We start from the raw sequence: 72,089 nt of genomic DNA, 5'->3' as shown, positions 1-72,089 counted from the left end.
TCGCTGAACAAAAGGCCCACCTTCCGGCGTCACCAACTCATAAAGCTATTATAACACAGAGTTATGATGAAGCCAGTCGGGTGAAAGGGTAATAGGGTAGGGAACAGCAGGGAGGGAGAACTGAAAAGAAAAGGTTAGAACAAATATGCATTTACTCATTCATAGAAATGTAACTCATCTATAGACTCTTGACTAAATGCGTCTCCGAGATATCAGTTGGAGACCCCTTTTGAGGGCAAAGCCCCTTCTTTGAAACATGGAACAAGAGTAAACTACGACCTCAGAATCAAGAGATGGCAAGAGCTTTGGACTATGATTATACTCAGAATATCAACCCTGTAACATCTATGCACTCACAACATAAACCTTTGATCATAACCTAGAAAAACTCAAAGAATTAAATATGCTTTTCACATCTTAGGCTTTTCAAAGAACAACGAAAACTATGATTTGCTAATCTCCAAAAATGCTTTCACATTCACAACTATAAAAACCGAAAAGTTTTTACTCATTGAACTTGAAGTGCTTTACTTATATTATCAGGAAGTTATTTTTCTAGTGTTGTCTTAAAGCACTACACTCATTATGCTATGGGGCGCTTTTACTCAAGTGGCCTGAATTACTTTGATTGTTGTGCCAAAAACCTTTTACTCCTGTGAATTGAAGCGCTTTTATTGTCGTGCCAAGAGCGCTTTACACCTGTGGACTGAAGCGCTTGAATTGCCTTGCCAAGAGCGCTTTACATCTGTGAACTGAAGCACTTAAATTGTTGTGCCCAGAGCGCTTTACATCTGTGAACTGAATCACTTGAATTGCCGTGCCAAGAGAGCTTTACATCTATGAACTGAAGCACTTGAATTGTTGTGCCAAGAGCGCTTTACATCTGTGAACTGAAGCGCTTGAATTGTTGTGCCAAGAGCGCTTTACATCTGTGAACTGAAGCGCTTGAATTGCCATGCCAAGAGAACTTTACATCTGTGAACTGAAGCGCTTGAATTGTCATGCCAAGAGCTCTTTACATCTGTGAACTGAAGCACTTGAATTGCCGTGCCAAGAGCGCTTTACATCTGTGAACTGAATCGCTTGAATTGCCGTGCAAAGAGCGCTTTACATCTGTGAACTGAAACGCTTGAATTGCCGTGCCAAGAGCACTTTATACCTGTGAACTGAAGCGCTTGAACTGCTGTGCCTAGAGCGCTTTACATCTGTGAACTGAAATGCTTGAATTGCGTCAAGGCCACTGTACTCTGGAAACTGAAAACGCTTTGCTCATTGTGCTAAGGAGCGCTTTACCTTTTGAAGTAACGACTTCCTCCAAAATTGGATTCACCAAGGCCTTACCGCTACGAGTACGACCTACTCATTTTTTAATGCACCATAGAAACAAGGATACTTCGGTTGGATGTCACTCTGCCATTCAGGAACTCTGCTCCTCTTCAGAGAAACCCCCATGAGGTCTGACTGCATCGAAGTCTTCAAAATAGTGAGCAACGTGATTAGGCGTGGCTGGGCTTTATAGGCATGCCACACCCCAAGATGGCTGCTGCCTCTAAAAACATGGGAATTGTAGTCCCTTCATGGAATAGCACTGATAAGTGCATCTTGTCCACCAATGTCCTGAACCTGCAGCTCTATGAGCTTTGCCACAGGGCAGGCAACACTGATGGTCACCTTTGGAACAAGAGGGGATGACAAGTGGTGCGCATAAAGCGCCGCAGAGCCACGCAGCGGAGTTTTGGGCGAGACCTGGACCGCGCATGGCCTTATTCCTGACACATTGTACTCATGTACCTAGTCATTTTTGACCAGATGCTCAGTATTTTTTGGTCATAATAACAAGACATCAATGTAAATTCAGAAACATATTTTGTATCATAAGTGCATTGTATGCCATGTCACCTGTAATAGGGCCACCATTACCTACCCATAATTGTGATGGAGCATCACACCTTACAGAATCCTTCATTGGAGCCTACATGGTACAAATGTCCCTCATAACATAGCCATGTGCCTGCTAAAAACAGTGCTTTGGTCAGCATAAGGAATCTAGTGTAATCCTTTAACATGAATGAATACACTAAACAATTCATCATGCACCTTATGCAAAACTTACACCTTCCAGTAATCCTCTTGTGCCTTGGATGTGTGTCAATGTTTATGGTGATCCCATCAATCATTGCTGTAACCAAAAAGTAACAATAAGAACTCAATGAACTAACTTACCCCCTTGATGCTAGTGTTAGGCTCTCAACTCTCTATCAAGGTCTAGATAGGCTTACTCAAATATGCAGGCTATCATGGGGTAATGGTGCAGCTCACACGCTTCCCATGTTGGGAGGACTGGCCGAGCTAGACTTCACTTGACTTGCGGGTCCAACATTGTAGGTCCTCCCACCTTGTGTGTTGTTGATCCTCCCACCTCTTGCAACAATGAAGACTGTCCTGCTTGTAGACCCCAGAGTCTACACCTTCCTGGGGATAGCCTTTTCAGATATCCTTCTTCTAATGAGTGTTGATCTGTATGTATCATAAATGAAAGAAAATATTTTGACAATTTTTACATTTCTCTCAATTCAACATATGGCTGTGCTTTTCACTTTTACTTATGGTACAGTGTCTACTGGCCACTGGAAGAAAGGGGCATGCAGTTTGTAAATTGAAATCTTTATCTGAGAGAAAATAGAAATGAAAAGTAACCATATTCTTCAGATTACTTTTTATTTCAATCCACAGACATTTCAAGTATTGTTAAACATCATTATGTCCCATGCCAAATTATTGAGTTGACTACACTTCAATCACAACACTTTACTCAGAAATCAAAAAGGGACAAATTAGCCTGTATATTTTGAAAAACAATTAATGAGAACTGAATTTTCCATTCAAACATATACCTGTTCCTCTGGGTTCCCATACAGCTGCCTGTACAGGGACAGGACCTCCTTGACAAGGAATTGCATCTGTTCAGGGGAGAAGTTAGGGGGTCTGTCACCTGCTTTGCCTGGCACTCGGCTCACAGAGATTGATACGGCAGCAAAAGTAGAGGAGGTGTTCTTAGCTGCAGTGTTAGGAGGCAACTGAGCTTTTTTTCTAACCCCCACATACATGTACATGATGTATGTGATCTGTGATGAAGATAGATACAGCCATTGACTTTCGTGTGTTGGTGTCACACACAATAGCCTACGGCTGTGTCTGTCGTGAAGTGTTTTCAGGATGTTAACCTGCGTATTTTTAAATGTGAAAGGTGTCGCCACAACTCAAAAATGGTGGCTAGTTTGTTTACCAATGTAAAATACGTACAAAATTATATTTAAACAAATTTAGCACATTATCATGTAATGGGGTACTCTTTTTTTTAAATTGATAGTGACACAGTGTATTTTATACTTTCATTGATGGATTTTTAGGAAAAAATATATTTAAAAAATCAGACTTGTAAAAAATTGTAATTATAAGTTGCAACATCAATAAAAGTTGATGTGTACATATATGTCACAAAAACATTTAATTTTACAATGACATGAGATGTGTGTTAATTATGAAAGTATTATTTGCCCATTTAAAATGATATTTCTCTTTTTTTCCTAAACTCAGACATATGAACCCGGAAAGACGTAGACAATGACAACATCATGGCCCGTATTTATACTTTTTGACGCTAAACTGCGCTAACGCAGTTTAGCGTCAAAAAATTTTGCGCCAGCTAACGTCATTCTGAAGCGCCATGCGGGCGCCGTATTTATTGAATGCCGTTAGCCGGCGCAAGCAGACCGGCGCTGCCTGGTGTGCGTGGAAAAAAACCACGTACACCAGGCAGCGCCGGCGTTGGGAAAAGTGGCGCTAGGGCGTCTTAAAAATGGTGCAAGTCAGGTTGACGCAAAAAAAACGCTTCCACCCGATTTGCGCCATTTTTAACGACGCCCAGACGCCATTTACATGACTCCTGTCTTAGTAAAGACAGGAGTCATGCCCCCTTGCCCAATGGCCATGCCCAGGGGACTTATGTCCCCTGGGCATGGTCATTGGGCATAGTGGCATGTAGGGGGGCACAAATAAGGCCCCCCTATGCCACCCAAAAAAAAAAAAAAAAAAAAATGTATACTTACCTGAACTTACCTGAATGTCCCTGGGATGGGTTCCTCCATCCTTGGGTGTCCTCCTGGGGTGGGCAAGGGTGGCGGGGGGGGTCCCTGGGGGCATGGGAGGGCAGCTGTGGGCTCATTTTGATCCCACAGGCCCCTTAACGCCTAACCTGACCCAGGCGTTAAAAAGTGGCGCAAATGCGGGGTTTTTTGACCCGACCACTCCCGGGCGTGATTTTTGCCCAGGAGTATAAATACGACGCATTTGCGTCGCCGTCATTTTTTTAGACGGGAACGCCTTCCTTGCATCTCATTAACGCAAGGAAGGCGTTCACGCAAAAAAAATTACGCTATTTGCCCATACTTTGGCGCTAGACGCGTCTAACGCCAAAGTATAAATATGGCGTTAGTTTTGTGCCGAATTTGCGTCGAAAAAAACGACGCTAATTCGGCGCAAACTGAGTATAAATATGCCCCCAAGTGTTCAGACCTTTTCCAGACCTGGTCACCATGGAAGAAAGGGACACCATAAAAAGTTCAGAATTTCAGAATGAATAGGTAAACAGTCCTGGATTGATATCACCAGCTGGACCCAACCCTCCTGCCTCACAAAAAAAATCACACAGCAATAATACCAATAGGGAAATTCATGTCATATTGTGACCACAGGAGCCTTCCAATACACATTTGCAGTAACTAGAGGCATGTCACAACCAACGTCCAGTGGTGTTCTACAATAAGTTTTTTCTTCAATGATGAGACATATCAACACCTTCACCCAGTTTCCAGCACATGACGATTTCACAAATGTGAAGGGAGATTGTTATGCTTTGGGTGGCATTCCACATATGGGTGGAGCAATTAATGGCACACAGATTGGCTTGGTGCCACCACACGCCATAGAACAAGTCCACTGCAATTGGAAGAACTTCGATGTAATCAATGTGTTAGTTGTCTGCTTACCCGATTTGTATATCTCAAGCATGTGTGCCCATTTCCCAGGGGCAGCTCATAATTCCTTTGTACTATGCAATAGCTGCATACCCCTGCAAATGTCACAATTTGGACCTGAGAGGGCCTAGCTTATCGGTAAGTAAAAACATGACAATAGAATTAAAATCACATGCAGAAGGCAAATCACTGTTGCCTTCTGCATGTTGCACAACATAGCCCTGCTACGGAACATCCCATACATCACAGAAGATGGAAACCATGAAGAGCCACCGGGTGAGGATGTTGAAATGGCAAATGAAGATGACAGTTGTGAAGAGGAAGAAAGTTACACACATCAAGATGTCACTGACCACTTCTCTGTATAAGTGTAAGTATATACTTACATAATGTCAGATTCACTGTCAGAACAACTTGTAATGTGATGAGCCTCATATCAATCTGTGCTGGGATTTGTTAGGGCTGGGGTAGGTCTGGAAAATTCCTGGGCAAGGATATTTGTTGATCACAGGTTTGACACATTGGCTACTTTGTTCATGTGCATTGATTATCTTTGATTGTCCTACATGATTGTGCCCTCACTTATTATTTGTAAGGTGTCTATTGTGTCAGGAAAATAAATGAATTGCTTCTTGCTCTTCTGTTTTAGTAATCTTCACCATGCCCTCTTCATTTCATAGTTATGACATCTGCTGTTATATCCTGCTGTTGCCAATTACAAACGGGAACATATGTTGATCCTGTGAAAGACACACACCTTTGATGTACAAATCTTGTACAAAGACAACTTGCACATTGATTGTATAGGATGTTTTCATATTGCATTAGACTTGTTGCATGTTGCCACCAAGGTACTATGTGTTGCTTCACTTGCCCTAACCACATGCGTGAACCATAACATACTCATCTCCGTTCTCATTTGCTTAAATCTCATTTTGTGTTGTGTATGAGGATGTTGATGAGGCTTCTTGTAGCACACCACTTCAGGTTGTTTGTGACGTTTCACCAAATACTGCCACAGTGTAATGGATTGATCCTGTGTCCACAAAAGGCAGTTCTGCTATGATTTTGACTATTGGAAGTATTGATGTAGGATGATTCTCGTGAGTCAGGATTTCTGGTTCAAGCTCATGAAATGAATCAAGATTTGTTTTCTTTTACATCTTTTTTATTCATCAAATTCTTTTCTTCCATGGTGTTAAGGTCTGGAACTGTACTTGTAATGATGGCACAAACAATTAATGTTAATGCTAAAATTACACTTTATTTTACATTAGTGTGACCAGCTAACTATCTTTTTTCCTGATTTTTGCCAACAATTATGGAAATAAATACAATTGATACAATTATACCACAAGAAAAACAACACAGGTCTTTTAATTTGTGTTTTAAGTTTTATTTTTACAAACACACTTCAACTCAAACAGGTTGAAGACAACATACAAATGAATAACAAAAACAAAACAGTCAGTCAAGGTAAAGGAAACTATTGTTGTAGAGGAAAGATTGTTTGAAGATTAATGTACAGAATACAACTGTCCTGAAAAAGGGAAATGTGTTCAGAAATAGTCCACAGAGTTAATGTTGGTCACACACTGGAGAAAATTACATTCTGCTTCTCTTGGATGTGGTGATGGATGGCTTGCCATCCTCTCTTGTGGCCTGGATGAATGTCCCCTCCTGCAGGGACTGAGGTGGTTGCAGGTGTTTCTGCATGTGGCCTGGCCTCCATTTCTGTGGCTGAGGCAGGTGTAGTGGGGTCAAGTGTTGCAGGGCCACAGAAATGGGAACATGTTGCTGGGAAAGCCCTCCAAATATGGGGCTTCGCTGCTCCAAAATTGGCAGCGTCGTGCACCGTAATTTTCAAAATGCAGGGATGCGCCATATTTCCAATAATTTGCTGCCACGCGTCAACGCAACCACCCTTGCCCCATAGTGCAAGGATGGCTGCGTTGAGGGGGAGATTGTTTTTGTTCAGGAAGGGACACCTTCCTCCACAAAAACAATCTTCAATGCAATTTGCTCCTTCTATGTGTGCTGCAAAATGCAGCACACATAGAAAGAGCAAAACACAAGGAGAAATTAAAGTATTTCTCCTCGTTGAGCCACTCTAATGCCACCCATGGGCTGGTATTAGGTTTTGGCACTACTTCAGGTTTATGTAAACTCTTAAATCTGGGGCAGCATCAAAATGCAATGGGTGTTGCTGTGGCACACCCACAGCAACACCCATTGCACGCCGCTTTCACGTAAAGTGCTGCACGTTAAGGTGGCTTATTTACAAGATGGCGTTAAGCCACAAAAAGTAGCTTAACGCCACCTTGTATACACGATGCAGTGCATAGCACCTCCAGAGCGTCACTAAAAGTGGTGCTCCGGTGACACTAGGGGCCCGTAAATATGCCCATGGTGGTGTATGTCAAACAGTACCCCAGTCAGGGAGCTCATATCGGAGTTGTGATTCTGCATTTCTAAAATGTTCTCCCTCTGCAATAGCTTAATGTCCTGGAGCTCTCTAAGGACCTGGCTCATCATGTCTTGGGACTGATGTAGGCCTCCCAAAACTTGGTCAATGGTGGTCTGGGTGACAGTGTACCTGGGGGCCTCACTTTGCTGGCCCACAGATTCCCTCCCATGACCCTTGCCCACACTACAATGTACCCTTCAGGCAGTGTGCCCCATCCCACTGGGTCCTGGCTGAAGTGGAGATGGTGGTGTTGGAATGGTCTGAACAGCAAGCAGGATGGTGGGGAACAAGATTGGTGTGATATTACTTTGAAGAAAGGAGGTGGAGGTATCCATTGGCAGAGGTGTTGTAACAGCTGGGGTGGGAGGTGTAGTTGTGGGCCAAGTGAGACTAACTGGTGCTGTCTGCCCAGACGGACCAGTTGGATCAGGCAGGTCATCATCATCCAGACTTGCAGAAGTGGAGTCCTCACTTTAGGATTGATCCTGGTCTGTAGTTGAGGCATGGTCTGTGGCTGATGATTGGCCATGTACACTGGGTGTAGGTCCTCAGATGAACTGCAAGAAAACAATATTGTAAGAGTCTGGATTATGAATGAAATGGCTATTGAGCTACGTATGAAGCAACCAAAAGTGACATCATTTTACAACTAATGGTATGATTAGATCTTTCAGTGTTTGTGGCAACTTGCAAACACATTAGTAATTACATTCATGCTAACTTCAAAAAATACTACATCTAAAGAGATGTCCTGGAAAGTATTACTTACATAGGAAGTGAGCATGTGATACATCACACAGTCAACCCAACTCAGTAAAGGGGAGAAATGTGAAGGAAACCATTCCAAGACCTAACATGCAAATAATCAGACTATCATATGTCTTGGTGGGATTTCTGGCATTAGTCATCATGTTAACTTTGTATTATCATTACAAACTAGGTTCTGCATGCAACATAACTTGTATGTAACCTTTAAATCAACATACTTTTATTTGTGAGAACAATTGCAACAATTTGATGCACTGACAAGCAAGATACAGCATACAATATTGTAAATCATGACATTTCCATTCATTACATCTAATGGGGTTTGTGTAATGCATGAGACTTGGACACCTGTGCATATACGTTAGAAAAGAGAGAATGAGAAACATCACAGTGCAACCAAGTTTTCCAGATATAGACTCAAGGCATCATGGTAGTTGTAGTTGTTCTAACTTCACATTACCAACACTGAAATATATGCTGTGTAGATGTAAACAAAGTTACAAAAGAATACCATGTGTGCAGTATGTTGAAGCTGAAGAAACAGTGACCATCACCATACCTTCATTATCTAATAGATGGAGTTTGGAAGCACCTGTTATCTTAAGGAGAACAAAAAACATTCAAACAAGCAAATGCAAAAATGATCAATGAAGAACAACACACATATTGAATACACATATTGCCCCGTAGTGAAACACACACATATTGAATGCACATATTGCCCAGTAGTGAAACAAAAGATAGTACCATACTACTACTGTTTGGATGATGAATTTAGATTTGTGAATTTAAAATGTGGATTCATATGTTTTACAAAGGTGGAAACCACTAACTTAAGAGGAATCACCACATTTCTGTTTCTTGAGCCATTGAGAAGTGTAATTTACTAGTCTCCACTCCATCAGGGATTCCAGTCAAGCCTTCAGGATGTAGGATCTGCAAGATCTTCTTCTCCCAGGGAAAAGGTTGTAAGTGGGGACTGGAAGAACCACTAGCCCTCTATGATGCTTGGAGGCCAGAGAACGCACTCTACCCCACAGGTAATTCAATTTCTTCCTAATTTCCTCCTGTGTGTGCAGGTTGTTTGCTACAGCATTCACTCTGCCAACTTTTCTGACATATTTCTGAGATATGGTTGTATTTTGTACTTGTGCTCCAAACAATACTGCCTCTACTCTGATGATTCCATCCACCATGATTGACAATTCTCCCTCTGTAAAATGTTGATTGCTCCTACCTGCCATAGTGAGAAGCTAGAAATAATTGAAACAGTCACCCATAAGTTGATTTAGAAACTTTTAGAAATGAAACAAATTAAAAATTAACTGAGGGAGAGCAAAAAATCGAACAACCTGACTTCTGAGTTACAAATTCAGCAGGAAAATTATGTTCTGCAGTGGAATGACAAAGGATCATGGTCTGAAATGGAGTGTGTTCTATAGTGTGATTTGCAGGTGTCCATTAGAGGCCAATATACATAAGGTGTGTGCTGCTACCATCCATCCAATAGCCCCGTGATGGACTCCTGCCATCAGGTATCTGCTGCCAGAACAACGCCAGCACGGCTGTGAGACCTGAATATGCTTGGCGCAATCCCGCCAACATGATGGAGTACTGTTAGCCAGCATTGGAATCTGCTACATCGGCAGTGGTAGACCACTTACACCACAAATTACACTCTGTCAACATGAACAGAGGTTTAGCCACCATAGATCTAAATATCGAGGTTGAAAGTCTGTCAGCTTGTCGGACTACCTGGTACCTCCGTCATGGCAGTATGATGGAACTCTCGGCAAGATCTAAATCAGGCTCAAAGTCTACGCCTGTGTGGAGTTCCCCGAGGCCGACTCCACGGAATTCTACGGAGTTGAATAAAAACTCTGTGGAATTCCGTGGAGGCAGAGTTCTGAGACCGGTGGAGTCCAGAATGCTCTAGATCTTGGAACCGCTAAGCAGGGTTGGGCCTGGTTAGCCAAGCTCGACCATGCTTAGCACTTCCAAGATCGGATCGGCAGAAGGCAGTGAAAGCTGCCATTTCAGGCCTCTTGTGCACTGGCCTGTCCTGTGTGCAGCGCACATAGGACAGGCTGGTTCACAAGAGGCCTGAAACTGCAGCTTTCTTTCACTGCCTATGGCCCTGGTCTGAATTCAGTCCAGGGCCATATGCAGCAAAAGCTGCCAGGCCTGTTGTGCACCGGCCTGCCCCGTGTGCATACAGGACTGGCCTGTGCCAAGAGGCCTGAAACTGCAGCTTTCTTTCACTGTCTACACCCCTGTCCTGAATTCAGGCCAGGGGTGTTAGCAGCAAAAGCTGCAGTTTCAAGCCTTGTTTGTGCACCAGGGTGCACAAGCAACAACAACAAAAACTAAGAAAGAGATGAGGACTTACCTGGGTCTTCCAGTGAGTCCTCCTATCCTTGTCTCCTGCTGGTCTCTGCTCCCAGGCTCCAGCGCACCCTGCAGCCCCCTTATAGGCTGCACAGCGTAAGCACACTGGGTAAACTCTGCTCCCCTAGTGGGGCAAGCGGAGTTTTTTAATAACTCCACACTCCAAGTGGAGCATGGCGTTATAAACACTCCGTTAGCTCTGCCAGCAAAGCAGCCTGTATACCCCTACCAAAGTCCTTAGTCCAAAAGGAGCTTAGGTGGCTTATCCTTCCAGATGTCCATGGTGTTACTATCATTGACATCCAGGTCCAAGTTCTGGCTCTCCTTCAGTTTCTAGGGATGCCACTGCCATACCCAGCACTAGCCTGTGGGTGGGGGACCCCTTTGTCTAACCCTAAATCTGGTTCTGGTCAGGTCTTCCTTTTCCCCTGGGTTTATTTCCAGCCCGGCTAGTGAAACAAAGGCAGGGGCAAGCCTGGTGTGATGTACATTTGTGTGTGCTGGAGGCATATTCCTTTGAACTCTAATAAAAGGTAGGGTGCAACCCTAAACCAGTCATCCTGTCAGGAAGACCTGTTTGTCTCCTGTCCGACCCCTCCGTACATTGCCTTGTGAGAGAGCCATCACTAGCCTTAGCAGCTCGCCACTCACAGAAGGGTTACAGAATCTTTAGACAGGGAAATGGCAACTTAAAAAAACAAAAAAACAACAAAAAAACCTGATGGATTAAACCCAGATCTGTGACTGGGAGTGAATGTTTGATTTGCTTTGCATTCCGTCCATCATCTGTTGTTTTTGCTTTTGTCACCCCAATTGGGAAGGGTATGCCCAGACATGGGTCCCGTGCTTGCTATGCCACCAGATTTAAGCTAGACTGGCTGATGAAGGGTGATACCCTGAAACCGGTCCCAGGATGCTTTTTTCTGGTCTAGGGAGGACCTGGCCTGGCAATTCGGGCTGTACTGTTCCCATGGGGAACAGGGTCAAGACTGATTTGCATATGGATGGGTCCAAACTGGAATGGCATGGCAAGCAAAAAAACTGATGGAATGTTTACCCCTATCAAATGGAGACATTTTGATCAGGCAGATTACCTGTGTGTAACTACCATGTCGTTGATGACTGTAGTTTCTTAGATGGAGTCTGCACCCATGCACACAACAGTGTGCACATGCGTGTGCACCCATGTCCAGGTGTAACTATCACTATTCCCCTTATGCTAGCTATGTAGCAGTTGTCTTATCTTAAAAGGCAGATACTAGGGGTAAAATATGGGCAGTCAAATTAAAAATGCAATGACAATGAGTTAGACTTAGATAGCTAGACTTACCCATAGGAAGGATCCAGAAACAGGATGATCATAAAACAAAAAACCTGGCGTACTAAGGGCCATATGTAGCAAAGGTTTTTACCCATTCTGTGTCTATGGGAAAAAGTGTTCGTACATATGGCCCTAAATGTGTAGAACCCACTTGCAACATAGACAATCACAGACATCATGTTATGTACCATTTTCTAAATATTGGATATTGTTACAAAATCAAGAAATGTACAAAAGTAGAATAATTTCAGTGAATATGTTATTTTTTTGTAAGTTACTTTGCATAATATTTTGAGAAAATGTCATAACACACTTTGGGGGTGATTCTGACCTCGGCGGTAAAAGGCCCTTACCGCCGGTCAGAAGTCCGCCATTCTACCGCCGCGGCCGCTGTAAACTGCCACGTTTATTCTGACCACCAACTGACAAACCGCCAAAAACTGAGGTACTGGGTTTTTCAGAACCGGTACTGATCCGGTAACCCAGCGGTGCCAGGGTACACCCAAAGACCTCGGTACTTTCCTGATTCAGACCACAGAAACTCAGAGTCTTCTAGGTGAAGTCAAAGATCGAATTTATTGGCTGCAGCCAAGTAACAAGCGTCCTAGAAGTACAACAGCACGGTTTGTATGTTCTCAGGAGACTGTCTTTCAATGCAAAGTCAGGTTTCCTTATATACAGTTTTTTAAGCTTCAGGCAAACATTCTTGACATTTTGGTTGGTCATTGACATGTTTTCACTACAAAGGAAAAAACAGTGTCATGGTGAAACCTCATATTTCATGTCATCCAACCCATAATAAATTACCCGGCAAGGCCTAGTATTTTACATCAGATAAGTGTGGACCCCCAATAAAAACGGGCACCTCCCCCTCGTAAAGTAAGAAGAAGAAAAGAGCAGGTGCAGGTGTGAGCAAGATTAGGCAGGGTGTGTGAGCGATAATAAGGGTTTTATGGCATGGTGTGCCTTGATGCTATCTGATTCGGCCACTGGGAGAGGGACTGACCAAACAGGTTTGGCGTGAGGCAATGGTTCCAGCTTGCCCAGGTCAGAGAAAAGTCAATCAAGGTGTACGTGTCCTTGGAATCAAATCTGACTGTATTATAAGCCTATGTGAGGGCAACTTTTAAAAATGGCTGCCGTGTATAAAATGGGAGCCACGAGTGCAGGACGAAAATGGCGATTTCGAGGTGAAAACGCTGCTGGAATTGAGCGAAAATGCTCATGCTTAGTGTACTAGTCATTATCGGTCTTTTGATACTAAAACGTACTGCTGTGGCAAAGTAAATTACATGGGTCCAGAATTTTTAGAACCACAAACCCTCCTTTTGCCCTTACATAGGCAATAAACCTATTCTCATGCTAATCTGAGTCCAGGTCTATGTTTCTAAAGTCGTTGAGATGTTGCTGTAACATCATCCTAGTATTTAGCTCGTCTCTTGGTGCAGGTTTCCTTATGCATGATGTAACACAGAGGCCACATATGGCAGGACAAAGTAAGGAATTCCTCTATCTGCAGTAGGTGGCATAAGATCACACACCCAACAATTAGTGATGTTCACTACTAACTAGTGTTGATGCAGAAGCTGTACAAAAGAATTGCTTACGAATTCTGATCTTCTAACCTGCTCATGTTCAGGAAAAGGGTGAAAAGAGTGAAAAGAAACAATAGTAGGAAAAGACATAGGTTGGGAAGTGGGTGCAGAAGTCAATTGAGTAGAGAAAAACAATCCCACCCATAAATGACAACGTCATGTTTAAAAGACTCTAGAAAACACGTTATTAAGAACATATAGACAACGGGAGAAAGTAGTGACCACTATTACAAATGAAATAATAATTTTTCACAACCCTAACCAAAAAGCAAATCCTAAAATTATCTAGTAACATTTTTAGGGCTCCTCTGCATTTCAGTAATTTTGGTATGTTCAGGTGGAACAGTGGTGACTCTCATCAATGCTCTAAGGTGAAAAGGGGGTACTCTTTCCACAGAAAATGGACTTTATTCTGCTTTTACTAAACAGAATAGTACTTTAAAACAATGCCAGCAAAACAATCAGTCTCCTAACACCTAGTCTATACAATCACACGGAAACCTCTTGTGAAACCAACTATGCCCAGAGTCCGTTCAAAAAGCCTCTCTGGCAGTCTTCTATTGTCCATCAAATTTTCTTTTGTTGTTTTCTTTCGCATGGGCCTCTCAATTCAGGCCTCTTCGTGAGAAAAGTACTGCTTAGTTGGAGTGCCCTCCTGGCAAACACCCACAGCTCACTCGAAAGTCTCAATGTCTTAAAGCAATGCACCAGTGTCTCTCCTCTGTGGCAGACACTACAAACAATGTGCTCTTCATTGATCAAGGGCACAAATCATCTTGTGCAGACCCAAGCACCATTAATTGGGAAATAGCTCAAGCTCAGCAGCACTTTCAGACTCCAACACTCATTATTTAGTGTCAGAGGACGCTCAAGCTGCTCTTTCATGGGCACCACAATATAGTGCCTTTTTCCAAACTTGAAATCTCCAGTGCACTGTCCTTCTTCCGTTGGAGCAAAGAAAAGGGGGTGTGTGGCCAAAACTCAGGCCAAGGGGCTCAAGGGATTGCACACTGTCAGAGGTTACCAGCACATGACAGGTAGAGAAATGAAACCTCAAAACAGCTCTGCCATCAACAACAGGAATCCTTCTCTTTAGCTCTTTTACACTGAAACTTTGGTTTTGTGATGTCCAACGCCGTCTGATGGAGCAAGTACGATACCATGCTCTGGCGATCGCTGTCCAGCTTTGCTACTTTCTGGGTGCTGAGACTGTAGGGCCAAAACATCCGTCTTTCATCTGTAGCTGTCACTGATGGGAATTAGGCTTAAATCAATGTCCTGCAGGTTATTATGACTTGATACCCGCAGAATCTAGTGACATAGGAAATGTGCCACAGTTGTTAGTTCCCTTCAATTTAGTACAAAAACAGTTCATGGTTTTTAACAAGGGGACTGCAAGCAGGTGGTCTGCAATCTTCAAAGGAGTAGCCATACACCATGGGCATAAAATACAAAGACAAAGGCAGAAGGGCAAAACAGGGTCTCTAGCATCTTTAATTGGGTTCTCTCCATTATTCTCTGCCATCTATAGCTACATGAGAATTCTATCTGAATGGATTTCCTCACACAGTGGCATTGTCTAATGGGGTAAACACATATTTTCCTCAATGATTAAGTCTAGGTGTTCCTCCTTATCTTAGAACATCTCAATAGAGAAATCACATGATACCGATTATCAGGGACATGTAGAAACCTTCCTTTAAAAACTGTGCATCAGGTGCACTATGCAATACACAGGCTAATAGTCAAATGTGCAAACAAAAAGACAAGAACTAGAGGGTCCTGATATTTGCATGATTAGGACACATCTGATCCCACCAAAAATTAAAGTAGCAGGAACAGAAGGGAACCGAAAACCAAATTAAAATAGACATTGAAAATTCGTCATGTTCAAAAAGGTAAACATAAGATATCTCCTATTGAGATGGAAAACTTGTCTTACTATAATATTGAGTCAGTTAACCAGTCTATCACTACCCTGACAGTCAGGCTGGAAAACATTGAAGCAGGCCTAAGGCAAATTCTTGAAAACCAGTCTGGTCATACCAAAGGGAATTATACATAACATGGGGGTCCCTGGTACATCACTGCAGTCTGGAAATGTGAACCTGAACAATACATCAATAATAATAAAAGGTCTGACTGGTGAAAGGAATTTGAAAAAGAGAAATGGGACTAGGACATAGCTAAAATCTCAATAACTAAGCATGATGCGACATTGGTCAGGGGAAGTAACAAAAGAAAAAATCTATAGGAAGAACACAAAAATTATTTGGGTGATAGTCAGGCATGTGACACAACACCGAGAGTACGGGTGATACACAAAGGCCAAAGTTACACAAATTTTAACTCTACCGTTGGTGACTACACCATATACGGTACTCCTAGCTAATGTTTCAGTTCCTTCTTCAGGAAAAAATGAAAACCTGGTTTTCTTTTAATGAACAAAAGCCATATGCTACTTAGGAAATAGAACATCATTAACTAATGTAATATAGAAATTAGGCCACCTTGAGTCACAGATCTATAATTTCATCCTTAGGTCCAATCAAGGCTACATAAATGTAGGGCTGCCTGTTCCTTTAAGGGAAGGGGCAGTAACGTGACTAACTGCAGGTGACACACTTTGATCCTGTATAATTCTTTTTATTTTCTTTCAATACCATTATAGCCAAATAGACATGCACTGGTGAAGTGTTGTCTCTTATGTTCACAGCATGAAATATCATTATCTGTGGAATTTAGTAACCAGAACAAGTTCAACCAACTGTTGCGTAGCGATGGGCATCGTCATGACCATCCCCTCACAACACAGGGGAGCTTGTAATAGTATCAAAAGCAGCAACAAACATGCAAAAAAAACAAATAAAAAATTATAAAAACGCACAAAACTTCAAGCTATCAGATATATTTGCTGTGTATCAAGCACAAAAAGCATAGACAAAACAATAGCATGTGTGAATAAGCGGTGACACACAACACTATGTCATGTACTTTATGCACTGTAAACCTGCAGCCCAAAACCCAATATTTGGGCCTGTTTAATTTGTCAGGTTTAAAATCCTTACCCTCCTTTTGACAGTAGATCACCAGGCAATGGAAATCTGCTGTCAAATATAACTTTACTGTTTCTCTTCTAAAATACAGGACCAGCAAGAACAATTCATGATAGGACCAAATACACGAAAATAAATTTCCATTACTTAACTGTTACCCTCTTGTCAGTTACTTCGCAACATCAAGCCACCTTAGTTTTACCTTTCTAAAAGTAAAAATTGTTACACTGACACTCCATATTAATTTGGCACCTACAATTTCCACTGTGAAAAATAAGTCTTAATTGGTAAATCGTTCTCATTAAGGCATGTAGCCTTCAAAATTTTAGAAAAGGGCTGCATCTTATTTTCTGTCTAAGACTTAATGCAACACTTCGTTTTCTGTCAAATAAAAGCAACTAGCAGGCATCATTTTTTTTTTTTAGAGCGGAGACACAAATGTATCAGTTCTGCAGAGCATTTAACATGATGTTGGGACTTTCGAAGAAACCCCTTTTTTTTATATTTTCCCTTTGGAATTAAGGGCCAGATGTACGAAAAATGCAATTTGCGACTTGCAAATTGCGAGTCCCTGCGACTCGCAATTTGCAAGTCGCAAATTGCTATGCAGTACGGTGTCTCAGACACCGACTGCAACTCGCAATGGGGTCGCAATGACCCACCTCATGAATATTCATGAGGTGGGTCGCAAATTGCGGCCCCATTGCGAGTATGGGCACTCGCTAACATGGAGGCCTGCTGACGTCAGCAGGCCTCCATGTTAGCGACCTGCTTGTCAATAAAGCAGTTTTTTTTTTTTTAAGTGTAGCCCGTTTTCCCTAAGGGAAAACGAGCTGCACTACAAAAAAGAACGAAACCTTTAGTTTCGGATTTTTCAGGGCAGAGAGTGGTCCCTTGGACCACTCCCTGCCGTGAAAAAATATTTTTGGGTGCAATCACAAACTGGAAGGGGTGCCATGGGGACCCCTTCCAATTTGCGATTGGGTTACCATCCACTTGAAGTGGATGGTAACTGCGATGCCATTTGCGACCGCATATGCGGTTGCAAATGGTATTGCATCCCAATGCGACTCGCAAATAGGAAGGGAACACCCCTTCCTATTTGCGAGTCTGAAATGCATTTTGCGAGTCGGTAACGACTCGCAAAATGCATTTCTGCATTGGGATACGCGTTTTGCGACTCGCAAACGGCAAATTTTGCCGTTTGCGAGTCGCAAAACGTTTTGTACATCTGGCCCTAAGTTCTTTAATTGTATTGATGTTCTTCTGGAGAAACCAGAAATCCCACTTTTAGAGGCCCGTAGGGTCATTCTGCATTTCACAGAGACACAGCCCTAATTTAAAAGGTCACAAGTGTCAACATGACAGCCTCCTCCATTGTTTATGGGAAAACTAAAGATAGCATCTCAGCAGCGTGACTTGAGCCAGCCTCTGTAGCTCTCCTAGCTTCTGCCACTCTGAATCTGTCAAAGACAGTAGGCCTTCCTGTTTTCCTTCTAACCTGCAATAATTCACTCTATTTAAAAAAAATAAAAAAAAATCCTTTTTAGGCGCTAAAAAAAAGAATCTCTATTTCCAGATTATTAAACTACATTTACTGTGAATAATTCACAAACCTTAATAACACACATACCAGTTGTTAGAATAAATGCTTGTTGCAATCCCATGCAATGGTACATATTTCATCAACCTCGAATGAATGAACGTCTCAGTAGGCCCAGCTGAAGTTAGAACCTTCAACCTCGATATTAAAACAAGCCTTTGTACTGGCACATTGACTCATTGAATCATAAGAAGGCACAACCTGCAAATATATATCAAACCTAAATGTATGCATTTACTGAAGCCTGAGACACTTTAAAAAGTACTCTGAATGAAAGAAAATGCAGTTTAAACAGTGCTTTTGCCCAAAATCGACTTTGATATTTTAGGCATTAAAAATCAATATCCTACAATGTTCTTGCATAATATGCATTACCAGAATGTCTATTACACAGTCCATGAGTCAGCCATTGAAAATATTAACTTATACTTTATAGAAATGAGCTTGTTTGCTCCTGCGCCAAGGGAAAATTGCACATACAAATGTCATTTTAGCGGTGCAACATACCTTAAATTAAATTTTAATGCTAGGAGGTCATAGTATAGGTATTAAGCTTTATAAATATTAAAAAACGATTTTGAAAGGCACTTATTTTTTTATTTTTTTTTCCATAATTAATACATTTTTTTTTTTTTTTTTAAACCCAATTATTCTTTTTTTGTGATAATTCCACATATAAAAGCAAGCTGCATCCCTTGCCTATTATTTGGGATACATTAACTCACAAGCCTAAGCGCATAAGCCTAACTTGAAATGCGTCACATTTTTGCGCCACTTTCATTTAAAAGGAAGGTTATGCAAAATTCCACCCATGTTTAACTGGGAAAGTGCTGGCTGAATTGAACATTCCTATCAAATATACTGCAGCTGAAAAGTTTGCCTGTGAACATCTAATACAATGCATCTAAGAAAAATGCTGTAAATGTTTTTTTTTTTTTGTTGCAAAAATAGATAATTTCGTTATTTTTTTGGGGCCCTATTTATATCTATTGAATGTGTTTTCTAATTTATTAAGCATTTAACAGCAGTTTTGTATATGTGCACAATTGCTCATTCTATAAATTAAAGAGCAACATATAGCTATGTTAGCACATCACATGGTTCATTTCTGGATTTTTTCTAAGTTTCTACTTAATATTAATTAACCAACATTTTACTTAACAAACTGAAAACATCAAGAAGACCCACAAACACACATTGAGCTCATTTCAGATATAAACAGAAAACACTCAGGACACACAATACAGCGGGCTTTAGCCATTTTTCATAAATAGCGCCGTCGCAATTTACTTACAGAACCGTTTGCAGATCCTAGTTGTTAGTCATATTTACAAGAGAAAAGAAAACTTTTCTCAATAGTGTTCCAAAAAACTGCAAAAACAGCCTCACAGACATTTATTTCCAAGAATAGCGGACCCATACTTTATTAAACGTGATGGGGCCCACTCCGTGCTTCACATATAGTTCATAGGTTGGAGTTCCAATCGGAGGAACCGGACATGAGTCCTCCAACCGGGAGTCCCTTTTACAACCAAGACAAGACAAATTTCCAAGTCTGCTAAGACCAGGCATCTTCGCTCACTAGTCTAGCTTCAAACTTCAAAGGATTATCGTTTACGATAGTCTCGTGAATACACGAGTCCTTCGGCTTTGGTACTTGCAAGTTCCAAATCAAAGTGATCCCGAAGGGATACCAAACCAAATGTCCAACTAAGGACCAAACCAAGTGTCCAACTAAGGACTGGGAGACGCTCCACTTATACTTAACTGAAAATATCGATGACGTCACCAGAAGACTCGTCTTATCGTTTCGCTCTACCAAACATCAAGGGTCCAAATCAGGGCGATAGCCAGGGCAGCAGTCCTTCGTAGCCGTCGGGAAGCGGGGAACCTCGCAGCAAAGACTTTCGGACCACGTCGACATGCAGGGGTCGATGAAGTGGCGGCCTTCCTCCAGAATTTTCACACAAAGCTCCCCACGGACCTCAGGCTTGGACCGGTACCGCTGGTATCACCCCACGTTGGGCGCCAACTGAGGTACTGGGTTTTTCAGAACCGGTACTGATCCGGTAACCCAGCGGTGCCAGGGTACACCCAAAGACCTCGGGTACTTTCCTGATTCAGACCACAGAAACTCAGAGTCTTCTAGGTGAAGTCAAAGATCGAATTTATTGGCTGCAGCCAAGTAACAAGCATCCTAGAAGTACAACAGCACGGTTTGTATGTTCTCAGGAGACTGTCTTTCAATGCAAAGTCAGGTTTCCTTATATACAGTTTTTTAAGCTTCAGGCAAACATTCTTGACATTTTGGTTGGTCATTCACATGTTTTCACTACAAAGGAAAAAACAGTGTCATGGTGAAACCTCATATTTCATGTCATCCAACCCATAATAAATTACCCGGCAAGGCCTAGTATTTTATATCAGATAAGTGTGGACCCCCAATAAAAACGGGCACCTCCCCCTCGTACAGTAAGAAGAAGAAAATAGCAGGTGCAGGTGTGAGCAGGATTAGGCAGGGTGAGTGAGCGATAATAAGGGTTTTATGGCATGGTGTGCCTTGATGCTATCTGATTCGGCCACTGGGAGAGGGACTGACCAAACAGGTTTGGCCTGAGGCAATGGTTCCAGCTTGCCCAGGTCAGAGAAAAGTCAATCAAGGTGTACGTGTCCTTGGAATCAAATCTGACTGTATTATAAGCCTATGTGAGGGCAACTTTTAAAAATGGCTGCCGTGTACAAAATGGGAGCCACGAGTGCAGGACGAAAATGGCGATTTCGAGGTGAAAACGCTGCTGGAATTGAGCGAAAATGCTCATGCTTAGTGTGCTAGTCATTATCGGTCTTTTGATACTAAAATCGTACTGCTGTGGCAAAGTAAATTACATGGGTCCAGAATTTTTAGAACCACAAAACCCGACATCCACGGAAGGCCGCCTCATCAGCGGGCGGCGATAAACTGGAGATAACCAAACCTCCACCGCCACGCCAACACAAACACACCCATGCCATTCTGACCCACGAATCCACGCGGCGGTCTGTCAACCGCAGTATTCCATTGGCGGTACACACCGCCGCGGTCAAAATACACATACCCTTACAAAACACAGCCACATTGGACGATTCAAAATACACACACCTGAGACACATACACACACCACTCCCACACATCCAATACAATATAAAACACACACCCACATCACCCACAAACACCTACTACCAAAATTATCTGAGAGAAGGCGCAATACACTGAGGGAGAGCACAGGGAACGCAAAGCACAACACACACAGGAACACAACATCATCACCCACACCACAACTACGCACACATCACCACGCACATCACCACAAACACCACCCCACACCTCATCCACACCACCCCATGGCACCCCAAAGACACCCCAGGTTCTCGGACCAAGAACTCCGGGTCATGGTGGAGGAAATAATCAGGGTAGAGCCCCAGCTCTTCGGCACACAGGTGCAGCACACCACTATAGCAAGGAAGGCTGAGCTATGGCAAAGGATCGTAGACAGGGTCAACGCTGTGGGACAGCATCCCAGAAATCGGGACGACATCCGAAAGCGATGGAACGACCTTCGGGGAAGGTGCGCTCCATGGTGTCGCGACACAACATCGCTGTGCAGAAGACTGGCGGCGGACCCCCACCCACTCCACCCCAATTTACAGAATGGGAGCAAGAGGTAGTAAACATCCTGCATCCTCACGGCCTCGCTGGAGTACACAGAGGAATGGACTCTGGTAAGTCGAATCTCAACTACTTCACCCCCCAATCACCAGCATGCCAACCCACAACCCCACCCTCACCCCCAATCTCAAACCCCCCAGCACACATCCTCCCTGCCATTGTCCCCCCAGCACAACCCACCCTAAACAACACCAACCCCTGAATGCCAACACAAACCATAGACAGCCATCACCAATGCATGACCACTGCACAGACCCATCCACCCCCCCCCAACCACCCTCACAACACCTCCCACAAGGGAATGCCAGCACTGGGGGACAAGGGCACCCACAAAATGCACGCCATGGCACACACAAAAACAATAACCACACTATTTCACCCCTGCAGGGCCCGAACGCCAACACACCGCCACGGAGGGTCCAGATTTGTCCATCCCACCCCCAGAACAGCCCCCCAGTGAGGACAGCAGCTCTGTCGACCTAGAAACTGATGACCAGCCCGGACCATCGGGGACCTCTGGACAGTCGGTCCCCCACACACAGACACAGACCACACCAGACCCAACCCCCTCTGGGAACACCAGCACAGCTCCCACCCAGCGGGCCCATGCCTCTGTCTCCAGGACGCGTCAATCAGCGGTGTGTCCTCCACTACAGGGCACCCAGGCTGACCCAACACCCCAACAACAACAGGGACCTGGGGGCAGTGGTAGTGGGCACACCGTCCAGGGGACAGAGGCCCGGGGAAACAGGGCAACTGGGAGGGCTGCTGTGCGACAGGGGGGGAGGACAGGCCCAGGGAACCCACTCTCCTAGAGGCCCTCACCACCATCATGGGAGCATACCATCACTCCCAGGAGACGATGGCGACGGTACTGGCCAGGTTCACAGCAGGAGGAACGCTACATGGGGTTCAGCAATGAACTCAGGGACATCGCTACCGCCATGGGGACCATAGTCCAGGCCCTCAACCAGGTAGAAACCACATTGCGGGATCATGTGGCACCCCAAAGGGCCCCTGTCACTAGCCAGGACCAGGAACAGCCTACCACCTCCGCCGGCGCTAGTGGACAGGAGGCCCCACCACAACGTCAGGCCACCAGAACCCCACCTCCTGCTGAAGAACAACCACCCCGCAAGCGGAACCTGAGATCTCACAGGAAGACAGAGTAGGATGCCAAGACCCCCGCCAGCACAACATACCCCCTGATGTCATCCCACTGTCCCACATTGTCACCCTGTCCAATCTTAAACTGCCCCTGCTCCATCCTTCCACAGGCATATGGACAATGCACCTGTGAAACTGAGAACTGGACTCTGCCATGGACATTACTCCACCCCCACCCATCACCGTTTCAATATCATGTACCAAGATCTAGCACCAAAAATAAATCACTTATTGCACTGAAATCATTCAGGAGTCAGCCTGTATTATTTACAAATGTATTACACATTAATGTTCAATAATGGTCCTTCAATTCATGATGACAACATACCGACGTCAATGAGCATTAGACCATGGGCTAACCAAGCAGAAGTCACGCAGTGGGTCATACAGCACTGAAAAGAGAAGGGAAAATCCCAAATCAATTAAAAAGAACTGGGGGGAAATACACAAAGTAGAGATGCAGGAGGCTTTAAGTAAATGTTAAATGGCGTGGGTGATTCTTACCTATGTGCTACTGAAAATACTGTTGGATGACTGTGTCCCTGTTGTCTGTGTCGTCCCCGTCGTCTTCCTCCTCTTCACTCTCCACAGGCTCCACAGCTGCTACAACACCACCATCTGGACCATCCTCCTGCAGGAAAGGCACCTGGCGTCGCAAAGCCAGGTTGTGAAGCATGCAGCAGGCCACGATGATCTGGCACACCTTCTTTGGTGAGTACATCAGGGATCCACCTGTCATATGCAGGCACCTAAACCTGGCCTTCAGGAGCCCAAAGGTCCTTTCTATTATCCTCCTCGTTCGCCCATGGGCCTCATTGTACCGTTCCTCTGCCCTGGTCCGGGGATTCCTCACTGGGGTCAATAGCCAAGGCAGGTTGGGGTAACCAGAGTCACCTATTAGCCACACACGTTGTCTCTGTAGCTGTTCCATCACATAGGGGATGCTGCTATTACGCATAACATACGCATCATGCACTGACCCTGGGAACTTGGCATTTACATGGGAGATGTACTGGTCAGCCAAACAGACCACCTGAACATTCATAGAATGGTAACTTTTCCTGTTTCTGTACACCTGCTCATCGTCTTTTGGGGGTACTAAAGCCACATGGGTTCCATCAATGGCACCAATGATGTTGGGGATATGTCCAAGGGCATAGAAATCACCCTTCACAGTGGGCAAATCAGCCTCCTCAGGGAAAACAATGTAGCTCCGCATGTATTTCAGAAGGGCAGACAACACTCTGGCCAAAATCCTTGAAAACATAGGCTGAGACATTCCAGATGACATGGCCACTGTTGTCTGGAATGAGCCACTTGCCAAAAAATGGAGGACTGACAGAACCTGCACCAGAGGGGGAATTCCTGTGGGTTGGCGGATGGGGGACATCAGGGCTGGCTCCAGCTGGGCACACAGTTCATGGATAGTGGCACGGTCAAGTCTGTATCGTAGTATAATATGGCGTTCTTCCATTGTCGACAGGTCCACCAGCGGTCGGTACACGCGAGGATTCATCCTTCTCCTCGCAAGTCCCAGCGGACGGTGCCTAGGAAGGACAACATGGAGTATAGAGTCAAGCAACACACAGGTACGTTCACACAGCTTGCACAGTAATTGAATCGAAATGCAGTGAAAGTCATGTATGAGTGGCAATGCAAGGCCTAGGCCTGTGTGACGCAGTAGAAATTATGCCATGTGGGCCCTTGAAATGGCGGCTGCCTGACCTGTGAAGTGGGACAATGGGATGTGAGGTCAATGCGCTGGCGTGGCGCACCGTGGCGGTAGGCGGTCGAAGACCGCTGTACGAAGGCGCATTGGTTAACATTGAAGCCTATGGGTTTCATGAGCCAATGACGATGTGCGCTGGCGGTCGCGGTACGCACCGCCGCGGTACGCACCACCGCGGGCGTGATCGCCATTTTCTATCTGCTTAATCACTCGAGACCTGATCATCCACAGGAGAGGACCTATACTGCAAGTGCTGCTGTGACCTCGGTCTGGAAGTGACAATGGCTGCTGCGACTGGGGAAAGGGCCCCTGCCTTCACGTCTGAGGAGTTGGAGAAACTTGTGGATGGGGTCCTCCCCCAGTATGCGTTACTCTACGGTCCTCCAGACCAACAGGTAAGTACACTGGGTGCACATTGAATGGGCTATGCCTGTGTGGAGTGGGGTGGATGTAAGTTGGTGGGGTGGGGGGCGAATGAGGAGTGCAACGCACGACAGATGAGAGCATGTGCCATATGGCAAGGTTGGGGAGGGGGGGCCAATCACATCTAACATGCAGAAAATTGATGAATTTTCCTTCCCACCCTGTACATGTCAAATAGGTCAGCGCCCATCAGAAAGTGGACATTTGGCGTGCCATCGCCAAGGAAGTCCGGGCCCTGGGGGTCCACATCAGGCGGGGCACCCACTGCCGCAAGAGGTGGGAGGACATCCGCCGCGGAACCAGGAAGACCGCCGAGTCACTGCTGGGGATGGCCTCCCAACCTAGGAGGGGTGCCAGTCGTACCCTGACCCCCCTGATGTCCCGGATCCTGGCGGTGGCCTACCCTGATTTGGATGGGCGCTTGAGGACATCACAGCAGACACAAGGGGGTGAGTATCAGCACATTCTGCTATCTTTACGCTCAGTGGAGGCGTCTGGGTGGGGGAGGAGGGCTGTGGGTGACATTAGGCCAGGGCGCTTTCTGTAGTGTAGTCCTCTACTTTAGGCATGGCCCTGTGCTCCTGGCCCCCACCTCTGTAGGGTGACAAGTACAGCTATCGATGGTCCAGCATCACACATGTGCGCGTTTGTTGTCTCTAGACCTGTTGTCCTAGTCAGAAGTACTGAGTAGTGTACCCCGAATGCGCAGCTTAGTGCATGAGGCTCCTGTGTCTGTCCTCTCCGCCAACGGTGTTGACATTGCATGCACTCAACCTGGTCTTTGTTTTTCTCCCCCCACCCTTCTTCTTCATCTTCTTGTGCATGTGTGCATTAGCATCATCAGGCGGAGGAGAATTGGCATCGGAGCACGAGGGAGCTGCAAGTCACAAGGCCCCGGTGGGCCCAGGAACAGACACTGAGGGCACCAGTGATCCAGAGGGCGAGGGGAGCACCACAACGGGGACCGGTGGTGACACCAGCGACACCAACACGTCCTCGGATGGGAGCTCCCTAGTGGTGGCGGCAACATCCGGGCCCCCCGCCTCTACAGGTACAGCCGCCACCCAGCGCACCAGCCCCGCCCTCCCAGCAGCCCCTCAGCCTACGCTCCGTGCCCGCTCGCCCAGGAAGGCGGGCGTCTCCTTCGCCCCAGGCACCTCAGCCCCTGCCCCTGTCACCCCTGCTGCCCTCAGTGAGGAGGTCATTGACCATCTTCAGACCATCATTGTTGGGCAGACTACCCTTTTGAATGCCATCCAGGGAGTAGAAAGGGAGGTGCATCGGAGCAATGCCTACCTGGAGGGCATTAATTCGGGTCAGGCTGCCCATCAACGATCGTTCAATGCTCTGGCCTCAGCACTGACGGCAGCCATTGTCCCTGTTTCCAGCCTCCCTCCACCCCAATTTACAGAATGGGAGCAAGAGGTAGTAAACATCCTGCATCCTCACGGCCTCGCTGGAGTACACGGAGGAATGGACTCTGGAAAGTCGAATCTCAACTACTTCACCCCCCAATCACCAGCATGCCAACCCACAAGCCCACCCTCACCCCCAATCTCAAACCCCCCAGCACACATCCTCCCTGCCATTGTCCCCCCAGCACAACCCACCCTAAACAACACCATCCCCTGAATGCCTACACAAACCATAGACAGCCATCACCAATGCATGACCACTGCACAGACCCATCCACCCCCCCCCCCCAACCACCCTCACAACACCTCCCACAAGGGAATGCCAGCACTGGGGGACAAGGGCAACCACAAAATGCACGCCATGGCACACACAAAAACAATAACCACACTATTTCACCCCTGCAGGGCCCGAACGCCAACACACCGCCACGGAGGGTCCAGATTTGTCCATCCCACCCCCAGAACAGCCCCCCAGTGAGGACAGCAGCTCTGTCGACCTAGAAACTGATGACCAGCCCGGACCATCGGGGACCTCTGGACAGTCGGTCCCCCACACACAGACACAGGCCACACCAGACGCAACCCCCTCTGGGAACACCAGCACCGCTCCCACCCAGCGGGCCCATGCCTCTGTCTCCAGGACGCGTCAATCAGCGGTGTGTCCTCCACTACAGGGCATCAAGGCTGACCCAACACCCCAACAACAACAGGGACCTGGGGGCAGTGGTAGTGGGCACACCGTCCAGGGGACAGAGGCCAGGGGAAACAGGGCAACTGGGAGGGCTGCTGTGCGACAGGGGGGGGAGGACAGGCCCAGGGAACCCACTCTCCAAGAGGCCCTCACCACCATCATGGGAGCATACCATCACTCCCAGGAGACGATGGCGACGGTACTGGCCAGGTTCACAGCAGGAGGAACGCTACATGGGGTTCAGCAATGAACTCAGGGACATCGCTACCGCCATGGGGACCATAGTCCAGGCCCTCAACCGGATAGAATCCACATTGCGGGATCATGTGGCACCCCAAAGGGCCCCTGTCACTAGCCAGGACCAGGAACAGCCTACCACCTCCGCCGGCGCTAGTGGACAGGAGGCCCCACCACAACGTCAGGCCACCAGAACCCCACCTCCTGCTGAAGAACAACCACCCCGCAAGCGGAACCTGAGATCTCACAGGAAGACAGAGTAGGATGCCAAGACCCCCGCCAGCACAACATACCCCCTGATGTCATCCCACTGTCCCACATTGTCACCCTGTCCAATCTTAAACTGCCCCTGCTCCATCCTTCCACAGGCATATGGACAATGCACCTGTGAAACTGAGAACTGGACTCTGCCATGGACATTACTCCACCCCCACCCATCACCGTTTCAATATCATGTACCAAGATCTAGCACCAAAAATAAATCACTTATTGCACTGAAATCATTCAGGAGTCAGCCTGTATTATTTACAAATGTATTACACATTAATGTTCAATAATGGTCCTTCAATTCATAATGACAACATACCGACGTCAATGAGCATTAGTCCATGGGCTAACCAAGCAGAAGTCACGCAGTGGGTCATACAGCACTGAAAAGAGAAGGGAAAATCCCAAATCAATTAAAAAGAACTGGGGGGAAATACACAAAGTAGAGATGCAGGAGGCTTTAAGTAAATGTTAAATGGCATGGGTGATTCTTACCTATGTGCTACTGAAAATACTGTTGGATGACTGTGTCCCTGTTGTCTGTGTCGTCCCCGTCGTCTTCCTCCTCTTCACTCTCCACAGGCTCCACAGCTGCTACAACACCACCATCTGGACCATCCTCCTGCAGGAAAGGCACCTGGCGTCGCAAAGCCAGGTTGTGAAGCATGCAGCAGGCCACGATGATCTGGCACACCTTCTTTGGTGAGTACATCAGGGATCCACCTGTCATATGCAGGCACCTAAACCTGGCCTTCAGGAGCCCAAAGGTCCTTTCTATTATCCTCCTCGTTCGCCCATGGGCCTCATGGTACCGTTCCTCTGCCCTGGTCCGGGGATTCCTCACTGGGGTCAATAGCCAAGGCAGGTTGGGGTAACCAGAGTCACCTATTAGCCACACACGTTGTCTCTGTAGCTGTTCCATCACATAGGGGATGCTGCTATTACGCATAACATACGCGTCATGCACTGACCCTGGGAACTTGGCATTTACATGGGAGATGTACTGGTCAGCCAAACAGACCACCTGAACATTCATAGAATGGTAACTTTTCCTGTTTCTGTACACCTGCTCATCGTCTTTTGGGGGTACTAAAGGCACATGGGTCCCATCAATGGCACCAATGATGTTGGGGATATGTCCAAGGGCATAGAAATCACCCTTCACAGTGGGCAAATCAGCCTCCTCAGGGAAAACAATGAAGCTCCGCATGTATTTCAGAAGGGCAGACAACACTCTGGCCAAAATCCTTGAAAGCATAGGCTGAGACATTCCAGATGACATGGCCACTGTTGTCTGGAATGAGCCACTTGCCAAAAAATGGAGGACTGACAGAACCTGCACCAGAGGGGGAATTCCTGTGGGTTGGCGGATGGGGGACATCAGGGCTGGCTCCAGCTGGGCACACAGTTCATGGACAGTGGCACGGTCAAGTCTGTATCGTAGTATAATATGGCGTTCTTCCATTGTTGACAGGTCCACCAGCGGTCGGTACACGAGAGGATTCATCCTTCTCCTCGCAAGTACCAGCGGACGGTGCCTAGGAAGGACAACATGGAGTATAGAGTCAAGCAACACACAGGTACGTTCACACAGCTTGCACAGTAATTGAATCGAAATGCAGTGAAAGTCATGTATGAGTGGCAATGCAAGGCCTAGGCCTGTGTGACGCAGTAGAAATTATGCCATGTGGGCCCTTGAAATGGCGGCTGCCTGACCTGTGAAGTGGGACAATGGGATGTGAGGTCAATGCGCTGGTGTGGCGCACCGTGGCGGTAGGCGGTCGAAGACCGCTGTACGAAGGCGCATTGGTTAACATTGAAGCCTATGGGTTTCATGAGCCAATGACGATGTGCGCTGGCGGTCGCGGTACGCACCGCCGCGGTACGCACCGCCGTGGGTGTGACCGCCATTTTCTATCTGCTTAATCACTCGAGACCTGATCATCCACAGGAGAGGACCTATACTGCAAGTGCTGCTGTGACCTCGGTCTGGAAGTGACAATGGCTGCTGCGACTGGGGAAAGGGCCCCTGCCTTCACATCTGAGGAGTTGGAGAGACTAGTGGATGTGGTCCTCCCCCAGTATGCGTTACTCTACGGTCCTCCAGACCAACAGGTAAGTACACTGGGTGCACATTGAATGGGCTATGCCTGTGTGGAGTGGGGTGGATGTAAGTTGGTGGGGTGGGGGGCGAATGAGGAGTGCAACGCACGACAGATGAGAGCATGTGCCATATGGCAAGGTTGGGGAGGGGGGGCCAATCACATCTAACATGCAGAAAATTGATGAATTTTTCCTTCCCACCCTGTACATGTCAAATAGGTCAGCGCCCATCAGAAAGTGGACATTTGGCGTGCCATCGCCAAGGAAGTCCTGGCCCTGGGGGTCCACATCAGACGGGGCACCCACTGCCGCAAGAGGTGGGAGGACATCCGCCGCGGAACCAGGAAGACCGCCGAGTCACTGCTGGGGATGGCCTCCCAACCTAGGAGGGGTGCCAGTCGTACCCTGACCCCCCTGATGTCCCGGATCCTGGCGGTGGCCTACCCTGATTTGGATGGGCGCTTGAGGACATCACAGCAGACACAAGGGGGTGAGTATCAGCACATTCTGCTATCTTTACGCTCAGTGGAGGCGTCTGGGTGGGGGAGGAGGGCTGTGGGTGACATTAGGCCAGGGCGCTTTCTGTAGTGTAGTCCTCTACTTTAGGCATGGCCTTGTGCTCCCGGCCCCCACCTCTGTAGGGTGACAAGTACAGCTATCGATGGTCCAGCATCACACATGTGCGCGTTTGTTGTCTCTAGACCTGTTGTCCTAGTCAGAAGTACTGAGTAGTGTACCCCGAATGCGCGGCTTAGTGCATGAGGCTCCTGTGTCTGTCCTCTCCGCCAACGGTGTTGACATTGCATGTACTCAACCTGGTCTTTGTTTTTCTCCCCCCACCCTTCTTCTTCATCTTCTTGTGCATGTGTGCATTAGCATCATCAGGCGGAGGAGAATTGGCATCGGAGCACGAGGGAGCTGCAAGTCACAAGGCCCCGGTGGGCCCAGGAACAGACACCGAGGGCACCAGTGATCCAGAGGGCGAGGGGAGCACCACAACGGGGACCGGTGGTGACACCAGCGACACCAACACGTCCTCGGATGGGAGCTCCCTAGCGGTGCGGCAACATCCGGGCCCCCCGCCTCTACAGGTACAGCCGCCACCCAGCACACCAGCCCCGCCCTCCCAGCAGCCCCTCAGCCTACGCTCCGTGCCCGCTCGCCCAGGAAGGCGGGCGTCTCCTTCGCCCCAGGCACCTCAGCCCCTGCCCCTGTCACCCCTGCTGCCCTCAGTGAGGAGGTCATTGGCCATCTTCAGACCATCATTGTTGGGCACACTACCCTTTTGAATGCCATCCAGGGGGTAGAAAGGGAGGTGCATCGGAGCAATGCCTACCTGGAGGGCATTCATTCGGGTCAGGCTGCCTATCAACGTTCGTTCAATGCTCTGGCCTCAGCACTGACGGCAGCCATTGTCCCTGTTTCCAGCCTCCCTCCACCCCAATTTACAGAATGGGAGCAAGAGGTAGTAAACATCCTGCATCCTCACGGCCTCGCTGGAGTACACGGAGGAATGGACTCTGGTAAGTCGAATCTCAACTACTTCACCCCCAATCACCAGCATGCCAACCCACAACCCCACCCTCACCCCCAATCTCAAACCCCCCAGCACACATCGTCCCTGCCATTGTCCCACCAGCACAACCCACCCTAAACAACACCAACCCCTGAATGCCAACACAAACCATAGACAGCCATCACCAATGCATGACCACTGCACAGACCCATCCACCCCCCCCCCCCCCCCCACCACCCTCACAACACCTCCCACAAGGGAATGCCAGCCCTGGGGGACAAGGGCACCCACAAAATGCAAGCCATGGCACACACAAAAACAATCACCACACTATTTCACCCCTGCAGGGCCCGAACGCCAACACACCGCCACGGAGGGTCCAGATTTGTCCATCCCACCCCCAAAACAGCCCCCCAGTGAGGACAGCAGCTCTGTCGACCTAGAAACTGATGACCAGCCCGGACCATCGGGGACCTCTGGACAGTCGGTCCCCCACACACAGACACAGGCCACACCAGACCCAACCCCCTCTGGGAACACCAGCACAGCTCCCACCCAGCGGGCCCATGCCTCTGTCTCCAGGACGCGTCAATCAGCGGTGTGTCCTCCACTACAGGGCACCCAGGCTGACCCAACACCCCAACAACAACAGGGACCTGGGGGCAGTGGTAGTGGGCACACCGTCCAGGGGACAGAGGCCAGGGGAAACAGGGCAACTGGGAGGGCTGCTGTGCGACAGGGGGGGGAGGACAGGCCCAGGGAACCCACTCTCCAAGAGGCCCTCACCACCATCATGGGAGCATACCATCACTCCCAGGAGACGATGGCGACGGTACTGGCCAGGTTCACAGCAGGAGGAACGCTACATGGGGTTCAGCAATGAACTCAGGGACATCGCTACCGCCATGGGGACCATAGTCCAGGCCCTCAACCGGATAGAAACCACATTGCGGGATCATGTGGCACCCCAAAGGGCCCCTGTCACTAGCCAGGACCAGGAACAGCCTACCACCTCCGCCGGCGCTAGTGGACAGGAGGCCCCACCACAACGTCAGGCCACCAGAACCCCACCTCCTGCTGAAGAACAACCACCCCGCAAGCGGAACCTGAGATCTCACAGGAAGACAGAGTAGGATGCCAAGACCCCCGCCAGCACAACATACCCCCTGATGTCATCCCACTGTCCCACATTGTCACCCTGTCCAATCTTAAACTGCCCCTGCTCCATCCTTCCACAGGCATATGGACAATGCACCTGTGAAACTGAGAACTGGACTCTGCCATGGACATTACTCCACCCCCACCCATCACCGTTTCAATATCATGTACCAAGATCTAGCACCAAAAATAAATCACTTATTGCACTGAAATCATTCAGGAGTCAGCCTGTATTATTTACAAATGTATTACACATTAATGTTCAATAATGGTCCTTCAATTCATGATGACAACATACCGACGTCAATGAGCATTAGTCCATGGGCTAACCAAGCAGAAGTCACGCAGTGGGTCATACAGCACTGAAAAGAGAAGGGAAAATCCCAAATCAATTAAAAAGAACTGGGGGGAAATACACAAAGTAGAGATGCAGGAGGCTTTAAGTAAATGTTAAATGGCGTGGGTGATTCTTACCTATGTGCTACTGAAAATACTGTTGGATGACTGTGTCCCTGTTGTCTGTGTCGTCCCCGTCGTCTTCCTTCTCTTCACTCTCCACAGGCTCCACAGCTGCTACAACACCACCATCTGGACCATCCTCCTGCAGGAAAGGCACCTGGCGTCGCAAAGCCAGGTTGTGAAGCATGCAGCAGGCCACGATGATCTGGCACACCTTCTTTGGTGAGTACATCAGGGATCCACCTGTCATATGCAGGCACCTAAACCTGGCCTTCAGGAGCCCAAAGGTCCTTTCTATTATCCTCCTCGTTCGCCCATGGGCCTCATGGTACCGTTCCTCTGCCCTGGTCCGGGGATTCCTCACTGGGGTCAATAGCCAAGGCAGGTTGGGGTAACCAGAGTCACCTATTAGCCACACACGTTGTCTCTGTAGCTGTTCCATCACATAGGGGATGCTGCTATTACGCATAACATACACGTCATGCACTGACCCTGGGAACTTGGCATTTACATGGGAGATGTACTGGTCAGCCAAACAGACCACCTGAACATTCATAGAATGGTAACTTTTCCTGTTTCTGTACACCTGCTCATCGTCTTTTGGGGGTACTAAAGCACATGGGTCCCATCAATGGCACCAATGATGTTGGGGATATGTCCAAGGGCATAGAAATCACCCTTCACAGTGGGCAAATCAGCCTCCTCAGGGAAAACAATGTAGCTCCGCATGTATTTCAGAAGGGCAGACAACACTCTGGCCAAAATCCTTGAAAACATAGGCTGAGACATTCCAGATGACATGGCCACTGTTGTCTGGAATGAGCCACTTGCCAAAAAATGGAGGACTGACAGAACCTGCACCAGAGGGGGAATTCCTGTGGGTTGGCGGATGGGGGACATCAGGGCTGGCTCCAGCTGGGCACACAGTTCATGGATAGTGGCACGGTCAAGTCTGTATCGTAGTATAATATGGCGTTCTTCCATTGTCGACAGGTCCACCAGCGGTCAGTACACGCGAGGATTCATCCTTCTCCTCGCAAGTCCCAGCGGACGGTGCCTAGGAAGGACAACATGGAGAATAGAGTCAAGCAACACACAGGTACGTTCACACAGCTTGCACAGTAATTGAATCGAAATGCAGTGAAAGTCATGTATGAGTGGCAATGCAAGGCCTAGGCCTGTGTGACGCAGTAGAAATTATGCCATGTGGGCCCTTGAAATGGCGGCTGCCTGACCTGTGAAGTGGGACAATGGGATGTGAGGTCAATGCGCTGGCGTGGCGCACCGTGGCGGTAGGCGGTCGAAGACCGCTGTACGAAGGCGCATTGGTTAACATTGAAGCCTATGGGTTTCATGAGCCAATGACGATGTGCGCTGGCGGTCGCGGTACGCACCGCCGCTGTACGCACCGCCGTGGGCGTGACCGCCATTTTCTATCTGCTTCATCACTCGAGACCTGATCATCCACAGGAGAGGACCTATACTGCAAGTGCTGCTGTGACCTCGGTCTGGAAGTGACAATGACTGCTGCGACTGGGGAAAGGGCCCCTGCCTTCACGTCTGAGGAGTTGGAGAAACTTGTGGATGGGGTCCTCCCCCAGTATGCGTTACTCTACGGTCCTCCAGACCAACAGGTAAGTACACTGGGTGCACATTGAATGGGCTATGCCTGTGTGGAGTGGGGTGGATGTAAGTTGGTGGGGTGGGGGGCGAATGAGGAGTGCAACGCACGACAGATGAGAGCATGTGCCATATGGCAAGGTTGGGGAGGGGGGCCAATCACATCTAACATGCAGAAAATTGATGAATTTTTCCTTCCCACCCTGTACATGTCAAATAGGTCAGCGCCCATCAGAAAGTGGACATTTGGCGTGCCATCGCCAAGGAAGTCCGGGCCCTGGGGGTCCACATCAGGCGGGGCACCCACTGCCGCAAGAGGTGGGAGGACATCCGCCGCGGAACCAGGAAGACCGCAGAGTCACTGCTGGGGATGGCCTCCCAACCTAGGAGGGGTGCCAGTCGTACCCTGACCCCCCTGATGTCCCGGAACCTGGCGGTGGCCTACCCTGATTTGGATGGGCGCTTGAGGACATCACAGCAGACACAAGGGGGTGAGTATCAGCACATTCTGCTATCTTTACGCTCAGTGGAGGCGTCTGGGTGGGGGAGGAGGGCTGTGGGTGACATTAGGCCAGGGCGCTTTTTGTAGTGTAGTCCTCTACTTTAGGAATGGCCCTGTGCTCCCGGCCCCCACCTCTGTAGGGTGACAAGTACAGCTATCGATGGTCCAGCATCACACATGTGCGCTTTTGTTGTCTCTAGACCTGTTGTCCTAGTCAGAAGTACTGAGTAGTGTACCCCGAATGCGCGGCTTAGTGCATGAGGCTCCTGTGTCTGTCCTCTCCGCCAACGGTGTTGACATTGCATGCACTCAACCTGGTCTTTGTTTTTCTTCCCCCACCCTTCTTCTTCATCTTCTTGTGCATGTGTGCATTAGCATCATCAGGTGGAGGAGAATTGGCATCGGAGCACGAGGGAGCTGCAAGTCACAAGGCCCCGGTGGGCCCAGGAACAGACACCGAGGGCACCAGTGATCCGGAGGGCGAGGGGAGCACCACAACGGGGACCGGTGGTGACACCAGCGACACCAACACGTCCTCGGATGGGAGCTCCCTAGCGGTGGCGGCAACATCCGGGCCCCCCGCCTCTACAGGTACAGCCGCCACTCAGCGCACCAGCCCCGCCCTCCCAGCAGCCCCTCAGCCTATGCTCCGTGCCCGCTCGCCCAGGAAGTCGGGCGTCTCCTTTGCCCCAGGCACCTCAGCCCCTGCCCCTGTCACCCCTGCTGCCCTCAGTGAGGAGGTCATTGACCATCTTCAGACCATCATTGTTGGGCAGACTACCCTTTTGAATGCCATCCAGAGGGTAGAAAGGGAGGTGCATCGGAGCAATGCCTACCTGGAGGGCATTCATTCGGGTCAGGCTGCCCATCAACGATCGTTCAATGCTCTGGCCTCAGCACTGACGGCAGCCATTGTCCCTGTGTCCAGCCTCCCTCCACCCCAATTTACAGAATGGGAGCAAGAGGTAGTAAACATCCTGCATCCTCACGGCCTCGCTGGAGTACACGGAGGAATGGACTCTGGTAAGTCGAATCTCAACTACTTCACCCCCCAATCACCAGCATGCCAACCCACAACCCCACCCTCACCCCCAATCTCAAACCCCCCAGCACACATCCTCCCTGCCATTGTCCCACCAGCACAACCCACCCTAAACAACACCAACCCCTGAATGCCAACACAAACCATAGACAGCCATCACCAATGCATGACCACTGCACAGACCCATCTACCCCCCCCCCAACCACCCTCACAACACCTCCCACAAGGGAATGCCAGCACTGGGGGACAAGGGCACCCACAGAATGCACGCCATGGCACACACAAAAACAATAACCACACTATTTCACCCCTGCAGGGCCCGAACGCCAACACACCGCCACGGAGGGTCCAGATTTGTCCATCCCACCCCCAGAACAGCCCCCCAGTGAGGACAGCAGCTCTGTCGACCTAGAAACTGATGACCAGCCCGGACCATCGGGGACCTCTGGACAGTCGGTCCCCCACACACAGACACAGGCCACACCAGACCCAACCCCCTCTGGGAACACCAGCACAGCTCCCACCCAGCGGGCCCATGCCTCTGTCTCCAGGACGCGTCAATCAGCGGTGTGTCCTCCACTACAGGGCACCCAGGCTGACCCAACACCCCAACAACAACAGGGACCTGGGGGCAGTGGTAGTGAGCACACCGTCCAGGGGACAGAGCCCAGGGGAAACAGGGCAACTGGGAGGGCTGCTGTGCGACAGGGGGGGGAGGACAGGCCCAGGGAACCCACTCTCCAAGAGGCCCTCACCACCATCATGGGAGCATACCATCACTCCCAGGAGACGATGGCGACGGTACTGGCCAGGTTCACAGCAGGAGGAACGCTACATGGAGTTCAGCAATGAACTCAGGGACATCGCTACCGCCATGGGGACCATAGTCCAGGCCCTCAACCGGATAGAAACCACATTGCGGGATCATGTGGCACCCCAAAGGGCCCCTGTCACTAGCCTGGACAAGGAACAGCCTACCACCTCCGCCGGCGCTAGTGGACAGGAGGCCCCACCACAACGTCAGGCCACCAGAACCCCACCTCCTGCTGAAGAACAACCACCCTGCAAGCGGAACCTGAGATCTCACAGGAAGACAGAGTAGGATGCCAAGACCCCCGCCAGCACAACATACCCCCTGATGTCATCCCACTGTCCCACATTGTCACCCTGTCCAATCTTAAACTGCCCCTGCTCCATCCTTCCACAGGCATATGGACAATGCACCTGTGAAACTGGGAACTGGACTCTGCCATGGACATTACTCCACCCCCACCCATCACCGTTTCAATATCATGTACCAAGATCTAGCACTAAAAATAAATCACTTATTGCACTGAAATCATTCAGGAGTCAGCCTGTATTATTTACAAATGTATTACACATTAATGTTCAATAATGGTCCTTCAATTCATGATGACAACATACCGACGTCAATGAGCATTAGTCCATGGGCTAACCAAGCAGAAGTCACGCAGTGGGTCATACAGCACTGAAAAGAGAAGGGAAAATCCCAAATCAATTAAAAAGAACTGGGGGGAAATACACAAAGTAGAGATGCAGGAGGCTTTAAGTAAATGTTAAATGGCGTGGGTGATTCTTACCTCTGTGCTACTGAAAATACTGTTGGATGACTGTGTCCCTGTTGTCTGTGTCGTCCCCGTCGTCTTCCTCCTCTTCACTCTCCACAGGCTCCACAGCTGCTACAACACCACCATCTGAACCATCCTCCTGCAGGAAAGGCACCTGGCGTCGCAAAGCCAGGTTGTGAAGCATGCAGCAGGCCACGATGATCTGGCACACCTTCTTTGGTGAGTACATCAGGGATCCACCTGTCATATGCAGGCACCTAAACCTGGCCTTCAGGAGCCCGAAGGTCCTTTCTATTATCCTCCTCGTTCGCCCATGGGCCTCATTGTACCGTTCCTCTGCCCTGGTCCGGGGATTCCTCACTGGGGTCAATAGCCAAGGCAGGTTGGGGTAACCAGAGTCACCTATTACCCACACACGTTGTCTCTGTAGCTGTTCCATCACATAGGGGATGCTGCTATTACGCATAACATACGCGTCATGCACTGACCCTGGGAACTTGGCATTTACTTGGGAGATGTACTGGTCAGCCAAACAGACCACCTGAACATTCATAGAATGGTAACTTTTCCTGTTTCTGTACACCTGCTCATCGTCTTTTGGGGGTACTAAAGCCACATGGGTCCCATCAATGGCACCAATGATGTTGGGGATATGTCCAAGGGCATAGAAATCACCCTTCACAGTGGGCAAATCAGCCTCCTCAGGGAAAACAATGTAGCTCCGCATGTATTTCAGAAGGGCAGACAACACTCTGGCCAAAATCCTTGAAAACATAGGCTGAGACATTCCAGATGACATGGCCACTGTTGTCTGGAATGAGCCACTTGCCAAAAATTGGAGAACTGACAGAACCTGCACCAGAGGGGGAATTCCTGTGGGTTGGCGGATGGGGGACATCAGGGCTGGCTCCAGCTGGGCACACAGTTCATGGATAGTGGAACGGTCAAGTCTGTATCGTAGTATAATATGGCGTTCTTCCATTGTCGACAGGTCCACCAGTGGTCGGTACACGCGAGGATTCATCCTTCTCCTCGCAAGTCCCAGCGGACGGTGCCTAGGAAGGACAACATGGAGTATAGAGTCAAGCAACACACAGGTACGTTCACACAGCTTGCACAGTAATTGAATCGAAATGCAGTGAAAGACATGTATGAGTGGCAATGCAAGGCCTAGGCCTGTGTGACGCAGTAGAAATTATGCCATGTGGGCCCTTGAAATGGCGGCTGCCTGACCTGTGAAGTGGGACAATGGGATGTGAGGTCAATGCGCTGGTGTGGCGCACTGTGGCGGTAGGCGGTCGGAGACCGCTGTACGAAGGCGCATTGGTTAACATTGAAGCCTATGGGTTTCATGAGCCAATGACGATGTGCGCTGGCGGTCGGGGTACGCAACTCCGCGGTACGCACCGCCGCGGGCGTGACCGCCATTTTCTATCTGCTTAATCACTCGAGAACTGATCATCCACAGGAGAGGACCTATACTGCAAGTGCTGCTGGGACCTCGGTGTGGAAGTGACAATGGCTGCTGCGACTGGGGAAAGGGTCCCTGCCTTCACGTCTGAGGAGTTGGAGAAACTTGTGGATGGGGTCCTCCCCCAGTATGCGTTACTCTACGGTCCTCCAGACCAACAGGTAAGTACACTGGGTGCACATTGAATGGGCTATGCCTGTGTGGAGTGGGGTGGATGTAAGTTGGTGGGGTGGGGGGCGAATGAGGAGTGCAACGCACGACAGATGAGAGCATGTGCCATATGGCAAGGTTGGGGAGGGGGGGCCAATCACATCTAACATGCAGAAAATTGATGAATTTTTCCTTCCCACCCTGTACATGTCAAATAGGTCAGCGCCCATCAGAAAGTGGACATTTGGCGTGCCATCGCCAAGGAAGTCCGGGCCCTGGGGGTCCACATCAGACGGGGCACCCACTGCCGCAAGAGGTGGGAGGACATCCGCCGCGGAACCAGGAAGACCGCGAGTCACTGCTGGGGATGGCCTCCCAACCTAGGAGGGGTGCCAGTCGTACCCTGACCCCCCTGATGTCCCGGATCCTGGCGGTGGCCTACCCTGATTTGGATGGGCGCTTGAGGACATCACAGCAGACACAAGGGGGTGAGTATCAGCACATTCTGCTATCTTAACGCTCAGTGGAGGCGTCTGGGTGGGGGAGGAGGGCTGTGGGTGACAATAGGCCAGGGCGCTTTCTGTAGTGTAGTCCTCTCCTTTAGGCATGGCCCTGTGCTCCCGGCCCCCACCTCTGTAGGGTGACAAGTACAGCTATCGATGGTCCAGCATCACACATGTGCGTGTTTGTTGTCTCTAGACCTGTTGTCCTAGTCAGAAGTACTGAGTAGTGTACCCCGAATGCGCGGCTTAGTGCATGAGGCTCCTGTGTCTGTCCTCTCCGCCAACGGTGTTGACATTGCATGCACTCAACCTGGTCTTTGTTTTTCTCCCCCCACCCTTCTTCTTCATCTTCTTGTGCATGTGTGCATTAGCATCATCAGGCGGAGGAGAATTGGCATCGGAGCACGAGGGAGCTGCAAGTCACAAGGCCCCGGTGGGCCCAGGAACAGACACGGAGGGCACCAGTGATCCGGAGGGCGAGGGGAGCACCACAACGGGGACCGGTGGTGACACCAGCGACACCAACACGTCCTCGGATGGGAGCTCCCTAGCGGTGGCAGCAACATCCGGGCCCCCCGCCTTTACAGGTACAGCCGCCACCCAGCGCACCAGCCCCGCCCTCCCAGCAGCCCCTCAGCCTACGCTCCGTGCCCGCTCGCCCAGGAAGGCGGGCGTCTCCTTCGCCCCAGGCACCTCAGCCCCTGCCCCTGTCACCCCTGCTGCCCTCAGTGAGGAGGTCATTGACCTCCTTCAGACCATCATTGTTGGGCAGACTACCCTTTTGAATGCCATCCAGGGGGTAGAAAGGGAGGTGCATTGGAGCAATGCCTACCTGGAGGGCATTCATTCGGGTCAGGCTGCCCATCAACGATCGTTCAATGCTCTGGCCTCAGCACTGACGGCAGCCATTGTCCCTGTTTCCAGCCTCCCTCTTCTGACTGCCTCCACCCTGTCTCTGTCTCCTGTTCCTCAGCCTATCCCATCCACACCATCAGACCAGCCTGCACACACCTCAACACCCAAGGGCAGCTCATCCAGACACAAGCACCACAGAACCCACAAGCATTCACCCAAGCAACACCCAGATGCAGACATTCCAACAGTCACTACCACCTCTGTGTCCCCCTCCTCCTCGTCTCCCTCCTCCCTCCCTGTGACGTCTACACTCACACCTGCATGCACACCACCATCAGCCAGTGCTTCCATCAGCAGCACACCCTCCAGTACAGTCCGCACACGTGCAGTCACCACCCCCACTACCATTTACACGTCCCCTGTGTCCTCTCCCACTGTGTCTGTCACCCCCTCTTCCAAGACACACAAACGCAGACAGACACCCACCCAACAGCCATCCACCTCACGACAGCCTCCAGCACAAGCACCTGCACCCAAAGACAGCACACCTGACTCTCCTACAACCACATCCTCTTCCTCCACTCCCATCACCACTACTCTTACCCTTTACCTTGGTCCTAAAAAAGTTTTCCTCGCTAATCTTAACCTCTTTCCCTCCCCTGACCCACCCCCTCCATCTGCAAAGAGTCCCAAGAGCACCTCAGCCACCACCAGCCCAGCTTCGAGTGTCACTGTGGTGCATGGGTTCTGGAGTCCACCCTTTGCCAGCAGTGACACTTGAATCAGCAGCAAGGGGACAGCCAGCCCCCCCCCAGGCAAGAGGACCAGGAAACTAAAGGGCCGCCGTGAGAGGACTGAAACGGCTGCCCCCAAGGAGCAAAGTTCGCCCACTTCACCAGCCACAACATCTAGGGGAGGCAAGGGCCCGAGAGCCCCATCTAAGGAGCGAAAGGGCAGCAGGGCGGAGAAGTCAGCCAGCAGGAGCGCGGAGCAGGAGGGCCCCACAAGCCCCATCCCGGGTGTTAGGGAGGACACCAAAGGGCCCAGGACTCCGTCACCGAAGGGTCCAGCAACAGCACGGTCGGAGGGCGACTGAGCAGGGAGTCCAGGCCAGGTCTGGCTCCCTTGACTTACTGGACGAGCACCGCTGAACAGGGCCCCGCCGTGCAGAAGAGCACCGCTGAACAGGGCCCCGCCGTGCAGAAGAGCACCGCTGAACAGGGCCCGCCGTGCAGAAGAGCACCGCTCAACAGGGCCCCGCCGTACAGAAGAGCACCGCTGAACAGGGCCCCGCCGTGCAGAAGAGCACCGCTGAACAGGGCCCCGCCGTGCAGAAGAGCACCGCTGAACAGTGCCCCGCCGTGCAGAAGAGCACCGCTGAACAGGGCCCTTCCTGTCAAGCACCGCTCCGCTGGGCCCCGCCGTCTCAAGCACCGCTCCGCTGGGCCCTTCCTGTCAAGCACCGCTCCGCTGGGCCCCGCCATCTCAAGCACCGCTCCGCTGGGCCCCGCCGTCTCTAGCACCGCTCCGCTGGGCCCTTCCTGTCAAGCACTGCTCCGCTGGGCCCTTCCTGTCAAGCACCGCTCCGCTGGGCACCGCCGTCTCTAGCACCGCTCCGCTGGGCCCTTCCTGTCAAGCACCGCTCCGCTGGGCACTGCCGTCTCTAGCACCGCTCCGCTGGGCCCTTCCTGTCAAGCACCGCTCCGCTGGGCACCGCCGTCTCTAGCACCACTCCGCTGGGCCCTTCCTGTCAAGCACCGCTCTGCTGGGCCCTTCCTGTCAAGCACTGCTCCGCTGGGCACCGCCGTCTCTAGCACCGCTCCGCTGGGCCCTTCCTGTCAAGCACTGCTCCGCTGGGCAGCGCCGTCTCTAGCACCGCTCCGCTGGGCCCTTCCTGTCGAGCACCGCTCCGCTGGGCCCCATCGTCTCAAGCACCGCTCCGCTGGGCACCGCCGTCTCTAGCACCGCTCCGCTGGGCCCTTCCTGTCACGCACCGCTCCGCTGGGCCCCGCCGTCTCAAGCACCGCTCCGCTGGGCCCTTCCTGTCAAGCACCGCTCCGCTGGGCACCGCCGTCTCTAGCACCGCTCCGCTGGGCCCTTCCTGTCAAGCACCGCTCCGCTGGGCACCGCCGTCTCTAGCACCGCTCCGCTGCGCCCTTCCTGTCAAGCACCGCTCCGCTGGGCACCGCCATCTCTAGCACCGCTCCGCTGGGCCCTTCCTGTCAAGCACCACTCCGCTGGGCCCTTCCTGTCAAGCACCGCTCCGCTGGGCACCGCCGTCTCTAGCACCGCTCCGCTGGGCCCTTCCTGTCAAGCACCACTCCGCTGGGCACCGCCGTCTCTAGCACCGCTCCGCTGGGCCCTTCCTGTCAAGCACCGCTCCGCTGGGCCCCGCCGTCTCAAGCACCGCTCCGCTGGGCCTTTCCTGTCAAGCACCGCTCCACTGGGCCCCGCCGTCTCAAGCACCGCTCCGCTGGGCCCTTCCTGTCAAGCACCGCTCCGCTGGGCCCCGCCGTCTCAAGCACCGCTCCGCTGGGCCCCGCCGTCTCTAGCACCGCTCCGCGGGGCCCTTCCTGTCAAGCACTGCTCCGCTGGGCCCCGCCGGGCCCCGCCGGGCCCCGCCGTCTCAAGCACCGCTCCGCTGGGCCCTTCCTGTCAAGCACCGCTCCGCTGGGCCCCGCCGTCTCAAGCACCGCTCCGCTGGGCCCTTCCAGTCAAGCACCGCTCCGCTGGGCCCCGCCGTCTCAAGCACCGCTCCGCTGGGCACCGCCGTCTCTAGCACAGCTCCGCTGGGCCCTTCCTGTCAAGCACCGCTCCGCTGGGCACCGCCGTCTCAAGCACCGCTCCGCTGGGCCCTTCCTGTCAAGCACCGCTCCGCTGGGCCCCGCCGTCTCTAGCACCGCTCCGCTGGGCCCTTCCTGTTAAGCACCGCTCCGCTGGGCACCGCCGTCTCTAGCACCGCTCCGCTGGGCCCTTCCTGTCAAGCACCGCTCCGCTGGGCCCTTCCTGTCAAGCACCGCTCCGCTGGGCACCGCCGTCTCTAGCACCGCTCCGCTGGGCCCTTCCTGTCAAGCACCGCTCCGCTGGGCACCGCCGTCTCTAGCACCGCTCCGCTGGGCCCTTCCTGTCAAGTACCGCTCCGCTGGGCACCGCCGTCTCTAGCACCGCTCCGCTGGGCCCTTCCTGTCAAGCACCGCTCCGCTGGGCCCTTCCTGTCAAGCACCGCTCCGCTGGGCACCGCCGTCTCTAGCACCGCTCCGCTGGGCCCTTCCTGTCAAGCACCGCTCCGCTGGGCCCTTCCTGTCAAGCACCGCTCCGCTGGGCACCGCCGTCTCAAGCACCGCTCGGCTGGGCACCGCAGTCTCTAGCACCACTCCGCTGGGCCCTTCCTGTCAAGCACCGCTCCGCTGGGCCCCGCCGTCTCAAGCACCGCTCCGCTGGGCCCTTCCTGTCAAGCACCGCTCCGCTGGGCCCCGCCGTCTCAAGCACCGCTCCGCTGGGCCCCGCCGTCTCAAGCACCGCTCCGCTGGGCCCTTCCTGTCAAGCACCGCTCCGCTGGGCCCTTCCTGCATGCACTGTTAACGGTTCACTGTGCCCACCATGCCTCGTCCTTGACCAGTGGAGACTGTAATCCACCTGATGGACTGTGGCTTTGCACTCCCCAGGATGGAACAGTGGGCAACCCACCTACTGTAGAGACTTGAGAAACTGTGGCTTTGCACTCCCCAGGATGGAACAGTGGGCAACCCACCAACTGTAGAGACTTGAGAGACTGTGGCTTTGCACTCCCCAGGATGGCACAGTGGGCAACCCACCTACTGTAGAGACTTGAGAGACTGTGGCTTTGCACTCCCCAGGATGGCACAGTGGGCAACCCACCTACTGTAGAGACTTGAGAGACTGTGGCTTTGCACTCCCCAGGATGGAACAGTGGGCAACCCACCTACTGTAGAGACTTGAGAGACTGTGGCTTTGCACTCCCCAGGATGGAACAGTGGGCAACCCACCTACTGTAGAGACTTGAGAGACTGTGGCTTTGGACTCCCCAGGATGGCACAGTAGGCATGGTGGCCCCTTCGTGGATCTGGCGTCGTGGACTCATGTGGCTGTGGTGCCCCCCCTTCCCTTCCCCCTGAGGTGCCTGTAGTTTTTTCATCAGATGCCCCTGCAGTGTTCTCTCCAAAGGACTCAGGTCTCCTGTGTGGGCTTTGCCCTTGTGTTGTTACACTTTGGCCCACGGACACTTCGATTTTCTTTTGATGTGCAGGACTAATTGCCTCGGTTATCCATTGCAATGTATATAGAATTATTTTGATATTGATTTTTTGGCTAGTTGACCAATACTTTTCAGAGCCTATTTTGTACATACATTTTTATTCACAATTTAATTATGTCTTTGCATTTTTCAGGGGGGTTTGGGTGGTGTCACTGTGACTTGTTGCTCTGCATTGGTGTGTACATATTTGGGAGGGTGGGGGTCGCATATGTGTGTGCCGTAACCTTTCCTCCTCCCCCCTCCCGTGTGTCGTAGGTGCAGTACTCACCGTTGTCGCCTGCGCCGGCGTTCGTACTCGTGGTAGATGAGCAGGTAGACGAGAGCAGGTAGGATGTTTAATTCGGGTTCCAGGCTGTCCTCCTTCCTCGTGGAGTGCGTAGAGCGTTTTCCCGTTCGTAGTCTGTTTCCGCCGTGTTTTTATCGGCGGGGCTCCCGCCCCGGAAAAGGTGGCGGATTGGTGAGTTATGATACTGTGGGCGGTACATTGTCTGCCGCCTGCCTGTTGGCGGTGACCGCCGCGCTGTTTGTCTGTACCGCCGTGGCGGTCGGAGTGTTAAAGTGGCGGTCTCTGTTGGCGGTTCCCGCCAGGGTCAGTATTCCATTTTTTGGACCGCCAGCCTGTTGGCGGGTTGGCCGCCGCTTTATCACCGACCGCCAGGGTTAGAATCACCCCCTTTGTCCTTTATACAAAGTGAAATCCGATCAGATATGGTCAGTTCCAGCTTGTGTCTGTAATAATATATTGTTTACTAAGGCATAAACATATGCAATAGTATAGAGAATGTTAAACAAAAGTCTCACATTCACAGGCAAAGGGAATCTTCATTGAAGGAAATGAAATGTCTTTTTGTGTCATTGTCTTGGTTCCTTATCCAATAGCTGTGATAGGGTAGATGGCAAAACACCTTTGCACACACTGTCAGAGTATATTTATTTATTCAAAAATATTGTGTGGGGCATCATAGCCCCGCAACAGGTAAGAAATAGTCTTGTGATTTAGAATATCATAAGTGTTGTGTGCAGTTTTAAATATAGTTAAAAATCAAACATTAAAGTTGTGAAAATGAGCGGCACAAACCATGTTTTTTTGTAACAAATAGCTCAAGGATGAGCCATGAATCACATCTGCTCATGAGTTCATGCGAAACATTAACATGCATTGTTAACAAGCTTTAAGCCCACATTTTAGAACAAAAACAGCAACAGAATCTATATTTACTTTTGATAGTTGTGTTGATATTACAATTAACTAAAATATCTAGATTTTTAAACAAGATTCATCAAAGTTCAAAGCTCCCAGTTCTCTACTGTGCTTGAAATTTCTGTACACTCTTCAGTGTGAATTATGGACACCTTCTCCTCCCAGGACATGAGATTAAGGGGCCTCGGAGAACCAAAGCTCTATGTGCCCTTGTTGGCAAGGGAATGTACTCCACCTTGCAGGTAGTTCCAGCACTATGACTCATGGTTGTTGTTTGGTCTAGGGCTGTACCTTCACTGTTTCAAATGCCATAACTGTTAAGTAGTTTACAGACATTCTAGGGGATTTTATCCCAGTAATTTAAAAAAATTAATTCAAGAACAAAATAAAATTAGGAAAACAGGGTTTAGTAATATTGTGCTGATACTGCTCCTCCTGCTGTGAGAGTAGAGAAAGGTTGTATGGATGAAGGGTTGGATTTTATATTGTTAGGTGCAGGTAATTTTGTTAGGCTGATGCAATGCAGCTGTGTGTGTGTGAACAGATGGATGTGTCCACCATTATTACGGATGAGTCTTCAATTTAGACATTAGCATCCACCAGTTTGATGGACCGGTCCAACAACTGAACATACTTCAAGCCTTTAAATACTGTGTTGTGCTGGTCTGTTTGTTCCCCTGTGATGGTGTAGAACTCTAAATACGATGGACTGACATCTGCAATACCAACATTGATGGGACTGTAAGCGATGATGGAGTAATCCTGTTTAGCTGATGGAGACAACTCCATCACAAAGGGTGACAGATTTTAAGCACAAATTATAAATATGGTGGGTGAAATACCATCACCCTGTGGATGTATTAAGAACTCTCTGACCGAGGTATGGTTTTTGTGAGAAAATGGGTTGTTGGTTGAATCAGGAGGTTTTCAAAAAACAGTCAAAGTCCTTGTCAGGGTGAACCACAAAAGTCACTATATCAACCCCTATGTATCCCTTGGTAGCTTGGCACAAAAGTTAGGCTTAACTTAGAGGCAATGTGTAAAGTATTTATGCAGTAGTCAAGCAGTTATAAAGTGAAAGTTCTACACAAGAAAAACTCCACACTAATTTAGAAAAATGAAGTAAAGTTTAATAACTTATTTGACATCAAACATCCAATCAAAAGAACTGGAGATATGAAAAGTCAACGTTTTAGGTAAATACAGTCTTATAGGTACAAAGCACCAGCTCTGGTTGGATTGGACCAGGACAAAGTCACAAGTTCAGGCTAACCTCAATGGAGTACGGGCCTGATACAGGGACCAGGTTAGCCCTGTTGAACAAAGTACCTTACATCCTGGTTACGGAGTGCTGCAAGATCAAAGATGGTTGCTCACCACCAGTTCAGAGGAAGTGGTGGGGTTCGATGCAGAGTCCTTGGTCATCATCGAGGATGCTGTTGATGAGGGACTTGAGATGCAATGGCCTACATCGAGGTTGCATTGCACTGTAGCAGTTCCAATGAGACTAGTGGCTGAGATGTGAAGTCCGGTATCTGGGATGCATTGGGGATGCGAGGATATGCTTTGCACTGTGCCAGTTATGCCCACACGACCACAGTTGGATGGTCAGAGAACATTTAGGCCCACTTCCAAGGGTACAGGACTGGGGTGGTGCCACTTTGTGGGGAAGGACTCACAACAGACAGGGTCCAAGTGCTGGGTTGAAGGTGGTTGATGCATACTCTGTCCCTGAGGATTTCATCAGAAGGCCAGTCAACTAGCCCTCTGGTTGTCTTGGGTTCAAATGCCAGTCCAGTCCTTCACTCAGGTAGGAGGGCAGCAGGGCAACAGAGTAGCAGGCCTTCTTGCAGAACAGCACATCGGTCCTTCTGAATCTTTCATGGGTCCAGAGATGTAAGGAAGAGTGGGTTGGAGAGTCATATTTCTTTATGTGGTGCTTTCTTCGAAGTAGACGTTTCCAGAGAATTCCCTTTGAAATCCTTCAAGTTTCCTGCCTCCTGGACCAAGCTGGCTGAAAGAACAATGCAGGGGTGACAAGTGCTTTGTGTGAACACAGCGTATAGCCTATTCAGTTGGAAGTGGTGCTGTGCCCACTCTGGCCCTGCCAGTTGATGGCCTATGCAGGCACTCCTAATCCCTCTACTGTGTGGCTGTCTAGGAGGAATAAACAAAGTCCAACTGCCAACAACACCAAGTCATGTGTCCTAGGACGGGCCACATGCACCAAATAGGAAGGGCAGGAAAATGCTAACTTTCTAAAAGTGGCATTTTGAAAATTCTATCTTAAAATCAGACTTCACCATTAAAGATGATTTTTTATTACAAGTTCCCAGACACCAAACACAAAATGTGTATCTGTTCCCAATCAAAGGTTAGCACATATTAATTGCAATTAGGCATCCCACTGTTATCCTATGGGAGAGGTAGGCCTTAAATTAGCGGAAAAACGAATGTGGGAATGTAGGAAAGTACCATCTTGCCTGGCATGTCACCCCCATATGTCACTGTATATATGTTGTTTTAGTCTATGTGTCACTGGGACCCTGCCAGGCAGGGCCCCAGTGCTCATACGTGTGCCCTGTATGTGTTCCCTGTGTGATGACTAACTGTCTCACTGAGGCTCTGCTAACCAGAACCTCAGTGGTTATGCTCTCTCTGCTTTCCAAATGGTCACTAACAGGCTAGTGACCAAATTCACCAATTCACATTGGCATACTGGAACACCCTTTTAATTCCCTAGTATATGGTACTAAGGTACCCAGGGTATTGGGGTTCCAGGAGATCCCTATGGGCTGCAGCATTTCTTTTGCCACCCATAGGGAGATCTGACTATTCTTACACAGGCCTGCCAGTGCAGCCTGAGTGAAATAACGTCCACGTTATTTCACAGCCATATACCACTGCACATAAGTAACTTATAAGTCACGTATATATCTAACCTTCACCTGGTGAAGGTTGGGTGCAAAGTTACTTAAGTGTGTGGGCACCCTGGAACTAGCCAAGGTGCCCCCACATCGTTCAGGGCAAATTCCCCAGACTTTGTGAGTGCGGGGACAACATTTCACGCATGCACTATACATAGGTCACTACCTACGTATAGCGTCACAATGGTAACTAAGAACATGGCCATGTAACATGTATAAGATCATGGAATTGCCGCCCCAATGCCATTCTGGCATTGGGGCGACAATTCCATGATCCTCTGGGTCTCTAGCACAGAACCTGGCTACTGCCAAACTGTCTTTCCCGGGGTTTCACTGCAGCTGCTGCTGCTGCCAACCCCTCAGACAGGTTTCTGCCCTCCTGGGGTGCAGCCAGGCCTGGCCTAGGAAGGCAGAACAAAGGACTTCCTCAGAGAGAGGGTGTTACACCCTCTCCCTTTGGAAATAGGTGTCAGGGCTGGGGAGTAGTAGCCTCCCCCAGCCTCTGGAAATGCTTTGATGGGCGCAGATGGTGCCCATCTCTGCATAAGCCAGTCTACACCGGTTCAGCGATCCCCCAGCCCTGCTCTGGCGCGAAACTGGACAAAGGAAAGGGGAGTGACCACTCTCCTGACCTGCACCTCCCAGGGGAGGTGCCCAGAGCTCCTCCAGCCTGCCCCAGACCTCTGCCATCTTGGATTCAGAGGTGTGCTGGTACACTGGACTGCTCTGAGTGGCCAGGGCCAGCAGGTGACGTCAGAGACTCCTTCTGATAGGCTCTTACCTGTCTTACTAGCCTATCCTCCTTCCTAGGTAGCCAAACCTCCTTTTCTGGCTATTTAGGGTCTCTGCTTTGGGGAATTCTTCAGATACCGAATGCAAGAGCTCACCAGAATTCCTCTGCATCTCCCTCTTCACCTTCTGCCAAAGGATCGACCGCTGACTGCTCAGGACGCTTGCAAAACCGCAACAAAGTAGCAAAGACGACTACTGCAACCTTGTATCGCTTCATCCTGCCGGCTTTCTCGACTGTTTCCTGGTGGTGCATGCTCTGGGGGTAGCCTGCCTCCTTCTTGCACCAGGAGCTCTGAAGAAATCTCCTGTGGGTCGACGGAATCTTCCTTCTGCAACCACAGGCAACAAAAGACTGCATCACCGGTCCTCTGGGTCCCCTCTCAGCATGACGAGCGTGGTCCCTGGAACTCAGCAACTCTGTCCAAGTGACTCCCACAGTCCAGTGACTCTTCAGTCCAAGTTTGGTGGAGGTAAGTCCTTGCCTCCCCACGCTAGACTGCATTGCTGGATAACACGTGATTTGCAGCTGCTCCGGCTCCTGTGCACTCTTCCAGTATTTCCTTCATGCACAGCCAAGCCTGGGTCCCTGACATTCGAACCTGCAGTGCACAACCTTCTGAGTTGTCCTTCGGTGTTGTGGGACTCCCTTTTGTGACTTCGGGTGGACTCCGGTTCACTCCTCTTCTAAGTGCCTGATCCAGTACTTCTGCGGATGCTGCCTGCTTCTGTGAGTGCTCCCTGACTTGCTGGACGCCCCCTCTGTCTCCTCATCCAAGTGGCGACATCCTGGTCCCTCCTGGGCCACAGCAACATCCAAAAACCCTAACTGTGACCCTTGCAGCTAGCAAGGCTTGTTTGCAGTCTTTCTGCGTGGGAACACCTCTGCAAGCTTCTTCACGAGGTGGGACATCCGTCCTCCAGAGGGGAAGTTCCTAGTCCTCTTCGTTCTTGCAAAACACCAAGCTTCTTCCATCCGGTGGCAGCTTCTTTGCACCCTCAGCTGGCATTTCCTGGGCATCTGCCCACTCTCGACACTGGCGCGGCTCTTGGACTTGGTCCCCTTCTCTTACAGGTACTCAGGTCTGGAAATCCACTGTTGTTGATTTGCTGGTGTTGGTTTTCCTTGCAGAATCCCCCTATCACGACTTCTGTGTTCTCTGGGGGTTGTAGGTGCACTTTACACCTACTTTACAGGGTCTTGGGGTGGGCTATTTTTCTAACCCTCACTGTTTTCTTACAGTCCAAGCGACCCTCTTCAAGCTCACATAGGATTGGGGTCCATTCGTGGTTCGCATTCCACTTTTGGAGTATATGGTTTGTGTTGCCCCTATACCTATGTGCTCCTATTGCAATCTATTGTAACTTTACACTGCTTGCATTACTTCCTTTTGCAATTACTGCATATTTTTGGTATTGTGTACATATATCTTGTGTATATTTGGCATCCTCATACTGAGGGTACTCACTGAGATACTTTTGGCATATTGTCATAAAAATAAAGTACCTATATTTTTAGTATATCTGTGTATTGTGTTTTCTTATGATATTGTGCATATGACACCAGTGGTATAGTAGGAGCTTTGCATGTCTCCTAGTTCAGCCTGAGCTGCCCTGCTATAGCTACCTTCTATCAACCTAAGCTGCTAGAAACACCTCTTCTACACTAATAAGGGATAACTGGACCTGGCACAAGGTGTAAGTACCTCTGGTACCCACTACAAGCCAGGCCAGCCTCCTACATTGGTTGTGCAGCGGTGGGATAAGTACTTGTAACTACTTACTACTTTGTCATTTTGTACTTTTCATAAGAGAAAAATATACAAAACAAGTTCAGTGTATGTACACCTAACCAAAAAGTTTTGCTTTTCTCCTCTTACACTTTCTGCTAAGTGCTGAAAAGTACTCCTAAACTTTCTAAAAGTTTGAAAAAGTTTGAAAAAGTTTTTTTTTCCTGTTCTTTAAAAAGTCCTGAAACTTTTTCTCTCTTCTCACTGTCCCTAAACCTTCTTCTATCATGTCTGATGTAGGAACGTCTCTTAAAATGGTCAATACAACATATGACAATCTTAACTTTAAGAGCCTAAGGAGTCTCTGCATTGATAGAGGTTTAGTGGTAGGAAAGAACCCTTCTAGAGAATTTCTGTCTAACATGCTTATTGAGAATGATAAGGGCCAGGGTGGCACCTCATCTGAAAAGTTAGTAGATAGCTCACACTCTGACTCAGGGGAGCCCCTTGAAGGAGTGGTACAGGGTTCTCCTCCTAATCTGCCCCTTAGCAGACCACCTAGCAATGCTGGTAGTAATAGAAGCTCCCATCATAGTAGGCATGTTTCTGTTCCTGAAGGCCAGGTTGTTAGAGTGCAAGCTGTTAGAGGCATGTCTCCCTCTGTTGAATCCAATATTTCTTCTGTGTCCAAGCATTCCCAACCCACCCACCCTCAAGACAAATTGTTAGAAAGGGAACTCAATAAGTTGAGAGTGGAAGAGACCAGACTGAAGCTTAAACAGCAACAGCTGGCTCCAGACAGGGAATCCCTAGATCTGGAGAAGGAGAGACAGAGGTTGGGGTTTGACCCCATGGTGGCAGCAGCAGTATTCCTGATAGTAATCCTGTGAGAGAACATGATTCCAGGAATCTGCACAAGATAGTTCCCCCTTACAAGGAGGGGGATGACATTAACAAGTGCTTTGCTGCACTTGAGAGGGCCTGTATGGTACAGGGGGTGCCTCAAAGGCACTGGGCTGCTATCCTATGGCTATCTTTCAGTGGAAAGGGTAGGGATAGGCTCCTTACAGTTAAAGAAAGTGATGCCAATAATTTTGCAGTTTTGAAGGATGCACTCTTGGATGGATTTGGCTTAACCACTGAACAATACAGGATTAAGTTCAGAGAAACCAGAAAAGAGTCCTCACAAGACTGGGTAGACTTTGTTGACTATTCAGTGAAGGCATTGGAGGGGTGGTTACATGGCAGTACATTTTCTGACTTTGAAAGACTGTACAATCTAATCCTGAGAGAGCATATTCTGAATAACTGTGTGTCTGATTTGTTACACCAATATCTAGTGGACTCAGATCTGACATCTCCCCAAGAATTGGGAAAGAAGGCAGACAAATGGGTCAGAACAAGAGTGAACAGAAAAGTTCATACAGGGGTGACAAGGATGGCAAGAAGAAGGATGGTAAGTCTTCAGACAAGGGTGGGGAGAAATCTAAAAATGAGTCTTCATCAGACCCACAAAAACACTCTGGTTGGGGTGGTGGGTTCAAATCCTCTTCTAATCAAGTAGAAAAGCCTTAGTGCTATTTATGTAAAGTAAAAGGCCATTGGACAACTGATGCCAGTTGTCCAAAGAAAAGCACCAAACCTCCCACTACCACAACCCCTACTGCAACCTCTAGTGCCCCTAGTAATAGCAGTGGTGGTGGGAGCAAACCTACTAATAGCCAATCCAAGGGAGTAGCTGGGCTCACTTTTGGTAATTTAGTTGGGGTTGGTCTTGTTAGGGAGACCACAGAGGCAGTGCTAGTCTCTGAAGGTGCCATTGATTTGGCCAACTTGGTTGCTTGTCCCCTTAATATGGATAAGTACCATCAACTTCCCCTAATCAATGGTGTTGAGGTTCAGGCCTACAGGGACACAGGTGCCAGTGTTACCATGGTAATAGAGAAACTGGTACACCCTGAACAACACCTACTTGATCACCAGTACCAAGTGACAGACGCTCATAACAACACTCTTACCCACCCCATGGCTGTTGTGAATCTCAACTTGGGGGGGGGGGGGTGTTTACTGGTCCAAAGAAAGTTGTAGTTGCTTCAGATTTACCTGTAGACTGTCTACTAGGAAATGATTTAGAGACATCAGCTTGGGCAGAAGTGGAGTCGGAGGCTCATGCAGCAATGCTGGGCATTCCTGGACATATTTTTGCTTTAATCAGGGCTCAGGCCAAAAAGCAAAAAGGACAGGGTGACTTGGATCCTGGAACAATGGACCAAGTGCTCCCTAAAGCTAGGGGTAGCAAGGGTAAATCCCTACCCACTATCCCTCCCTCTACAGATGATTCAACCTCTGAGGAAGAAGAATTTACCCCCTGTGCAGAACCTTCACCAGAGGAGCTGGCAGCAGACACTGCTGAGCTTTTGGGTGGGGGGGGGCTGCCAGGGAGGAGCTGAGTATGGCACAGCAATCCTGTCCCACATTAGAGGGTCTCAGACAGCAAGCTGTCAAGCAGCAAAATGGGGATGTCATTCACTCACATAGAGTTTACTGGGAGGACAACCTCTTGTACACAGAGGCAAGGGATTCAAAACCTGGAGCAGCCAGGAGATTGCTCATTCCCCTGCAGTACAGAGAGTTCCTCCTAACTCTGGCACACAACATTCCCTTGGCTGGACATTTGGGTCAGATTAAAACATGGGAAAGGCTTGTCCCCCAGTTTCACTGGCCTAGGATGTCAGAGGACACAAACGATTTGTGTAAGTCTTGCGTGACCTGCCAAGCCAGTGGCAAGACTGGGGGCACTCCAAAGGCTCCCTTTATTCCACTGCCTGTGGTTGGGGTTCCCTTTGAAAGGGTAGGGGTTGACATAGTTGGCCCCCTTGGCCCTCCTACTGCTTCAGGCAATAGGTTTATCTTGGTGGTAGTGGACCATGCCACAAGATATCATGAAGCTATTTCTCTAAGGACCACTATAGCACCTGCAGTGGCAAAAGCCCTCCTGGGAATCTTTTCCAGGGTGGGTTTTCCAAAAGAAGTTGTATCAGACAGGGGTAGCAACTTTGGGGCTCATTCTGAGCCCGGCGGCCGGCGGGAGCCGCCCGCCTGGAGGGAGCCGCCAAATGACCGCACCGCGGTCAAAAGACCGCGGCGGCCATTCAGACATTTCCTCTGGGCCGGCGGGCGCTCTCCAAAAGAGCGCCCGCCGGCCCAGAGGAAATGCACCTGCAACGAGGACGCCGGCTCAGAATTGAGCCGGCGTAGTTGCAGGGGTGCGACGGGTGCAGTTTGCACCCGTCACGTATTTCAGTGTCTGCATTGCAGACACTGAAATACACAGTGGGGCCCTCTTACGGGGGCCCCTGCAGTGCCCATGCCATTGGCATGGGCACTGCAGGGGCCCCCAGGGGCCCCGCGGCACCCCCTACCGCCATCCTGTTCCTGGCGGGAGACCCGCCAGGAACAGGATGGCGGAAGGGGGTGTCAGAATCCCCATGGCGGCGGAGCGGGAGGATTCCCCCGAGCAGCGGGAAGTCGGCGGGAGACCGCCGACTTTCCGCTTCTGACCGCGGCTGAACCGCCGCGGTCAGAATGCTCGTGGGAGCACCGCCAGCCTGTTGGCGGTGCTCCCGTGGTCGGTGGCCCTGGCGGCCACCGGCCGCCAGGGTCAGAATGACCCCCTTTATGTCTGCTTACTTGAAGGGCATGTGGAAGGAATGTGGTGTAACATACAAATTCACCACACCTTATCATCCACAAACAAATGGACTGGTAGAGAGGTTTAATAAAACTCTCAAAGGAATGATAATGGGACTCCCTGAAAAACTCAGGAGGAGATGGGATGTCCTGTTACCTTGCCTCCTTTTTGCTTACAGGGACATACCCCAGAAAGGAGTGGGCTTCAGCCCCTTTGAACTCCTATTTGGGCACCCTGTAAGAGGTCCTCTAACACTTGTGAAGGAGGGTTGGGAACAACCTTTAAAAGCTCCTTAGCAAGATATAGTGGACTAAGTACTTGGCCTAAGATCCAGAATGGCGGAGTACATGAAAAAGGCCAGTAAAAACCTTCAGGTCAGCCAAGAGCTCCAAAACCAATGGCATGACCAGAAGGCAGTTCTGATTCAGTACCAACCAGGACAGAAGGTGTGGGTATTGGTGCCTGTGGCCCCAAGAGCACTCTAAGACAAATGGAGTGGATCCCATCTCATTGTTGGAAAGATGGCAAGGTCACCTACTTAGTTGACCTGGGCACTGCCAGGAGTCCCATTAGGGTGCTCCATGTCAATCGCCTAAAACCCTACTATGACAGGGCTGATCTCACCCTGCTCATGGCAACAGATGAGGGACAGGAAGAAGAGAGTGACCCTCTCCCTGATCTCTTCTCTTCCACAGAAGAGGATGCTCTAGTGGAAGGTGCAGTTTTGGCAGACTGTCTTACTGCTGAGCAAAAAGACAACTGCATAACTCTCCTAGGTCAGTTTTCTGAACTCTTTTCAACTGTGCCAGGCACCACATCTTGGTGTGAGCACACAATAGATACTAGAGACATCATGCCTGTCAAAAGTAAAATCTATAGGCAGCCTGACCATGTCAGAGACTGCATAAAACAAGACGTTCAGAAAATGCTTGAACTAGAAGTGGTTGAACATTCTGAAAGCCCATGGGCCTCTCCTGTGGTGCTTGTACCAAAGCCTCACTCAAAAGATGGAAAAAGAGAGATGAGGTTTTGTGTAGATTACAGAGGTCTCAACCAGGTAACAAAAACTGACGCTCACCCTATACCCAGGGCAGATGAGCTCATAGATACACTGGCATCTGACAAGTATCTAAGCACCTTTGATTTGACAGCAGGGTATTGGCAAATCAAGTTATCAGAGGATGCTAAAGCAAAAACTGCATTTTCGACTATTGGAGGGCACTACCAATTCACAGTAATGCCCTTTGGTTTGAAAAATGCACCTGCCACTTTTCAGAGGTTGGTGAATACAGTCCTGCAAGGGTTGGAGGCTTTTAGTGCAACACATCTGGACGATATAGCTGTCTTTAGCTCCACCTGGGATGATCACCTGGTCCACCTGTGGAAAGTTTTGGAGGCACTGCAAAAGGCAGGCCTCACTATCAAGGCTTCAAAGTGCCAGATAGGGCAGGGGAAAGTGGTTTATCTGGAACACCTGGTAGCAGGAGAACAGATTGCACCACTTCAGGGGAAAAACCAGACAATCATGGATTGGGTTCCCCCTACAACTCAACCAAGGTGAGAGCCTTCCTAGACCTCACTGGGTATTAAAGGAGATTCATTAGAAACTATGGCTCCATTGCAGCACCACTTAATGATCTCACTTCCAAGAAGATGCCTAAAAAGGTATAGTGGACAGCTAGCTGTCAGAAAGCTTTTGAGGAGCTCAAACAGGCCATGTGCACTGCACCTGTCCTAAAAAGCCCATGTTATTCCAAAAAATTAATTGTTCAAACTGATGCATCTGAATTAGGGGTAGGGGGAGTCTTATCACAACTCAATTCTGAGGGCCAGGATCAACCTGTTGCTTTTATCAGCAGGAGGTTGACCCCTAGAGAAAAGCGTTGGTCTGCCATAGAGAGGGAGGCCTTTGCTGTGGTCTGGGCACTGAAGAAGTTGAGGCCATACCTGTTTGGCACTCACTTCATTGTTCAGACAGACCACAAACCTCTACTTTGGCTAAAACAAATGAAAGGTGAAAACCCTAAATTGTTGAGGTGGTCCATATCTCTACAGGGAATGGACTATACAGTGAAACATAGACCTGGGAGTACCCATTCCAATGCAGATGGACTCTCCAGATATTTCCACTTAGACAATGAAGACTCATCAGGTCATGGCTAGTCTTATTGTCCTTCATTTGGGGGTGGGGTTTTGTAGGAAAGTACCATCTTGCTTGGCATGTTACCCCCATATGTCACTGTATATATGTTTTTTTAGTCAATGGGGGTCATTACAACATTGGCGGTAAAAGGCGCTTACCGCCGTGCAGAAGACCGCCAATACACCGCCGCGGAATACCGCCACAGCTATTATGACCCACATCTCGGAATCCGCCGAAATTCAGACACCCACACAAGTCTGCCACACCAAAGGTCAGTGATAAACTGGCGATAAGAAAACCTCCACCGTCACGCCAACAGAAACACGCCCATGCTATCACGACCCACGAATCCACGTGGCGGTCTTTCAACCGCGGTATTCCATTGGCGGTACACACCGCCGCGCTCAAAATACACACACATCTCCAAAACACCGCCACATTGGACAATTTGAAATACACACACCTGACACACATACAAATACCACTCCCACACACCCAGCACAATATAAAACACCTACCCACATCACCCAGAAACCCCTACGACCAAAATATCTGAGAGACTACAGCAATAGACAACCCCACCACACAGAGGCACACAACACCATCACCCATACAACATCCACGCTCAAAACACCCCACATCACCACACTCATCAACACATACACCACCCCACACATCACCTACACCACCCCATGTCACACCAAAGACACCCCAGGTTTTCCGAGGAGGAGCTCAGGGTCATGGTGGAGGAAATCCTACGGGTAAAGCCACAGCTATTTGGAGCACAGGTGCAGCACACCTCCATAGCCAGGAAGATGGTGCTATGGCGAAGAATCGTCAACAGGGTCAACGCTGCGGGACAGCATCCAAGAAATCGTGAGGACATCGGAAGAGGTGGAATGACCTACGGGGGAAGGTGCGTTCAGTGGTCTCCAGGCACAATATCACGATTCAGCAGACTGGCGGCAGGCCCCCACCTCCTCCCCCACAACTAACAACATGGGAGGAGCAGGTCTTGACCATCATGCATCCCGAGGGCATCGGAGGAGTCGGTGGAGGAATGGACACTGGTAAGTCAAATCTTAACTATCATATCCCCCACCCTACCTGCATGGTATCACACACCCCCACCCTCACCCCCTCCCCTATCACTCCAACTCCTCACTAATGTACTAATAACACAAACCACACATCCCAACACCAAGCCCTGCATGACACAACTAAGCATGGACACCCAGCACTAAAGCATGCCCACTGCACATACCCATAACAACCCCCCAACCATCATCATGCAAGCCCCGACACAGGAATGCTTGCACTGGGGTACACGCACACCCACCCATTGCACACCATGACACACACATATGCAATAATCATGCTCTTATACCCCTGCAGGACCACTACGTAACGTCACCAGACAGAAGGGTCCAGACATCTCCACTCCACCCACAGAAGAGGCCCACAGTGACGACAGCAGCTCTGGCCAACTGGATCCAGATGACCAGCCCGGAGCATCGTGGGCCTCGGGACAGTCGGTTCCCCTTGCACAGGCACAGCCCAACACTGACCTTCCACCCTCTGGTCACACCAGCACAGCACCCACCCAGCGGGCCCATACCTCCGTACCCAGGACATGTCAATCAGCTGTGTGTCCACCACTACAGGGAACCCAGGGTAACCCACCACCCCAACAACAACAGGGACCTGGGGGGCAGTGGTAGTGGGCACACGGTCCAGGGGACAGAGGCACAGGAACACAGGGGAACTGGGAGGGCTGCTGTGCGACAGGGGAGCGGACAGGCCAAGGGAACCCACTCTCCACGAGGCCCTCTCCTCCATCATGGGAGCATACCACCACTCCCAGGAGACGATGGCGACGGTCCTGGCCAAGTTTCAGGAGACCCAGCGCCTGCAGGACGAACAGTTTTTGGGGTTCAGGGAGGAGCTCAGAACCATCAGCTCTGCCCTGGGCACCATCGTAGGGGTGCTGAAGGACATACAAAAGACCATGAGGGACACCGTGGCACTCCAAGGGGCCCCTGACACTAGCATTGAAGATGAACTGCGCACCACCTCCGCCCGCGCTAGTGGACAGGACGCCCCGCCACAGGACCACCACACCAGCACCCCACCCCCTGCAGACGGAAAACCACCCCGCAAGCGGTCCCTGAGATCCAGGAACAGGACAGAGCAAGATGGCAAGACCCCCGCCAGGAAATGAGATCACCCTGATTGTCTTCCCACTGTCTCACTTTGTTACCCTGTCCAGATTGGAACTGCCCCAGCTCCACTTCCTATGTCCATATGGGCAGTGCACCTGTGAGACTTATAAACTGGACTCTGCCATGGACATTCCTCCACCATCACCCATCACCATTTTGCCACCCCTCCAATAATTAGGACTTCAATAAACACCCTTGAACCACAAAACAATCTGGAGTCAGTCTGTGATTTGGAAAATGTATATTAGCAATGAGAGTGACAAAATGTGTTTTCAAATGTAATGCCCACATACCTATGCCACACATCACAAGTCCATGAAGGATTCAAGCAGATGACACACGTTGGTAACCACACCTGTGAAACCGTAGGGGAAATGTACAATTCAGTTACCAAATACTGCTACTAATTGACAGACAGGATAGAGGTAGAAGTGTGAAAGTGAATGTAATAGTAAAACAATTGTTCTCACCTGTGTGTCACTGGAAATATTGCTGAATGACTGACTCCCTGTTGTCAATGTTTTCTTCCTCAGCTTCCTCCTCATCACTGTCCACAGGCTCCACAGGCTTCACAGCTGCCACAACTCCGTCATCTGGACCATCCTCCTGCAGAAAAGGCACCTGGTGTCGCAAAGAAAGATTGTGAAGCATTGAGCAGGCGATGATGATCTGGCACACCTTCTTTGGTGAGTAGAATAGGGAACCACCTGTCATATGGAGGCACCTGAACCTGGCCTTCAGGAGGCCGAAGGTGCGTTCGATCACCCTCCTAGTCTGCCCATGGGCATCATTGTAGCGTTCTTCTGCACTGGTCCTGGGATTCCTCACTGGGGTCAATAGCCAGGACAGGTTGGGGTAACCAGAGTCCCCTAATAGCCAGGCAGACTACGAGGCAGAAACCATAACAACCATGAACACCATCCACTCAGGCTCCCCCACGGACCCCTGCCCCCATCATGTTTTCAACTCAGCCAACGCCACCATCGCCCCCGAACTCCGCAAGATCATCAACCTCTCCTTCACTTCTGCCACCTTCCCGGACAGCTGGAAACACGCAGAAATCCAACCCCTCCTCAAAAAACCCAAGGCCGCCTTTGACACCGTATGCCACTGCACCCTACTGACCCGCCTCCAGGAAGCCGGCATCCAAGACAAAGCCCTCCACTGGATCTCATCCTTCCTCTCCGACAGAACGCAGAGAGTCCGTCTCTCCCCTTTCCGCTCCAAAGCCACCAACCTCATCTGCGGCGTCCCCCAAGGATCCTCCCTCAGCCCTACGTTGTTCAACGTCTACATGGCCCCCCTCGCTCAACTGGCCCGCCAACATCATCTCAGCATCATCTCCTACGCCGACGACACCCAGCTCGGCCTCTCCCTGACCAAAGACCCGCTCACCGCCAAAACAAACCTTCACGAGGGACTAAAATCCATCGCCGATTGGATGAACAACAGTCGCCTGAAACTCAACTCTGACAAGACGGAAGTCCTCATCCTCGGGCGCACTCCCTCGGCCTGGAACGACTCATGGTGGCCCTCCGTCCTCGGACCCCCGCCCACCCCTGCCAGCCACGCAAGAAACCTCGGCTTCATCCTGGACTCCGCCCTCACCATGTCCAAACAGGTCAGCGCCGTCTCCTCCTCCTGTTTCAACACCCTTCGAATGCTCCGCAGAATCTTCAAGTGGATCCCAACAGAAACCAGAAAGACGGTGACCCAGGCCCTCGTCAGCAGCAGACTTGACTACGGCAACGCACTCTACACAGGCATCCCAACCAAAGACATCAAACGACTCCAACGCATCCAAAATGCCTCCGCCCGACTGATCCTCGACTTACCCCGCCAAAGTCACATGTCCCCTCACCTAAAGGAACTCCACTGGCTCCCGGTAGACAAGAGGATCACCTTTAAACTCCTGACCGACGCTCACAAGGCACTTCACAACACCGGACCCTCCTACCTCAACACCAGACTTAACTTCCACACTCCAACACGTCAACTCCGATCCGCCAACCTCGCCCTCGCCATCGTACCCCGAATCCAGCGCAAGACATCCAGCGGCAGATCCTTCTCCTTCCTCGCCGCCAAGACCTGGAACTCTCTCCCCACATCTCTTCGCCAGACCCAGGACCTCCTCGCATTCAGAAGGCTCCTCAAGACCTGGCTCTTCGACCGCTAAATCAGCAGCGCTCCCCCCCCCCCTCTCAGCGCCTCGAAACCCTGACGGGTACATAGCGCGCTTTATAAATACTATGATTGATTGATTGATTGATTGATTGATAGCCACACCCGGTGCCTCTGGAGTTGACCCATCACATACAGGATGCTGCTATTCTGCAGGATGTAGGCGTCATGCACTGAGCCAGGGAACATAGCATTTACCTGGGATATGTACTGGTCTGCCAAACATACCATCTGTACATTCATGGAATGATAACTCTTCCGGTTCCTGTACACCTGTTCACTCCTGCGTGGGGGGACCAGAGCTACATGGGTGCCATCAATAGCACCTATGATGTTGGGGATATGTCCCAGGGCATAGAAGTCACCTTTCACTGTAGCCAAATCCTCCACCTGAGGGAAAACGATGTAGCTCCTTACGTGTTTCAGCAGGGCAGACAACACTCTGGACAACACGTTGGAAAACATAGGCTGGGACATCCCTGATGCCATGGCCACTGTTGTCTGAAATGACCCACTTGCAAGGAAATGGAGCACTGATAGCACCTGCACTTCAGGGGGTATTCCTGTGGGATGGCGGATTGGTGAGATCAGGTCTGGCTCCAACTGGGTACACAGTTCCTGGATTGTGGCACGGTCAAACCTGTAGGTGATGATCAAATGTCGCTCCTCCATTGTTAACAGGTCCACCAGCGGTTGGTACACCGGAGGATTCTGCCATCTCCTCAAATGTCCCAGCTGACGGTGCCTAAGAAGGACAACAGCGACCACAGAGTCAACAAATTCCCAGGTATGTACCCACAGCTACACAGAACACAACACCAAATACAAAACTCTTCCTGTATGTGTGTTGAGTGTAGGCCTAGGTATGTGTGACGCAGTAGTAAATGAAGCCATGTGGGCCCCTGAAATGACGGCTGCCTGACCTCTAAAGTGGGACAATGGGATGTGAGGTATTTGCGCTCGCGTTGTTCACCGTCGCGGTAGGTGGTAGTAGACCGCAGCGCAATGCTGCATTGGTTAACATTGGATCCTATGGGTCGCAGGAGCCAATGATGAAGTGCGCCGGCGGGGATGATACGCACCACCGCAGATGTCACCGCCACGGACGTGACCGCCATTTTCTATCTGTTCAATCACTCGATACCTGATCTTTGACAGGAGAGGACCTACACTGCAAGTGCTGCTGTGACCTCGGTCTGGAAGAGACAATGGCTGCGGCGTCTGGGGAAAGGGCGCCTGCCTTCACTGCTCAGAAGTTGGAGAAGCTAGTCGACGGGGTCCTGCCCAGTACACGCTACTCTACGGTCCTCCAGACCAACAGGTAAGTACACAGGGAGCACGTTGTATGGGCTATGCCTGTGTGGAGAGGGATGGTTTTGAGAAGGAAGGGGGCAGTGTTCAGCGAGCATGAAGGAGTGTGAATGCATGTGCCACATGGCAAGGGTAGGGATGGGGCCAGTCACTTCGACGGTGCAGTTGTTAATAACTGCTCTTCTTCCCCTGTACATGTCATGTAGGTCAGCGGCCACCAGAAGAAGGACATTTGGCGTGCCATCGCCAAGGACGTCCGGACCCTGGGGGTCCACCAGAGACAGGGCACCCAGTGCCGTAAAAGATGGGAGGACATTCGCTGCTGGAGCAAGAAGACGGCAGAGGCTCAGCTGGGGATGGCCTCCTAATGTGGGAGGGGTGCCCGTCGCACCACGAACCCCCTCATGTTCTGGATCCTGGCGGTGGCCTATCCTGAGTTGGATGGGCGCTTGAGGGCTTTACAGCAGACACAAGGGGGTGAGTACAACACCATTCAGAGGACTTTGCGCGCAGTGGAGGGGTCTGGGTGGGGGAGGAGGGCTGTGGGTTTCCCTAGGCCAGGGTGAGTTATGTAGGCTAGGCCCCTCCGGAATGCAGGCCATATGGCACTCCACCCCACCTCTGTAGAGTGCCAAGTACAGGTATACATGCCTCTGTGTCATCTATGTGTGCAGATGTCCACCATAGCCATGTAGGCCAGATCCCAGGAATTGCATCTGTAGAAGCCAAGAGCACAGCGTAGTGCAGGGGGCTGCTGTGTCTGTATTGTCCGCCAACGGTAGCGGTAAGCCATGCATTCAACCTGTCTTTCTTCTGTCGTTCCCCCCTCCCCTTTTTGTGCTCTCCCTGTTCTTTTGTGCATCAGCACCATCAGGCGGAGGTACAGTGGCACCGGAGCAAGAGGTGCCACTGGACCATCAGGCGGAGGTACAGTGGCACCGGAGCACGAGGGAGCTGCATCCCACATGGCCGTGGAGGGCCACACCACGGACTCTGAATACACCAGTGGGACGGAGGGCGAGGGGAGCTTCACGTCGGTCACCGGATCACCAAACAGCGACACGGACTCGTCCGCCGATGGGAGCTCCCTTGTGGGTGCGGCACCATCTGTGTCCCCCACTTCTACAGGTACAGCTGCCACCCACCCTACCAGCACCGCCCTCCCAGCAGCCCCTCAGCCTTCGCTCCGTGCCCGCTCACCCAGGAGGGTGGGCATCACCTTCGCCCCAGGCACCTCAGCCCCTGCTGCCCTCAGTGAGGAGGCCATTGACCTCCTCAGGTCACTCACTGTTGGGCAGTCTACCATTGTGAATGCCATCCAGGGTGTAGAAGGAAGTTGCAACACGGTAATGCATTCCTGGAGGGCATTCATTCTGGCCAGGCTGCCCTTCATCGAACCCTGCAATCTCTGGCCTCAGCACTGATGGTAGCCATTGTCCCTGTGTCTAGCCTCCACCCTCCAACTTCCTCCACCCAGACCCAGTCCCCTTTACCCCAGCCTATCCCAAGCATACCATCAGACAAGCATGCACACACCTCAAAACACAAAAGTAGCTCAGGCAAACATAAGCACCACACAACCCACATGCACTCACACAAACATCACCCACATACAGACACAGCAACATCCACTGCCTCCACTGTGTCCCCCTCCTCATCGTCTCCCTCCTCCCTCCCAGTGTCGTCTACACTCTCACCTGCATGCACTACATCTACAGGCACTAGGACTCGCACCACAACACCCAGCACCACACCCCGCTCACCTCAACTCACCACCCCCACTACCATTTACACGTCCCCTGTGTCCACTCCCAGTGTGTCTGTGACGCCACCTCCCAAAGTGCACAAACGCGGGCACACACACACCCAACATCCATCCACCTCACGATAGCCTCCAGTACCTGCACCGGCACCCAAATCACCTAAAGTTACACCTCCTACAACTACCTCCTCTTCCTCCACTCCCAGACCCCCTCCAGCTACCCGTCCCAGTGTCAGAAACTCTTCCTCAGCAACGCTGACCTCTTGCCCACCGCCCCCACCCCTCCAATTCATAGGTCCCATAGTAGCACCTCAGCCAAAAAAAGTCTGGTACCAGTGGTGCGTGTTAAAGGTGTGTGGAGTGCACCGGCCACCATGGCAGCCAGTGTGACACAGAGCCAAAGCACTGCCAGTCCACCCCCTGTTAAGCACCTTAAGTTGGAAAGTGGCCGACGGGAGAGGGTGAAGACTCCTGCCGGCAAAACAGCTCACAAGGGACCCGGGGGGAGTGCCGAGTCAGCTGTGACTCCTCCCAAGGTGGTGAAGGGGCAGAAGACGTCTCCAAAGTCTGGGAAGAGCAGCATGGCGGAGAAGGCCGCCATCCTCCCCGCCGGCCGGGACGCCACCGCCAGAACTGTCGTCACTGGTCCGGAGACCACCGCCAGAGTCAGTGCCCTGGAGGGCAGCAATATCGTCACTGGTCAGGAGGCCACCACCTGAGTCAGTGCCCTGGAGGGCAGGAGTATCGTCACTGGTCAGGAGACCACCACCAGAGTCAGTGCCCTGGAGGGCAGCAGTATCGTCACTGGTCCGGAGACCACCGCCAGAGACAGTGATCTGGAGGGCAGCAGTATCGTCACTGGTCAGGAGACCACCGCCAGAGTCAGTGCCCTGCAGGGCAGCAGTACCGTCACTGGTCCGGAGACCACCGCCAGAGTCAGTGCCCTGGAGCGCAGCAGTATCGTCACTGGTCAGGAGACCACCGCCAGAGTCAGTGCCCTGAAGGACAGCATTATCGTCACTGGTCCGGAGACCACCGCCAGAATCAGTGACCTGGAGGGCCCCGGCAGCCACAGCCCCGCTTGGCACTGAGGGACCGTAATGCCACACACCGCTGAACAGGGCAAAGCACCGCTGAACATGTCAGAGAGAGCAAAGGCAAGCACCGCTGAACAGGGCAAAGATCGCCATGGTGAAGACCACTGAACAGGGCAAAGCACCGCCATGGTGAAGACCGCTGAACAGGGCAAAGCACCGCTGAACAGGTCAGAGACAGCTAAGGCAAGCACCGCTGAACAGGGCAAAGACCGCCATGGTGAAGACCGCTGAACAGGGCAAAGCACCGCCATGGTGAAGACCGCTGAACAGGGCAAAGCAACGCTGAACAGGTCAGAGACAGCAAAGGCAAGCACCGCTGAACAGGGCAAAGACCGCCATGGTGAAGACCGCTGAACAGGGCAAAGCACCGCTGAACAGGTCAGAGACAGCACAGGCAAGCACCGCTGAACAGGGCAAAGACCGCCATGGTGAAGACCGCTGAACCGGGCAAAGCACCGCCAAATCAAGCATCGTTAGCCCATGTGCAGCTGTGACAGTGACGGAACTGGGACCGTCACGGGGAGCGTGATGCACTCTGGGCACCATGCCCCCTCCAGAACCAGTGGAGACCTGCATCCACTCTGTCTGTCCTTCACAGGATGAAGCACTCTGGGCACCAGTCCCCCTCCAGAACCAGTGGAGACATGCATCCACTCTGTCTGTCCTTCACAGGATGAAGCACTCTGGGCACCAGTCCCCATCCATTACCAGTGGAGACCTGCATCCACTCTGTCTGTCCATCACAGGATGAAGCACTCTGGGCACCAGTCCCCCTCCAGAACCAGTGGAGACATGCATCCACTCTGTCTGTCCTTCACAGGATGAAGCACTCTGGGCACCAGTCCCCCTCCAGAACCAGTGGAGACCTGCATCCACTCTGTCTGTCCTTCACAGGATGAAGCACTCTGGGCACCAGTCCCACTCCAGAACCACTGGAGACCTGAATCCACTCTGTCTGTCCTTCACAGGATGAAGCACTCTGGGCACCAGTCCCCCTCCAGAACCAGTGGAGACCTGCATCCACTTGAGAGACTGTGGCTTTGCACTCCCCACGATGGTACAGTGGGCAAGCCACCCACTGTAGAGACTTGAGAGACTGTGGCTTTGCACTCCCCAGGATGGTACAGTGGGCAAGCCACCCACTGTAGAGACTTGAGAGACTGTGGCTTTGCACTCCCCAGGATGGTACAGTGGGCAACCCACCCACTGTAGAGACTTGAGAGACTGTGGCTTTGCACTCCCCACGATACATCAATGGGCATGGAGCCCCGTCGTGGATCTGGTGTGGTGCTGTCATCCGGCTGAGGTGCCCCCCATTCCCTTCCCCCTGAGGTACCTGTTGTATTTCTATCTGGTGCCCCTGCAGTGTTCTCTCCGTTCCAGGACAGGTATCGTGTGTGGGCCTCGCCCATGCATTGTGGGCCCAGTGGTCCACGGACATTGAAATGTGCATACCTGTACTACTAATCGTGATGTATATATTTGGAATGTGTATATATTGATGTATATATGTGCTTACTGATTTTTGATACATTACAATGGTTAAACTCATTTCCTTTTGTCTTATCATTTTTCCGGGGGCTTGGGGGTTGTTACTGTGATGTTCGGAAATGCATTGGTGTGTGTGTTGTAGTGGGTGAGGGTCGGGTTGGGGGTGGGGGTGTTGCGTGTGTGTCCCTCTGACTTTTGCCTCCCCCCTCCACTATGTCGTAGGTGTAGTACTCACCGTTGTCTTCGGCGCCTACGTTGCTGGTGATCGTAGAGGAGCAGGAAGACAAGCGCAGGGAGTATTTGTAGTTCGGGCTCCATGGTGGGCTCCTTTCTCGTGGAGTGTGTTAAGGTGAGCGTTTTCCTATTGCAGAACCTGTTTCCGCCGTGTTTTTATCCACAGTGAATCCACCCCGGAAAAGGTAGCGGATTGGCGGGTTGTGATACTGTGGGCGGTGCATTGTCTCCCGCCTGTCTGTTGGCGGTGACCGCCGGGCTGCTTGTCTGTACCGCCGTGGCGGTCGGAGTGTTAAAGTGGCTGTCTATGTTGGTGGTTTCCGCCACGGTCATAATTAGCTTTTTTTGTCCGCTGGCCTGTTTGCGGTATTACCGCAGCTTTAACACCGTCCGCCAGGGTTGTAATGACCCCCTATGTGTCACTGGGACCCTGCCAGGCAGGGCCCCAGTGCTCATAAGTGTGCCCTGTATGTGTTCCCTGTGTGATGACTGTAGGAAACTGGCTCTGTATGTACTATTTCAAAGTAAGGAATAGTATGCAGAGTCCAAGGGATCCCCTTAGAGGTAAGATAGTGGCAAAAAGAGATAATACTAATGCTCTATTTTGCGGTAGTGTGGTCGAGCAGTAGGCTTATCAAAGGAGTAGTGTTAAGCATTTGTTGTACACACACAGGCAATAAATGAGGAACACACACTCAGAGACAATTCCAGGCCAATAGGTTTTTGTATAGAAAAATATATTTTCTTAGTTTATTTTAAGAACCACAGGTTCAAGATTTACATGTAATACTTTAAATGAAAGGTATTGCAGGTAGGTACTTTAGGAACTTTGAATTAGCAAAATAGCATATACAGTTTTCACATAAATCACATATAGCTATTTTAAAACTAGACACAGTGCAATTTTCAGCAGTTCCTGGGGGGAGTAAGAGTTTGTTAGTTTTTGCAGGTAAGTAAACCACCTACGGGGTTCAAGTTTGGGTCCAAGGTAGCCCACCGTTGGGGGTTCAGAGCAACCCCAAGTTACCACAGCAGCAGCTCAGGGCCGGTCAGGTGCAGAGGTCAAAGTGGTGCCCAAAACGCATAGGCTTCAATGGAGAAGGGGGTGCCCCGGTTCCAGTCTGCCAGCAGGTAAGTACCCGCGTCTTCGGAGGGCAGACCGGGGGGTTTTGTAGGGCACCGGGGGGGACACAAGTCCACACAGAAAGTACACCCTCAGCGGCACGGGGCGGCCGGGTGCAGTGTGCAAACAAGCGCCGGGTTCGCAATAGGAATCAATGGGAGACCAAGGGGGTCTCTTCAGTGACGCAGGCAGGCAAGGGGGGGGGCTCCTCGGGGTAGCCACTACCTGGGCAAGGCAGAGGGCCACCTGGGGGCGCTCCTGCACTGGAGGTCGGATCCTTCAGGCCCTGGGGGCTGCGGGTGCATTGTCTTTACCAGGCGTCGGATCTTAGAAGCAGGCAGTCGCGGTCAGGGGGAGCCTCGGGATTCCCTCTGCAGGCGTCACTGTGGGGGCTCAGGGGGGTCAACTCTGGCTACTCACAGTCTCGCAGTCGCCGGGGAGTCCTCCCTGAAGTGATTGTTCTCCACAAGTCGAGCCGGGGGCGTCGGGTGCAGAGTGTCAAGTCTCACGCTTCCGGCGGGAAACGCAAGTTGTTTCAAAGTTGCTTCTTTGTTTCAAAGTTACAGTCTTTGGTCAACAGAGCCGCTGTCCTGGGAGTTCTTGGTCCTTCTAGATGCAGGGCAGTCCTCTGAGGCTACAGAGGTTGCTGGTCCCTGTGGAAAGCGTCGCTGGAGCAGTGTCTTTAGAAGTGGGGAGACAGGCCGGTAGAGCTGGGGCCAAAGCAGTTGGTGTCTCCGTCTTCTCCGCAGGGTTTTTCAGCTTAGCAGTCCTCTTCTTCTTGGGTTGCAGGAATCTAGTTTTCTAGGTTCTGGGGAGCCCCTAAATACTGAATTTAGGGGTGTGTTTAGGTCTGGGAGGGCAGTAGCCAATGGCTACTAGCCCTGAGGGTGGCTACACCCTCTTTGTGCCTCCTCCCTGAGGGGAGGGAGGCTCATCCCTAATCCTATTGGGGGAATCCTCCATCTACAAGATGGAGGATTTCTAAAAGTCAGAGTCTCCTCAGCTCAGGACACCTTAGGGGCTGTCCTGACTGGCTAGTGAATCCTCCTTTTTTTTCTCATTATCTCTCCTGGACTTGCCGCCAAAAGTTGGGGCTGTGTCCAGGGGGCGGGCATCTCCACTAGCTGGAGTGCCCTGGGGCATTGTAACACGAAGCCTGAGCCTTTGAGGCTCACTGCTAGGTGTTACAGTTCCTGCAGGGGGAGGTGTGAAGCACCTCCACCCAGAGCAGGCTTTTGTTTCTGTCCTCAGAGAGCACAAAGGCCCTCACCACATGGGGTCAGAAACTCGTCTCTCAGCAGCAGGCTGGCACAGACCAGTCAGTCCTGCACTGAACAATTGGGTAAAATACAGGGGGCATCTCTAAGATGCACTCTGTGTGCATTTTTTAATAAATCTAACACTGGCATCAGTGTGCATTTATTATTCTGAGAAGTTTGATACCAAACTTCCCAGTATTCAGTGTAGCCATTATGGAGCTGTGGAGTTCGTTTTTAACAGACTCCCAAACCATATACCCTTATGGCTACCCTGCACTTACAATGTCTAAGGTTTTGCTTAGACACTGTAGGGGCATAGTGCTCATGCACCTATGCCCTCACCTGTGGTATAGTGCACCCTGCCTTAGGGCTGAAAGGCCTGCTAGAGGTGTGACTTACCTATGCCATAGGCAGTGTGAGGTTGGCATGGCACCCTGAGGGGAGTGCCATGTCGACTTCGTCATTTTCTCCCCACCAGCACACACAAGCTGGCAAGCAGAGTGTCTGTGCTGAGTGAGGGGTCCCTAGGGTGGCATAAGACATGCTGCAGCCCTTAGAGACCTTCCCTGGCATCAGGGCCCTTGGTACCAGGGGTACCAGTTACAAGGGACTTACCTGGGTGCCAGGGTTGTGCCAATTGTGGAGACAATGGTACATTTTAGGTGAAAGAACACTGGTGCTGGGGTCTGGACTTCTCAGTCATGTCAGCATCAGTATCAGGCAAAAAGTGGGGGGGGGGGTAACTGCAACAAGGAGCCATTTCTTTACAATGACTAACTGTCTCACTGAGGATCTGCTAACCAGAACCTCAGTGCTTATGCTCTCTCTGCTTTCCAAATTGTCACTAACAGGCTAGTGACCAATTTCACCAATTCACATTGGCATACTGCAACACCCTTATAATTCCCTAGTATATGGTACTAAGGTACCCAGGGTATTGGGGTTCCAGGAGATCCCTATGGGCTGCAGCACTTCTTTTGCCACCCATAGGGAGATCTGACTATTCTTACACAGGCCTGCCAGTGCAGCCTGAGTGAAATAACGTCCACGTTATTTCACAGCCATTTACCACTGCACATAAGTAACTTATAAGTCACCTATATGTCTAACCTTCACCTGGTGAAGGTTGTGTGCAAAGTTACTAGCCAAGGTGCCCCCACATCGTTCAGGACAAATTCCCCGGACTTTGTGAGTGCGGGGACAACTTTTCACACGTGAACTATATATAGGTCACTACCTATGTATAGCGTCACAATGGTAACTCCGAACATGGCCATGTAACATGTCTAAGATCATGGAATTGTCACCCCAATGCCATTCTGGCATTGGGGAGAAAATTCCATGATCCCCCGGGTCACTAGCACATAACCCGGGTACTGCCAAACTGCCTTTCCTGGGGTTTCACTGCAGCTGCTGCTGCTGCCAACCCCTCAGCCAGGCCTGGCCCAGGAAGGCAGAACAAAGGACTTCCTCAGAGAGAGGGTGCTACACCCTCTCCCTTTGGAAATAGGTGTCAGGGCTGGGGAGGAGTAGCCTCCCCCAGCCTCTGGTAATGCTTTGATGGGCACAGATGGTGCCCATCTCTGCATAAGCCATTCTACACCGGTTCAGGGAGCCCCCAGCCCTGCTCTGGCGTGAAACTGGACAAAGGAAAGGGGAGTGACTACTCCCCTGACCTGCACCTCCCAGGGGAGGTGCCCAGAGCTCCTCCAGCGTGCCCCAGACCTCTGCCATCTTGGATTCAGAGGTGTGCTGGCACACTGGACTGCTCTGAGTGTCCAGGGCCAGCAGGTGACGTCAGAGACTCCTTCTGAT

The sequence above is a fragment of the Pleurodeles waltl genome, chromosome 1_1 (assembly GCF_031143425.1).
Source record: "Pleurodeles waltl isolate 20211129_DDA chromosome 1_1, aPleWal1.hap1.20221129, whole genome shotgun sequence".
Classification (NCBI taxonomy): Eukaryota; Metazoa; Chordata; class Amphibia; order Caudata; family Salamandridae; genus Pleurodeles; species Pleurodeles waltl.
This window is presented reverse-complemented; position numbering follows the sequence as displayed.